Below are 72089 nucleotides of genomic sequence, written 5' to 3'. Positions count from 1 at the left end.
CATGTTGTCCCTAAACAATTGAGCATTTGGTCCAAGTTAGCCTTATATTTGTTAACATTTACAAAACACCTAATTCACTCATGCAGATACTTTTTTCCTCGCTTTTTAAATTTTTCGAACAACATTGCCCTTGTTATTGTCATTATTTACAAAAAATGTCATTATACCCAGAACTAGCCACCACTGCCAGTCACCATCAACTGCCGCCAGAGGTTTCCAAAAGTGGCCATAATGGGGTACGACAAACCGTGTGCCGGTGAGGCTTTTTCCAACCATGGATCACAGATCCATGGTCAAAAGAGGCCAAATTTGACTGTTTCACAACCAAAGATGTAACTGTGAAATGACCACAGATTTGGCCGTGAAAAGTTGGGGGTTAAAAATAATATTCATAAAAATAATAATAAAAAATGAGGACAATTTAGTAATCTATATAGCATACCAACCTATTTATCCTCCCAATCAAACAAATTATTCACAAATTTATTCAAACCAACCAAGCATATTTCCTCAATATTCTCAATAATCTTCAAAGTGATTTTTTATTTTGTTAATATAATAATTTCCTATAATAAAGTATTATATGATCCAAACATCTATTTCAAATAAACAATATAACGTAGGGTGTCCACTAAGTCCATGTGCAATGTGTCCTTGAATTATTGGTCAATAGTGGGCCAATGGCCCAATTTTATTAATAAAGTAAGAATCCACTTTCAAATCACCCCATCCTTTCTGTAAACATGTGGGATTCCCAAATGAAAAAGAGTAGCATTTCATTACTTTTTAATTCTTAATGGATACATCTTCACAAAGACAAAGTCAAACACTAAACCAAGGTAAATAAACAGTGAATGATGAGAGTTTGAGAGATAAAGATAACGCATCATAGATACTGTTTTGGCAGTTGGATGTCAGGTTTTTAATAGTGAGAGTTGATGTGATGATACATAAATGAAATTCACACGTTTTCTAAATGGACTCGACGTTCGTGCCAAAAAGCCTTTGAATTTTCACGCTTTGGGATCCCTTTTTTCATCTTTCTAACCTTCACCTTTGACCTTAGCATTAGATGTGAATATATTATATCATGATGTAAAATAATTTCAATATTTAGATTTAGAATCTTGACTTGAGCATGTTTTCAATATCTATAACTATAAATAAAATAAAATAAAAAAGTGGTGAGGACTAAAATGAAATCAATGATTGATATTCCCACTTCACAATAATTAATAAGAAAGGAAAAATTTATCTGCCCGTCAGTATCAAAATCTTTAAGCAAAATACTGTTTATTAGGACACCTTCCAGTTGTTACAGTTATGGGCCAGGAACAGAATTGTTCAATCATTAATGTTGTGTCTAATTTCTTGTCGAGCAGATTTGTGCCACGCGTCCTCAAGTTGTGTCAATACTGATGGCTTGGATCCTCTCACGTATTGTCTCATCAATGCTTGTCTTCTATCAAGGTTATTACTGTAAAAGGATGGGTTAAGTTAGCATTCGCATGACCTGGCCTTCACAAATACGAAGATTACTTGTATCCTAATTAAGGCAAAATACTCACTCTCAAATAGTCAAGTATAAAAGGTGCTCACAAACGATTGCAATATTAGTAAAGTCCAAGACAAAAATACAATGATATGTTCTAGGGAGAGTTTAAAGAGAATGTTCTAGGGAGAGTTTAAAGAGAATAGGTCGCGAGAGCTGAGTGTCCTTCATTTATCTCCTGAGCTTGTTCGATATAGTTCATATTTTGCATAGACTTTAAGTCTCCTACGCAGACGCATTCAAATTAGATTCGAGTAAGTCTAAATGGGGTAGGGTTTTCTATCGTATGATGTAATAGTGAGAAACCAAGGTTTTAAGATAAAACAGAGAGAGTGAGCTGCCGTCATTAAGATTGTAATTACTGCAGAGTTATAAAATTTAATACAAAATCTATATTTAAATGCTGGATGTAGTTCCTTAATCGGAACGAACTAGATAAATCAAGTGTCCTATTTACTTTCTGTTTTATTTTATTGCGTGTGTTTGACTGTGGTTTCAACAGAGCTTTCCTTTGTAACCTCATTCAACCCTGTAACACCCCTCAATAACAACACGACAATGGATGTAAGTTTGGTTTCTATACTACCAAAGCACTATAAAATATCTTTTGTTCTTTACTTTATTACGTCGTTTTAGCGATCTTGTTAGTTACCAATAATCACGCATATATCTTACCTAGTCCCTTTCTAAGCCATTTGGATATCTTTGGTTAGTACTAATTATCGCATCAACAATTTACATGCACAAATTTTGGTAATAACATTATCTTTATAATTTATAAATCAAAGTACCATTTTCTTAATCCAATTCCAATACATGATGGAGATGATGCAAACTGCGTCAGGCTCTCAGCCTCTACATCCACCAATTCCTCTTATTCAAGTAGACTTCAGTTTCTTTCTAAAGAGCCGTACAGGTGCATTTAGTTTAATAAATTACTTATTAAGTCTTTATATAAGGCGTTTTAGATACTTTTTTAATCTAAAAACGTTTTCAAAAACATTTTCAATCAGTTACTTTTAAGAAAACAATTAAAATACTTTTTTTTAAAAGAAGCACAATATAAAAGAATAATTAAAATAAAAATCACTTAATAAATACATAATAAACAGTAACGTATACAAGATTTTGCATAGAATAAAAAGCTAAAAGAGACCATTGGGTGGTTTATACTTTATAATGAGTGTGACGAATCCCATCAACTTGTAATTGTTGTTTAGCGTTTTTAAAACATTCACACAATCCATGCCTCTTTCACATTTTATAAAAACAAACTCACTGTTTATTGCCTTCTTGTTCAATCACCAACTTACAAGTTTTTTGTGGTGTTCAATTGATCCAATTTTAAGCATGATACATGATTTCATTCTTCTATTTTAAACCAAAATAAACTTTAACAATTTCACATTCTTCATGTAATTCCAACTCAAATATTAAGTTTATATTCATCCAGAATTATTTTTAACGTGGTTTTAAATATCTAAAAGAAAATGAAATACATAAATGCATAATTAGGAGTGAAGACTAAGGGTGTAAACCGAGGGCTAGGCTCCGTAAAAGCTCGAGCTCGAGTGGCTCAGCTATAGTGTCGAGCCGAGTACGAACATGTCAGTACTCGACTCTACTAGCTCGCAAGCTTCAACGAGCCTGAGGCTATAAATGATAGTTTTGCAACTAATAGGGGGTCTTTGTAGCTTAACGGTTTGTAAATATGACAAACACACCCATATATCCCAAATATGTTAAAAATCAAATTCTAATTAAAAAAAAAAAAAAACCCTAATTTCTATGGCATCATACTCCCTTCTGGGATCCGCCTAAGTTGAATGTTCGCCTGAGCCTTCTTCAATTGCTTAATTACTAGGGGATATTGTTACTTGAATCTTTGTTTGAGTCTTCTTCAATTGCTTAATTACTTCATTATCTTCTTTTGCCACCTGAGATTCCTTTTTGCCCTCATTCTCAGCCATTGGGTCTAGTTGATGGTGGTTTTCGATGATGTTATGACTATAGCTTCCGTTCCGTCTAGGTGATGAATAAGCAAGTGTGACCAAAAATGGGGTTCTCGAAGCATATGGTTTTCCACAAAAGTTTCAATCTTTGAGAGTTTTGTTCAACTTTTGTTTACAAAATATGGGTTGGTTATGATGATTACGATAGGGCTAATGCGACAACTCACCGACACTTGTTTCTACATCATTAGGTCAAGGCGGCGAGGCGGGATGAAGAACTTCTTCATTTTCGTCAAAAAAATATGATTTTGAAACAAAAAATGACATCTTTCAGTGGCTTGGGATTAGATCAAGCAGGTGTTGTTTGAGCTTGTGTCGAGCTCGAGCCCAAGCTTGAGCTTCCCTATTTTATGTCGAGCTCGATCTCTATATTGTAGCAACAGAGCTGAGCTCGAGTAGCTAGATACTCTGTCCTGCTCGTTTACACCCCCCGTAAGTACTATTATTTCAAAGCATAAACATACTTTTCAGATCCAAAAGAGTGTTTGTATATTCATCATAACCCAAGTCATACTATTATATAAATAATAATAAGTTAATTAAATTAAGCATTTTCCCTTTTTATTTTATAATATGGTTTACTTTTCTTGTAGTTTAAAATTTAATTATGTTAAAAAAAAAATTAAACAAATGAAATTGACATGTGAACGTAAGAAAAAAACCATGCTTTATAAGATTTTTGTCATAGACAGCAAGGACCATAACTTTAACAAGTGATAGACATTGATTCATTATATTTCAATTGATTGATGATGCCGTCAATTACACTTTGCCTTGTGTTATAATCCTATAACTCAATTAGCAATAATGTGATAACTAATGAATGGACTTAATTAAAATCAACATGATGTTTAAGATAAAGTAAAAAATACGTTTAACTACAGTAATATTAACACATCACTTGGGTCGCCCTCCAACTTGATTTGAAATTGACCTCACTGATCATATATTTACTTTTCAACGATTCAATAATTGATTCACCTTCTGTATTACATTATCAAAATATTTTACATCTTTTGGATATTTAAATGATTACTTAAAAACACCCTATTTTTAGAGTCAGATTTCAATTGGACGATCTTTCCCCCACTATAAAACCCTATTTACTTTTCTTTTTTATTTATTTATTTTTTACTGGAGGTGTTTAGACCAATTTATGCGTATCTCAATTAATCCTTGAAGCCGTAAAACTATTGATCGAATAAAAGTTCTAGTGACTATCCTTATTAACACCCCAGAAAGTATTCGAACTCAAAACTTCTTAAGTTATATATCTAATAGTCTCTGTCGAACCACTTTTCTCTTTTCTATTTCTCTCTTTCTCTCGTATTTCACAATTAAAATTTATATTTATAATCCATTTTTTAACCTAAGGTAAAGTAACTAGTTTTAAGTGAATATCATGTGATTGAAAAGGAGAAGTTAATAATGAATAAACAAGATTTGACATGAGATTACACTATTTTTACCGTCTTTGATGGTATCCAAGGAAGTGACATAACTCATAACATTCTTAAAGCAAATAGAATCAAAATTATTTCAGACCATGTGATTGTACCATTTATAATACTAATTTATTGGACTATCATAAAATAACTAGTACCACTTAATGGTGATGATGATATTTTGTGCCCCACGATACTTGAAATTGCCCTTCCAATGGTTAAATATTATCCTTCGCTATAATCACCTTTAGGATTTTTTTTATTTTTATTAATTAATATAAGGAATAAAGAGATCATGGTTTCTGTTACTATAATTAAATAAAAGAATCAGTGGGTTGATAAAATCCAAATAAAATATATATAAACAGTGGATGTAATGACTGATGACTGTGATGGCTTAGCAATTTCACTGCTTGTCTTGTACTAGGTTCTTATTCCATTATCAATATCAAAAGCCGATTTTAAGGGGACCGACTTTCCATTAAGTTCTTAATTAATTATTATATAACAGTATTACAACATCACAGATNATTTCCACCCCAAAAAATATATTTAATAACATTTTCCCGTCAACCCCATATCACCACCTCTTCTACGATCATCACCCACTAAAACCCTTCAAACCTTACTTCCTTCGACCCTATCAATTATCGACAATCGAGTGATTACAGTTTACGTAACTACCCATCTCAAATCAAATTCTGACCAATTATAACCATCAAAATCCAATCTTCAATCTCCAAAAAACTTATCGATCTTTCCTCTTACAAAATCCCAAAAGAATGAATCGAGTTTGCTCTTCGTTCATCGCCAAATCGAAAAGCGTATTTTTTGGGTGAGAAAGTGATATTTTAAAAATTTGTGGATGAGAAAATATCATTATTTAGTTGGGACAAAGTCGTTAACTCCCCATACTTTTTAGAAATATATTTGGTCCATAAGACAAGACGTTAAAGTACAAAATGGAATGCAAATAATATGTTTCTTTAATTGTAAATAATAAATTTAATTTGCTCATAATTCCGACAAAGACATCAAATCTCATTTAAATTTAATTTCATCCATGCTTTTTGTATCATCTCCTGCTTTTAACTCTCAATACACTTGTTTCTTTTAGATTTTTATGGTCAATAAAATAATACTACTTAAACATGATAGATGTGTAATGCATTAAAGGTTAATTTTAGGGAGTCAAAAGGAATGATTATGTAAAAATTGATAAGCATCCAAGGCTTCATTTCTTAATGCTTAATTGATTAATTAATTATATATGGTGAAAAGGTTTAAGTTACTTATTCTTATCGGTGATTTAAAAAAAAAAAAACCCCGCTTGCTCACTCACTCACTCACTTCACTTCACATAATTCGCTAAACTTATTTATTTATTTTTAGAGTAATACTATCTTTACAAAGAGACATACAAAGAGCAAATTCAGCCCTTGAAATTCATGATTGTCTCTTTCTCTCTCTCTTTTTCCCTTCTTTCAAGGGTTTAATTTGACTCTTTATATGACTCTTTGTATACCTCTTTGTAAGGCTAGTATTACTCTTATTTTTAAAGCCTAAACGTGGTTTATTGTATTGAGGTAAGATTCCGTAAAGTGCCTTCATGCGAATAACTTTTTATTAAAAAGAAAAAAGCAGATTTTTTTTATAGTAAAATATTTCTAATCCCTTTTAATTTAAAAAATTAAGCAAAATATTAACTAAGAATAATCATGTTAAATGAATTATTTAAATAAAATAAAAACAAAGGAGGAGTATCAATCTGTCTAATTGAATACCGCAATTGCAAGTGGTGGGGCCTCGCAACCGATGCGATTCGACGACTTAATCAACTACTCTTTCATCACTCTTCATTCATATTCTTCCACGTGACTATTTCCCCCGACCTCCTTTATCCCCACGTGTTCTAATTCTCTCCTCCTCTCCCCTCTATTTCTTTCGTTTTCTATTTCCTCTTCTCTACTTCGTCTTCACTCTTTTCTTTGAACTTTCTTTCTTATTTTCTCCCCAAACATGAATTTTCTAAACCTTTCCTTTACATTCTCCGTCTCAATAATAATATTAACACTCTTTCAAAACAATATTTTCTTGCATGTCCAATCCTTAAGCATAACCCCCTCACAAAACCAATATACTTTCTTTGACATAAACACTCTCGCGTCAACGCCTTTGAAATCTGGCAACAACAAGAACAAATCGTGCACCTCACGGCCGACGTTTTCGGTCTGCAAGGTATGGGGACGGGCCTGCTCCGAGGAGGTGCTGGGTCTGGCTCGCCGCCCCGAGAACGTTGACTGGTTGAAAAGTGTGAGGAGAAGAATTCATCAGCACCCGGAGCTTGCTTTTGAAGAATATGAAACAAGTAAGTTGGTTCGGGCCGAGTTGGATCGGATGGAGATTGGATATAAATATCCGTTGGCCAAAACGGGCATTCGGGCCTCGATTGGGACCGGAGGCCCGCCGTTTGTGGCCATCAGAGCTGATATGGATGCACTTCCTATTCAGGTTTTTTTAATTAATTTTTAATTTTTTCTTATTTAATTAATTTCCATAAAGAACAGTTTATGATATACATACATAATCATCCATGTGCATGTGCATGTATAAATATAGATATGGGCATGCGTGTTGGTAAGTTGGTAGGGGATTAATTGTTTTTTCTTTTTTGGGATCTCATNAGAGATTCTCTGTCCCTTGATTCGACTGAAGATGGATATCTGTAATCACCTGGGGCGGGCGGGCATTTCGACTCTACCTTATTTTCATCCGGGACTTGGCTGGTACAAAATGTACGGTTATGCTTCGATGAAGCCTTATTTCGACATCGACATATAGGGGTCCTTGGATGGTAGTTCAATGCTACCGCCTGGGTGGGATAACCTCGGGGAAAGCAGCTGATTATTGACTTGAATTCCCTTATTTCCATGCCTTTCACCCCTCCTCGCATCCAGAGGAGTTGAACCTACTAAGGTCCTCTCTAGGCACCGATCAATATCCGGGATTCGATTAAAGTTAGGAAGGCAGTAGCTCTCCCAAGAGTTCAATCTTAATCTTAAGGTCGGTACCTATAAGGAGTGAGAGGCTTCAAGCAGATGAGAGAAGTAGATCCTAGGCGCCCATCTCTGGGTTAATCGGGGGAATCTTCATCGTGTTTTTTACACCAAAATGGCGTGGGTTGGAGATGCCCTTATAATGCAGAACATAACCTTTAAAAGGGTATAAATAAAGACTGGAGTGCATTTAGTGAAATAATATAGAGTAATACAAAATAAAGACAGCAAACACACACATATTTATCAATCAAGTAAAGAGAAAGAAATATATGAGTGTTTTACCCAGGTTCACCAAATTAACAGGCTATGTCCAGTAAAGCCAATATTATTGTAATACTGCCTTACCTCTCTCATAATAATGAAAGTAATTTTCCCTCTGATTTGCTATCACTCGCATACAAGAGAAATATATGCTTATATACTAGGTTTAAAATGCTACAACCTAATATTAAAAGAATTCTTATTTCTAAACCCCAAACCCAAACCCAATAATAAATTAATAACTTAAATAAATCATTTAAGTGCTCTTCATAGAAAAGACTACTTCAACTTAAAAAAAGTATGCTGAAGATTTATAAGACAAGGTTATAGAAAGTGTGTGTTTTGTAATCGTGATGTTTGACGGTTGCAACACGTGCATTGCACCTGTTCGTATGATCTTGAACCAACGGCTTAGATGGGCCCTGACATTGCCTTATAAAAATTTGCATTTTGCCTTTCTTTGCCATTTTGCAATTTTGCTTGAGTTTTCTTTGTTTTCAACTGAAGTCTACTGCGATTTCCGACTCAAGTGAAGATCATTATCAATCAAATCACTCGGACCGTCACATCCAAGTTAGTTCTCGGCCTTTATTTTCTCTTTTCTATTCTGTGTACTGTGCCTTGGAACTATGTTGCTCTGCAAAGTTGGATGTTGTATCTCTAGGGTTTTCATTTCACAATTTGCATGCTGTTGATTCTGATGGTGATGTTGAGTAGTTCTTTCTGTATTGTTATGTTTCCCATTGATGTGCTTGATTGGTGTCAACTTTGATGCTTGCGTGAAACCCTAGAATTTAGAATAAATTACGTCTGCAGTAGAAGATTCTAAGAATAGGATAGGGGCATAGTCTGACGACTTTTAAAAATTTGAATTAAAATTAACTTCAGAAAAAGAAAAATAATAATTAAGAGCATTTAAATCATTTGGTCATTTTCCATTAAAGTTAACGACAAATAACTGATAAATGTTCCTTAATTGAACAATTTGTAATCTTTGTCCTCTTATTAGTAAAGTCTGAAAATTTTATACCTTATTTACTATATTTCTTCTCTTGCTCTCTAGTAAGGATCAGAGGGAAAAAAAAAATAGCTTTATCCTTATACAATGAAAAAAAAAATAAAAAAATTCAATATGACCTCCTAAATACACACAACTCAAGTCTTTTCAATTAACAACTTTAGTAGACTAAACCAAATGAACCTTCATTGAAATGTTTCTCTAGATATAAACAGCAACGAATGATTAAGAGAGCTAAATTTCAAGGAAATATCTTCTTGATTTCAATCCTTCTAAAGATTCAATAACATGAATGAATTACGACAATGTTCGCAAATGACATCCAAAAATAGTAATACATAAACAAATTAAATTATAAGATTAGTTCTCTAATTTAAAAATGGTATAACAAACAAAAACTTAGGCCCACAAAATCTATGTATATCATACATCTTACCAGAAAAAATCCTTCAACTTCGTTGGATATTGGATATTCAAGAACATAATTAATAATAATAAATAATAATTACCACTAAAAAGAAAATTATTTTGAATCCATCATATATATTTGTTTCACGAGATCCATTTCTTTATTGTAAATTACAAGATATAATACATTGTAATTATAAGATATTATTAACTACTATAATACATCAAATAAAATTTAACAAATATCTTTCAGAAAATAAAAATAGTATCCCTTACCCTCACAATTTATCTTTTTTTTTTTTTTTAATTTTTTTTTTTTTGCTTTCATGCAACCGTTTCTCACCCAAAACCATTTTTCATTTAGCTAATTTAGAAGATAGGAAAAATGATATTAACAGTGCAATTGTAATGACTCTCTTTCTAGCTAGTATACTCATAAAATAATAGTAAAATTAACTAAATATATATAAAAGAATATATACACATAAACGAGTATAAAATTAGGGGCCCATATTTAATTTCTTTATACACAAAACTTATATATAATATAATAAATTCTCAAAATAGTAACTCGACAGTTTTTCCCAACCCTTCTGCTGCACGATGTTCCAAGTGACCGCATCTCACATGTTTCCTGCAAAAACATTGAAAACAACGGGGTGAGCACTAATTGCTCATTAAGTAAACCCGCTATGCTACATTTCTCTCTCCGTTGCTTAAATTCTAAATTTCTTTCCTTACTTCACATTTCCCCATTCTTCTCTATTCTTTCTCTACTCTTACTCTATTTTTCTCTTTGTTCTTTCTCTGTTGTTTCTATATTCTTATTTCCTACTACTTAGATAATGGGCATGGTATTATGCATGTATATGATGCAAATGCACAAATGCATAAAATGTGCATTTTCTTTTCTATTTTTCTTATTCTGTTTTCTGTTACTTTTCTATATTTCTTTCTTTCTTTCTATTCTTTCTTTCTATTTTTTCTTTTCTTTTCCTTCTCATTCTTTTCTTTTCTTTTCTTTCTCATTCTTTTCTTTTCTTTCTTATTCTTTTGCCGATCGAACTCGATTGAAGCATGGATTTGGAACCTTGGCTGTGTGAGTGTATTCTTCTTTCTTGGGTACAGCCCCCATCCACATGCACTCTTACAGACTGTATCAATTCTTCTTTCTTATTCTTAGGCCTCTCACTAAAGGCGGCATGCATGTGGGGAAAATTCTTCTTGTCACTCACAGGTTCCTCATCGCAACAACCTTTTCTTCTTTTTATCTTTTCACACTTCTTTCTATAAAATTTAGATTTGAACTTCTTTAATATTCTCATTTCTTTCTATTTACTCTTTAACATTCTTTAGTGCTTTTTCATGCTCTTATGAATATGTATGCATGTAAATGGTTTCATGCTTATAATTCTTTTTAAATTCACATGTTAGAATGCAATAATGCAATATGGAATGCAAACATGTCATTCTCTACCATCTACAAACTCATCTCAATATAACACATAATCATACTTATACAAACGCTTCTCTTTGACATTTCATCAAACAACTTATGTGCACAAAGTAACTCTAATTTGGCTACACTTCTATCTCTTTTCTAAGCCACCAAAAATTAGGAATACAATCCTCCATATTTAACAGCAAACCTGTCCAAAATATACACTCCAAAATTTCCACTCCAGTTCTTCCAAACTTCATCCAAACATTCATTAAACATCAAATACACCAACACAACTTCTCATCAATAAGTTATAATCATCATTCAATACCAAATCCATTAACAATTTTTCATATAAAACATACATATGCGTAAAAGAAATTCTCTACACAATATTACGTAATTCATACTTAGGGTAGGATTTACTTACCTTATATGTGAGCAATCCAAAACTTTAAAAATCTTCTTTGATCTAACTCTTGTTCTCTTAAATCCTATGAACACAAATCATCAAAATTCAACCCTTTAAAAATTAAGACTAACTTCTTAGTGCAAGGATCTTACTTAAGGATGCTTGGGATTGAAAATCCACTCAAAAGTACCCAAAATCTATGAATTTCCCTTGAAAAAGAATTGAAGAAATTAAGAGAATATGAAGGTGAAGGTGGCGTGAAAATGGATGAAGAGTGGCTAGGGTTTCATCCTTCAATCCTTGATATAACATAATATTATATATAGTTTCCCATTTAGCCCTTGCACTTTCTTTAAAATTCTATCTATGTCCCTTAGTCAATTACCATAATACCCTCATTTTATTGCATTCTCCATGAAATTCTATCTCTTTTCACTCCCCACAATTTCAACTAATTTTGAGTGAAAATACCATTTTACCCCTAATGAAATTTTAAGGCATTTTCTTCACATTTTCTCAAAATAACTTTAACAAAAATCAACTAAGGGTATAAGAGCATAAGTTAAGTTACATACCTCAATGTGGGCGTTACAATTCTCCCCCTGTTATAAGAATTTTGTCCCTGAAATTCAAACAAACAACTCGGGATAGCGGTTTCGCATATCTTGTTGTACCTCTTATGTTACTTCTTCTACTTTATGATTCCTCCATAAGCCTTTTACAACTGGAATACTTTTGTTTCGGAGCTCTTTAGTCTTTCTGTCTAATATATGTACTGGACGCTCCTCATAAACGAGATTCTCTTCTAAGTCCACTTCCTTTACTTTTAGTATATGGGAGGGGTCGTTGACATACCTACGGAGCATCGAAACATGGAACACATTGTGTACCCTATCCATATTAGGTGGTAGTGCCAACTTATAAGCTACATTTCCAACTCGTTGTAATACTTCAAAAGGGCCAATGTATCTAGGTGTTAACTTTCCTTTACCACCAAAACGTATCACTCACTTATAGGGGGAAATTTTAATAAACGCTTTGTCACCCACTTCAAACTCAAAATCTTTTCTCTTTGAATCCGCATAACTTTTCTATCTGTCCTCAGCTTGCTTCATTTCCTAAGTTATTTCCGGCCCAAGAGCTATATTCAAAACATCTTTCTCTCCTACCTCATCCCAATGTAGTGGAGATCTACACTGTCTACCATATAAGGCTTCATAAGGAGCCATCTTCACTGTAGACTGATAGCTGTTATTATAGGCAAACTCCACCAAAGATAACATCTCATGCCAAGTCATTCGATAATCCATACAGCATGCTCTCAACATATCCTTAAGTATCTGATTTGTTCTCTCAGTTTGACCATCTGCTTGAGGATGGTATGATGTACTAAATGTTAATCGAGTACCCAAATTTCTCTGTAGACTAGTCCAAAAAGCCGAAACAAATCTAAAATCTCTATCCGACACTATTGTCTTGGGCACTCCATGTAACTTAACTATCTCCTTAATGTAAATCTAGGCTAACTGATTCGAGGTAGTGCTTTCCTTTACTAGAAGAAAATGGGTTGATTTAGTTAATCTATCTACTATCACCCATATGGTATTAAACCCTTTCTGAACTCTGGGAAGGCCTGTAATAAAATCCATGGATATACTCTCCCATTTCAATTCAAGAATGCATGCTAAGTGGCTGAAGCAATCCTGACGGCCTTTGGTTTTCTGCTTTTACATGTTGACAAACCAAGCACTTAGCGACATAATCTCTAATATCTTTCTTCATACCTGGCCACCAATAACCCCTTTTTAAATCTTGATACATCTTGGTTGCTCCAAGACGAGTAGTGTATGGTGTGTCATGAGCCTCTACAAGAATTATCGTCTTCAATTCAGTATCTTAGGGAATGAATAAGCGATCCCTGAAATGGAGGACACCATCTAATAGGTGGAATTCTAGTATCTTGCCCTTAAGCACTTGCTGACTTATTTTCTGATATCACTCATCAGTAACTTGCTTTTCTTTAATATCTTCCACTAAAGTGGACTGAATTTCTAACCTGGCAGTCCTTCCCGGTATCACCTCAATCTGTTCTCGGCATAATCCTTTCAATAATATTTGCTGCTTTGTGAGTTGGGACAAATAGGCTTTTCTGCTCAAGGCATCAGCTACTACATTGGCTTTTCCAGGCTGATACTTAATTTCACAGTCATAATCTTTAACCAACTCTAACCACTTCCTCTGTCTCATATTTAGCTCCCTATGAGTGAAGAAATACTTCAAACTCTTGTGGCCGGTGTAGATATTACTCCTTGCACCATATAGGTAATGCCTCCATATCTTTAATGCTAAGACTACAGCTGCCGACTCTAAATCATGTGTAGAGTATCTCGTCTCATAGTCTTTCAACTGTCGTGAAGCATAAGCTATTACCGTACCTAACTACATCAACACAGCACCAGGTCCCTGTAGTGAGGCATTGGTATAAATGTCATAATCCACACCCTCCTATGGTAACACCAAAATGGGAGTAGTGGTTAATCTTTTCTTCAGTTCTTGAAAACTCTCTTCACAAGCATCTAACCATACAAAAAGAGTTCTCTGTTTTGTGAGAGTTGTCAACGGCTTAGCCAATTAGGCAAATCCTACTACAAACTGCTTATAGTAGCCTACTAGCCCCAAGAAACTTCTAACTTCCTTTACTGTCTTCAATTGTTGCCACTCAAGAATTGCCTTCACTTTGCTAGGATCCACTGATATACCTTCTTTAAAGACAATATGGCCTAGAAATATCACTTGATCCAGCCAAAATTCACACTTAGAAAACTTGGCAAACAACTTCTTTTCTCTCAATCGTTGTAGCACAAACCTTAGGTGTTCTTGATGCTCCTCTTCTCTTTTAGAATAAACTAGGATATCATCAATAAACACCACTATAAATTGATCAAGACAATCATGAAACACCCGGTTCATTAAGTCCATAAAGACTACTAGGGCATTGGTTAACCCAAAAGGCATCACTACAAACTCATAATGCCCATATCTGGTCTAAAAAGTAGTCTTGGCAATATTTGGCTCTGCAACCCTTACTTGGCGATAACCTGACCTTAAAGCAATCTTTGAAAACACTGTTGCTCATTTCAGCTGATCAAATAACTAATCTATGCAAGGCAATGGATATTTATTCTTCATTGTCACTTTATTCAACTCTGTGTAATCTATACACATCCGTAGGGATCCATCTTTCTTCTTCACAAACAAAATTGGAGCTTCCCAGGGAGAATGACTGGGTTGAATAAAACCCTTATCTAGGAGTTCTTGGAGTTACTTCTTCAATTTCTGAAGATCGGCTAGGGCTATCCGATAAGGTGCTTTAGAAATTGGTGCAGTCCCTAATACCAATTCAATACTGAATTCTACTTCTCCTTCTAGAGGTAAACCTCGAAAAATCTTTCAAAAATACATCTAAAAACTCTCGGACTACTGGCACATTTTGAATTTTTGCTTGTGGGACATCACTACTATGCACTACATGAGCAATATACCTAGAATACCCTTTTCTTAACATCTTTCTAGCCTTTATACTACTGATTAACATACTCAACCGATGGCCCTCTCCAAAACTAAATTTATCTCCGTCATCAAGATTAAATCTTGCTTTCTTCTTTCGACAATCAATTTCTACTGTGTGCCTCCCTAGGAAATCCATGCCCAAAATAACATCAAAGTCGGGCATATCAAACACTATCAAATCAACTGGCAACTCCCTCCCATGGATCACTACGGACTCTCTTGGAAGCATCTCATGGGTCACCACACTAACCCCATCAGGTGATTCTATCTTAGTAGGCTGATTTACTACAACAGGTTTCAAACATAATCTTTCTACCATTCCACGAGTAATAAAAGAATAATTAGCTCTAGAATCAATCAATGCATAAAAAGGAACTACATGAAATAATAGATGACCAGTAACTGCAAATGGGCTGGCCTCTACTTCACTTTGTGCCATAGTAAAAACCATAGCATTTGTACCTTTGGAAGTCTATGTTGAAGGTGCAAGAGGGGCTTCACAATCTTTCATCAAGTGCCTTGGCTGTTAGCAACTATAACATACATTTCGGCCTAACTCCCTTAAAAACTTCCCTAAGTGTGTTCTCCCACACTTTGGACATGGAGAAAACTCAGTAGGTTTGAGTTGTTTACTCTATCAGTCTCTTCTGTTCTTCTTAGGTTAGAATCTCTTCTCGTTCCTCACTTCCCAGTTTCTTAAAAAATCACTTCTTTCTCTCCGTGGAGCGGGAGATGGGTCACTCAGTTCTGTTGTTGATGGTCCCACTGAGGTGAGCTTATTTACAAATATTTATGCCCTTAAAGCTCGCTCTAAAGCTTCACTATAAGTATGAGGGGGCTCAGTTCCTGCCATCACATCATGGGCTATTTCCAGTTTTGGCCCATGAACAAACAAACTTATCTTTTCTCAACTCTGGTGTGTTTACTATACTGGGTACGAACCGTACAAGAGAGTTAAATCTTACAAAATACTCTTTTATTGTACTAGACCATTGCTTCAAACTGATAAATTCTTGGATCTTCTCATGAATCCGATCCACTGTTCTATATTCAGCCTCAAACAATCTTCTGAACTCTTCCCATGTCATAGGAACTAAATCATGGGTATCTTCCATCAATTCGCACCAAATTTGCGCATCACCTTGAAATAGAAAGCTTGTGTACAATATCTTTTCTCTGTCAGTCATGGGAAAAGTGTCATCGTGCGTTCCACGGACCTAAACCATTCATCTGCCTCTAATGGGTCCATGGTACCCCTAAATTCAAACGGTTGGTGTTGGCTTGGTAGTCCATAAATAGGCTCAATACAATTCTACACTATCGGAGGTACCAGCCTTTCTCTTTCTTCCCTAGTGGTCGGTACACAAATAGGGGTTTCAACTCTCTCTGGTACAACTCTCCCATGACTTTCTACTAACACTTGTTGTACAATACTACAAATTCTCGCCTCATCAAGGGTAGGAGGAGTAGGTTCTGGCGGGTTGGAGGTTTCCCCCGCACTCATCGCATTCTTACTACCTACTCAGATTCTACGTCTCATCTACAAAACAACCACACTTGAATCAACTCAAATAACTTAACTACTACTAGAAGTAAGGAAAGAAATAATTTTACAATGGTCGGCTATAGAACGTCAGCGCTGCGGGAGGGGCACACTATCAAATCCCAAAATCATTACTCTGATACCAAATATGTAATGACTTTCTTTCTAACTAGTATACTCGTTAAATAACAATAAAACTAACTAAATATATATAAGAGAATATATACATATAAACGAGTGTAACACCCACAGTGAGGTTTGTAACCTATTTTACACTTGTTTGCCCATAGTTAAGCTTATATGCTTTTAGCGTTGCTTGGTTACCCTTAGTTTTGGTAAAGGATTGGCGAAGTTGGAAATTACAGACTTTGCCACGGCAAAGAAGAAAGGTCGCCACAGCGATGCTGGCTAGAATTCTTGAGAAAATTCTAGAGAAATTTCCTTAGGGGCAAAGTGACCATTCTACCCCTAATTGTTGTAAATGTGGGAGGTTAAAAGTAAGGAAATTTTTATGGAGAATGCAATGAAGGTAAGGGCATTTTTATAAATGATTGAAGGGCAAAGATGAAATTTTGAAGAAAGTGTAAGGGTAAAATGGGAAAGCATGCCTATAATATGAGATATTAAGGGTTCAAGCACAAAAACCCTATCATTCTCTAGTCCCTCACACGCCATCTTCACTCTCAATTCTCTCAATTACTTCATCAATTTTCAAGGCATTTTAGAAGACATTTAGTTGGATTTTTGGTAGAGATTCAATTTTAAGCATCTCAAGAGAAAAAGGAAGTCTACCAAAGAGAGAGAGGTTCTAGTGAAAGTACTCAAGTACAAGGTAAGTAAATCCAACCGAAGTTATGATGTGAGAAATCAATTGATGTAGAGACTTTATACATGTATTTGTATGCTTATGATATTGAGAATTGTTGATGAGAATGATGGTTGTGGATGAGTATTCTTTAGCCATGAGAAGTGGACCTTGTTGCATGGTGATTGATAGAAGTTGGGTTAAATTTAGAAAGAGTTTAAGAAGAATTATGAAGTGTATTTTCCTGGCCAGGTTTAGCGTTGATTTAAGGGAGTTTTACTCCAAATATTGGTGGTTTGAGAAAGAAGTAGAAAGTTAGCTAAGTTAGAGTTTGAGTGTGCATGCATTATGTTTGATGAAATGCCCAAGAGAAGTGTGTGCAAGCGTGTATTTATTTGCTATCTTGATATGAGCTTGTAGATGATAGAGAAAGACTTATTTTTATGCTACATGACATTCTTGCATTAAATATTTGCATCTAGAAAGAATAATAAGCATGAATCGTCTACATGCATACATATACATATGTATGAGAACTTAAAGAATAAAGAGAAAGAAAGAAAAGCACTAAAGAACAAAAAGAAAGAGAGAAGAGTGCTAAAGAAGAGAAAAGAACAGGTTGTTGCGATGGGGAACCCGTGAGTGACAAGAAGAAGAAGAAGATTCCCACATGTACATCACCTTTAGTGAGCGGCCTAAGAATAAGAAGAAGAATTTGTACGGCCCGTAAGAGTGCATGTGGATTAAGGCTGTACCCAGAAGAAAATACCTACATGCACACCACCTTAAATGAGTGACCTAAGAAGAAAAGAATTTGTACAGTCCGTAAGAGTGCATGTAGATGAGGACTGTACTCACTCACGCGGCCAAGGTTCCAAATCCATGCATCAACTGAGTCTGATCAACAAAGAATAAGAAAGAATAAGCAAGTAAGAAAGAAAAGAAAAGAAAAGAAAGAGAGAATAAAAAGCAAGAAAAGAAAAGAAAGAAAGAAACATAGAAAAGAGAAAGAAAACAGAATAAGAAATAGAAAAGAAGAAAGAAAATGCATCTTTATGCATTTGTGCATTGGCATCATATTTATGCATGATACCATGATTCCTATCATGAGTAGTGAGAAAATTAGAAGAAAGAAAGAACCGAGAGAACTAGAAAGAAAGAACAAAGAAAAGAATGAAAGAATAGTGAGAACTAGAAAGAGTCAAAGAATATAGAAAGAACAAAGAGAGAATGAAGAAGAAGAAAAAAAGTAATGTAAGGAAAGAATTCAAAGATTGAGCAACGGAGATAGAAGTATAGTGTAGCAGATTTACTTACTGAGCAACTAGTGCTCACCCCATTGTTTCTAAATGTTTTTGCAGAAAATAGGTGAGAAACGGGCGGATGGATATCGACAAGTGGAGAGAAATGGCATTACTGTCCACTGTTTTTAAGCTATTGTAAATGTTACTTTTGTTATGTAAAGAATTATATATATAAAATAAAGAAAAATTTTGGGCCCATTACTTTTCATTCTTATGCTTATGTATTGTTGTCAAATTATATATTTTCCAAGTATACTAGCTCGAAAGAAGGTATTACAATGAGTATAAAATTATGGGTCCATATTTAATTTTTTTTATACACAAAACTTATATATAATATAATAAAGTCTCAAAATAGTAACTAGACAGTTTGCCCAACCCTTCCGCTGCGCGATGTTTCAAGTGACCGCATCTCACTTGTCTCCTACAAAAACATTGAAAACAATGGGGTGAGCACTAATTGCTCAAAAAGTAAACCCGCTATGCTACCCTTCTCTCTCCGTTGCTTAAATTCTGAATTTCTTTCCTTACTTCACATTTCTCCATTCTTCTTTATTCTTTCTCTACTCTTACTCTATTTTTCTCTCTGTTCTTTCTCTATTCTTTCTATATTCTTATTTTTCACTACTTAGATAATGGGTTTGGTATTATGCATATATATGATGCAAATGCACAAATGCATAAAATGTGCATTTTCTTTTCTATTTTTCTTATTCTATTTTCTGTTTCTTTTCTGTATTTCTTTCTTTCTTTTCTGGTCTTTCTTTCTATTCTTTCTCATTCTTTTCTTTTCTTTCTTTCTCTTTTGCCGATCGGACTCGGTTGAGGCATGGATTTGGAACCTTGGCCGTGTGAGTGTATTCTTCTTTCTTGGGTATAGCCCTCATCCACATGCACTCTTACGGACTGTACCATTTCTTCTTTCTTATTCTTAGGCCGCTCACTAAAGACGGTGTGCATGTGGGGAAAATTCTTCTTGTCACTCATGGGTTCCCCATCGCAACAACCTTTTTTTTTTTTTTTTACACTTCTTTAAATAAAATTCAGATTTGAACTTCTTTAATATCCTCATTTCTTTCTATTTACTCTTTAACATTCTTTAGTGCTTTTTCATGCTCTTAGGAATATGTATGCATGTAGATGGTTTCATGCTTATAATTCTTTCTAAATTCACATGTTTAGATGCAATAATGCAATATGGAATGCAAACATGTCATTCTCTACCATCTACAAACGCATCTCAATATAACATATAATCATACTTATACAAACACTTCTCTTTGACATTTCATCAAACAACTTATGTGCACAAAGTAACTCTAATTTGGTATGTCTTTTCTAAGCCACCAAAAATTGGGAATAAAACCCGCCATATTTAACGCCAAACTTGTCCAAAATATACACTCCAAAATTTTCATTCCAATTCTTCCAAACTTCATCCAAACATTCATCAAAAATCAAATACACCAACACAACTTCTCATCGATAAGTTATAATCATCATTTAACACCAAATCCATTAACAATTCTTCATATAAAACATATATATGCATAAAAGAAATTCTTTACACAATATTACTTAATTCATACTTAGGGTAGGATTTACTTACCTTCTATGTGAGCAATCCAACACATTAAAAATCTTCTTTGATCCAACTCTCTTTCTCTTAAATCCTATGAACACAAATCATCAAAATTCAATACTTTAAAAATTAAAACTCAGTTCTTAGTGCAAGGATCTTACCTAAGGATGCTTGGGATTGAAAATCCACTTAAAAGCAGTGTTCTGAAAACTGGACCAGTTTGACCGGCAACCGACGACAAATCCGGTCCGGTATATATAAAAAACTGCTATTTGAAGTTAAACCAGATTGGACCGCGGTTGGACCCCCGGAATAGTGCCCAATCACGGTCCAATCGCCGTCAGATTCCGGCATCTTTCGACGAAGAAAACACCCTCATTCGACGGACGGCATCTCCAGGACCAAAACCATCCATTTTCAATCGCCGTCGTCCAGCCTTCGTCGATCGCCGTCCACCTAAAGTTTACGGCTTTACGCGACGTCGGATTTCTTTCGTTGATTCCGATGAGTTCCAATGCCGATGAAACTCCGTCGCACCACCATTTGAGTCGCCAGCACCTGCACATCAAAAGCCCCAAGATTCCATCTTCGATTGGCCGTCGATCGTCGGTGCCGCCACACTCACCAGAATCTTCACGTGATAGGGGTGTTTTAGATAGATTTCAAACCTTAAGTGAGTATTATATGGGTGTTTTTGATGAATTTCAAACCTCTAGGGACTAAAATGTAATTTTACAAATTACGGTCCAACCGACCGATCCAACCAGTCAAACCGGTCAAACCAGAAATCGAACCCTTGAACGGGTCATTGTTCGGTCTGGTTTTCAGAACATTGATTAAAAGTACCCAAAATCTATGAATTTCCTTGAAGAAGAATTGAAGAAATTGAGAGAATATGAAGGTGAAGGTGGCGTGAAAATGGATGAAGAGTGGCTATGGTTTCATCCTTCAATCCTTGATATAACATAATATTATATATTAGTTTTCCATTTTGCCCTTGCACTTTCTTTAAAATTTCATCTATGTCCTTTAGTCAATTACCATAATGCCCTCATTTTATTGCATTCTCCATGAAATTCTATCTCTTTTCACTCCCCACAATTTCAACTAATTTTGAATGAAAAGGCCATTTTACCCCTAATGAAATTTTAAGGCATTTTCTCAAAATAACTTTAACAAAAATTAACTAAAGGTATAAGAGCATAAGTTAGGTTACGTACTTCAATGTGAGCGTTACAGCAATACTAGTTAATATATGAGTAAACGACTTTTTCCCACCCAAAGTTTGCCGTAAAGACATTTTTTTACCCAAAAAGTTTCAAAATATCACCTTCCCATCCAAAGTTTATATTCCATTAATACAGATTTGTATCTCTTAATTTTGTTTGCTAAAGTTTCATTCACTCATTTGATCAATTCTAGCAATGTTATATCCAACTATTTCACAACAAATTATCTATAAAATCCAAAATCATGAATCAAATTTTAGGAATATCAATAAAACTAATTCATTAAATTTCATATAGTTTTTTAATTATACCTAATTCATAAGCTGCAAAAAGATTTAACTGAACTTCTCCTTCAGCTCCAATTTGAACTCCAAATCTAGCAGTAGTAGATCATCTACCTCATCTTCAAAAGCTTTCCCTTTACCAAAATGGAAAACATTACAAACCATTCATAAAATTAGCAAAAGAAAAAAGCAGAGAGCTCAATTTCAGTTTGTTGTCTTCAAAATTGAGCACTTTAAAATCTTCATAAACATTGGCAGTAGAGTTATTACTACTTCAAAAAGCCGCAAAAGTTATCCAGGCACTATACTATCAATTATAGGGGAGACGTCCAAGTGTTTATAAACTCAGTTAACAACAATTAATTTAGTGATATAAAACTCAATTGCGTCATTGCAACCTGAATTTTCAATAAATCATAAAATTTCTCAATCAATAATTGCCGACAAATTCAGTAAACCAAAACAATGAAACAAACCATAAATTTAATTAACATTTCCATATTATGCCAAAAAAACAGAGGATAAAGAGTTTTCCAAAGAAAGAACAAGTTTTTTTTAATATCAATAATAGACATGAAAGCAAATTATAATAGATAAATTACCATTAAGAGGCTCCAGCAGCCAAAAAGCACAATCAAGAAGAGGAATAAGTAACCAGCTCTTAAATAGCAATATGTGTCGGCGTTTGGTTCCACTTCCACCTCTTTAGATGTTCCATTTTCAATTCCACTTTCACTTCCACAAGTATTTTCATCGTGCAATCTCATTAAATCTTCATTGTCTGCTTTTGCTGTTTCACCTAAATATTCAGTACTGGTCATGTTGGGTTGTACATGTATTGGATGAACCCCACAACATTTCAATCTTAAACCTGCTTCTGGGCTTACTTTCTTTTTATCTAACAATAGGCTGAAATCAGATGAGGCAATTGTGCAGTCACCCTTAAGATCTATGCAAGGCGTATATCCTAATACTATGTGATTTGACCGCGGATAGCACACAAAACATCTCCAGCAAAACTTACCAATAATTCCGTAATTGCACCTACAATTGACTTCTACTAAAACAGCTCCTTGATTACTTGTCCCAAATGCAAGAACGGCCTATATAGCAAATCCAATCAACTTTCTGTTACTCCAATGTTGAGGTAGCCGGATAATAATTGAAGATCTTGAACTTTGATGGCTGAACCACCCAGGAATTTCACTCCCAGGTAAAGATAAGCTGATTTCATGTATTTCATCAAAATCCTGTAATATGAAATCAATCATGATATGATAGAGAGCGCACGAGAAGAAGAAAGAAGAGTAAAAAGAGGGAGTAACCTTTGCATAACAAAGTCTTAGTGCTACAGTTGCCATATTTTGAATTCTTTTCTGTGAATTTGTCAAAAAGTTGTTGTTTGCATTCTGATTCAGGTTCAAGCAGTTTGTAAATCTGAATGCTATAGGCCGGCCTGAAGATGAGCAAAGCCTTTCTGATATTATTTCCAGTTCTGCTTCATCCAATCCTTCTAGATTTGATGCAGGCAGTGCTATTGATTGGAGTTGCCTGCTATTGCTTGCATTTAAACGTTCTAGTTCCTGTGGAAGTTCTGGTATTGATTGAAGCTTCTTGCAACAGATTAACCGTAGGCATCTCAGCTGAAAAAGTTTCTTGATACTTGTAGGAAGATTCTCAAATATGTTTCCACTTAGATCTAATCTTTCCAATGAGGATAAACAAAAGAGAGCGTCGGGAATTTCTTTTATATTGCAGAAACGTAAGCATAAACTTTTAAATTCCTTCCAACATGTAAGAAAGGATGATAATTGACTTTTGGGTATTCTATAACGCCAAAGAGAAAGCATACGAAGAGATTTCAACTTAAAAATGCTTTTTGAAATACTCGTAAGCCTACCGCACTTCCACAGTCGTAATGTATCTAACTCAGATAAACACTCAATTGATGATGGCACTTCATCAATTGCTGTCCCAATTAAATTTAACTTTTTGATATTCCCCGAAATTTGTGGAAACATCTTGAGATTGCAGCAATAGGAGAGGTTAAGAGTGATAAGAGTTCTAAAATTTATGTTGCTCGGAAAAGTCCTAAGACTTTCACAGTGAGACAAATTTAAGATACGGAGGTTGTTGAGATATTGGATAGATAAGGGAATTTCAACCAAACTTTGGCAATGTTCACGCTCTGGACCATCTGAGTTATTAAGCTGATCAAGCAACTAGACATCTGAACCATGCTGTAGTAAAACATAATGATTGTAATGAATCAGAATCAACATTACAATACATTCTATAACAAAGAAATACATAATTAAACTATTGAATCATACCTTGTTATCTACCCAAAGTTGTACATCAACATTACTATACGGCAACTGGAGTTCAATAAGGTTTATTGGACTAAAATTTGATGGCAGTGTTTTCAATGGATATCCATGCCAATAGAGATATCTCAACTCATTGGGAAGATATTTTAGTCCTTGGGAAAGATGCACTTTAGAGATATTTAAAGACTCTTTAACTTGTTGATACGGTACATAGAATTTGAGAAATTTAAGATTTGGCATATTTTCAAAGGCTTCTGAACTTAGATGCAAGTTGGTATTTTGGACATATCTAAGAACAAGCCTTGAACTGCATCAGTCCCCTTCATATGAAAAAAAAAATATATATATATTAAGTCAGTATTAAAAAAACATAAAATTTTGCAAAATTTATAAAGATAATATGTGACTTCATTCCTTATCAGAAAATATTTTATAAGAAAGATAATCAAATTATTTAATTCTTACCATGTTATTCTTCAATACATGAAAGACATCATCGTGATTCCACAATCTACTACGTTTGCCAAGCTCTTTGAAGGATTCTTTACGAATAATTTCCCAACCCATTTCTTGTATTAAATCATGCATGTCTAGCTTGTTGTATGATATTGTTACAAGTGATTTCTCAATAAGGGCAGTCAATCCAACATGTGTAGAAAAGTAACAACTATCTAGTATTTTTGTTACGCGTTTGCTATTCTCCCCTTTAAAAAAGCATGCAATGTCAAGAAATATATCTTGCTCTTCATGATCAAGTCCATCATAACTAATCTTCAACACATTGTGAATTTTCGGATTAGAAATACTTTTTAATTTATGCAATACACTCTGCCAATCATGTACACTCTTTCGATATAGAGAGGAACCCAACACTTTGAGAGCTAAGGGGTTACCCTTGGCATAATCTACTACCTTGTTTGAGAGCTCCCAAAAATTTTGAGAGGGACATTTTTGCTTGAAGGCATAGCCAGAAAAAAGTTGAAGAGCTTCATGGTACTCAAACCCCTCAAGTTCATATATGTTTTCTACTCCATAATTGCAAAGCACTTGTTTATCTCTAGTGGTTGCAATGACTCTACTTCCTGGACCAAGTCGATCAATCCGTCCAATTAAAAATTCTATTTGTTCTATATCACTGACATCATCAAGGACAATGAATACCTTTCTGTATTGAAGTCTCTTCTTAATATATTCTGGTATAATTGGAGTGCCTAATGTGAGATCTTCTTCTTCTTCTAATATTTGAGAAAGAAGTTGATTTCGTATGTGTACTAGGCCACATTTGTCTGATTCTTCCCTAATATTTGCAATGAAGCAACAACCATCAAATTGACTAGAAAATTGGTTGAACACAACTCCAGATATAGTTGTTTTACCTATACCACCCATTCTCCAAATCCCTACAATTTTAACATCTAACAATTGAATGCACAATAATGACTTAATACGATAAATGCGAGAATCTATTCCAACAAGGCCTTCACAATCACTTTGAGGGTGATACGTCCTTCAATTTCTTCAGTATTTCTTTGACAATTTCAGCTACAAGTTTTGACTCAGGCCTAACAATACGAAGAAGAGAAATATTGAGTTTAAAGCAATGACCATAAAGAAGAGAAATATCATAAATGAAGATCGTAATGTTATTTAAGCGACTGAGATTGATAAAAACATTGTTAATTTATCAGAAGACCTAATTATAGCCGGTCATGTACCATTGGGTCTCAATTATATGATCATAGTCTAAAAATAAAAATAAATAGAAAATTTTATGCACAAAAAAAGAGTCAACTTACTTAATCACCATTGAATCCCATCCAGATAAATTGGATGCTTCAATCAAGGCAGCTCTCCATCTTTGGATTGTTTCAGGCATCTTTTTGAAATTTTTTTCATGCTTAGTAAAAGCATCTTTAAAGCTTCTAGTTTGTTTCTTCACATCAGATGGATTGACATGATAAAAGACCGGCATCACCATTTGACCATTCTTTTCCTTGCATTCAAGAATCATTACTAGTTCATCCAAACACCATTTGGAAGAAGCATATTCTCTTGAGAAAATGATTACAGAAATCTTTCATTTTTCAATTGCTTTCAAAAGTGCAGGCGAAATTTCATCTCCTTTCTTAAGTCCATCATCATCAATGAAGGTTTGTATCTTTTTCTGACAAAAAGCAGCATAGAGATGGCTAGTAAAGTTCTCACGAGTATCCTCACCTCTAAAACTAAGGAACACCTCGTATTTGTGTTGAAGGGTAGTGGAAGATGAAGATTTTGATGAAGCCATAGAGAAACAATGTCTAACTATGTGCAGCAATCACTTGATAAAAATTTTATTTGCTTTTGTATAGATTAGAATTTTCTTTGTTATTTTAAAATTTTGGAGTTGAAGATATTATCCAACATGATTTTGGCCTAATTATGACCATTAATTAACTCAATTTATTTTTCATTGATGCCAGGAGAGACATGAAGTGTTGGATTGCAAAAGAAGAAGACTTATTTTGAGCCAACGCCCAAGTCTTTATACATCTAATACTATATTATTAGCCACCTAATACATGATTAATTTATTACGATTTGGTTTATAAAAGTATTTGATTAACTAATTTGAAAAGAGATTATATTAAAATTTGAATATGAAATAATCGATATAAATTAATTCAAAAAGTAGGTGTATGTGACTTTTAAAAATCAAAAGCTGTCTATGAAATATTAATTATCAAAATACTTCCATTATTTTAGAATAACAATGATTTAATTAAAATAAAGGGTTAATAACTATAATTCCCTTTAGGTATGATAAATTGACAAAAATCTCTCTGTTGTTATAGAAATAACAAAAATCCCCCTACCATTAATTTTTTGGTGTTAAAATAAACAACAAAGGGGTTATTAAAGTAATGTGGAACCAACATAACTTTCCAAGTCATTGTAGTTACTTTGTTTCTATCGACAACTATTGACTTGGAAAAATGAATGGTTAATTAATTTCTATCAAGTTTCATTTACCTTGACTTGACTTGGAAAATACAATTGACTTTTGTGTTTACAACAGTATTGCAAAACCATAACTTGTCTTTTCTTTTAAAAAATAAAAAAAAAAACTGAAACCATAACCTTTAAAAAAAAACGTAAAATTTGAAATTATTCATTTATTCAGACATAAGACTCTAACAAACGTTTATTAGTAACAAATTGATTAAAACAAATTCAAAACATATCGTATTCATTATATTTTTCAACTTAATCAATGATATTTTTGAAATCTTGAGGCAAAGTTACGTCTTTCATTAAGAAATTAACATAACATCATAGGTCAAGTTAGAAAGAAATAAATTTCTTTGGGGAAATTTCCCTAACCTTATCTGCAAATAAGCAATTTGATTGAAAAGTCAAGTATTTAGACTTTAATGTCAGTGGAAATTTTGATAGAATATGAAATTCTAATATAGTAGCTGAAGAGAAATGAAACATACAATTAAAAGTAATACAGAAAAAAGAGGAAATTTTTTAGCTCAAAAGAAATTTGGGAAATGAAAAGTATTTAAGCGTAAGTAGAATGATTATAATTTGTCAAATTGAAATCTGAACCATTGAGTTTTTTAATTAATACACGGCCTAAGATCTTTGAAAGTTAATTTTCTAAGACTTTTCTAGTTTTATTACTATGCATTGGAAGTTAGAGTACGCGTTTTCCAGTAAGTGACTTTGAATTGATTATGTCAACCTAGAAGTAGAAATTGGCATGTATTATTTTTGTTTCAAATTTTAAAAATAATTTCAAGGTCAACAAAGTTAGTGAATTGAAAAGTCAAGTTCTAAGACCATATAACGCGGTTTCAGATTAATGTACTCATGATTTAAATATAATTGAAAGAGTAAGGCTACGTATACAACTGATGTGACAACCTTATATTTTTAACATACCATTTTCTCTAATTTATCTAGATTATTTGTAATTTAAAATCACCGATCACATTTAAATATATCAATTTGTATGGGTGAGCTTGTATGAGGAGTTTGTATATGTAAAATTATAACACTTAATCATATTTCATTATTGATTAAGTGTTTATCAATTAATGTCATCATATCATTTAAGAATGCAATATATAGACAACACACCCATTCTAAGTCAAGAACGTATCTATAACGTTATATTAGTTGTCATCATATCATTATATTATTTGTCACTAACTAATTTGAAAATCTGGAAAACGAAGTAAATTTGTTGAAAACTTTGTCAAGCAATCTGAAGTCTACAACTGGAACCGTGCAAGTCAACAGCTTTGATTTTATTAAGCAAAGCTAGAATATTGGAAATTTAAGCCATGGCTTCTTTACTTCAACATATATGCAGGCAATACCATCTCTATACTATATTATAAACAAAAATGGTAAGCATTATTGGTATCTCTCGTTCACTTTTTTGTTGCTTCCTCTTAATTATGGTCCTCCTCTTTAATCCATAGGCTACTTTTGCTGGGAGCACTCAAAGCAGTTAATATTCTCTCTCTCTCTCTCTCTCTCTCTCTCTCTCTCTCCATATACATGTTTTTGTTTTGTATAATATATATATAGGGAAGGATCAGCAGCCTCATTTTCTTTTTACATAAATAATCACACAAGTTTTAGGCCATTAGATCTTGCACTTTGGGTGATTGAGATTCTATGCAACTAGCACAGTGAATGCACTTTCAAAATAACATAATTTAGATTCAATTTCAGCCATTTAAATACTTTAATCTAATAGTTTAAGAGTTGTGTCAAATCTTATGTAAAAGAAACGGGGCTTTCGAATATCTCTTTGGGGTGTATAAAATTAACTAGTTAAGAGCTAATAAAGATAAATTTCTAATGTAAGAGGTTTTGTTAATATTTTTAAAGGGTTTATTACGTTTCACCATTTCTATTTTTGATTTTTTTTTAATGTATTTTCACGAGTAATGTATATGGAAGGAGACTTTTTTGGTTTTGAAAGGAAACTAGACTGCTGTCCAACCAACAAAAGGCAATCCCCATCCTGACTGTCCATCAGGAGGAGACTTCAGATAGTCCGAATGTTCCCTCGAGAAGATAGCATTGGATCACTAAAAACATACTAAAAATATATCATATGAATGCAAAACTACAAGTTAATGTTATAAATTTAGTCATAGAGATATGAGACTTGTCTTTGTTAGTTAATGACAGTTTGAGAATGACTTTGTTAAAAGTACCCAATAAAAGGATCAACGTTCATTTTATTGTTTTAGTTACTATGATATATAATCAACATTAAAAATCTGGTATATTTCTTTCATAAATCATTTGTTATAAAATTTATCTAACATATGTCTTTAAACTCTTGATTTAGATGCGTTGGTGGCTTTATGTCACATTCAAGGAATACTAGTGATTGTTGTTCTTCTAGATTCCTTTGAAAAATCAAATTAATTAATCAATAACAATAAAACTAGAAAAGAAGAAAGTCAGAAATAGAAAACTAAATCATGATTGTTGGGTACAAATTGTTAAGGCCCATAAGCCGAATGATTGTTGTAGAAGCAAAAAATCTATCTTTACGGAAATAGGGTCTGATCTTGTGAGGTTGAGGCAACCAATAATCCGCTACACCTGCACACGCGAGGAAACAAGTGTGAAGCAAATTAAAAACATCGGGGTGGTGTTTGCCATAGGCACTCTGACGCTCAAGTCAGTAAGGCTGAGTGAGGCTAATTTAGTGAGGATTAGGAAAAGAGAAGGTTACCAAAAGTCTAGTCGGAGACTATAACTACTGCTGTGATGCGAAGTTCTCAAGAGTGAGAACTACGGGGTTAGAAGGCGTAATGTTTCGTGCCCGTGGAAGGGCTGGCCTCTTGTTTATAGCAACTGTAGGATCTTTAAGTACTAATAGGACTATGAGTCCTTAGAAGTTGAGGTTTTGTAAAAAAATGAGAGCCTTTAACTCCTTTACCTTAGTGGGAAAGGGAGTCCTAGCAGGTCTAAGATACGAATCTTAGATGAATTAGGATAATAATGGATTTCTTTGATAAAGTTCGGATAGTGCTGGAGTAAGTAGGCAACCCTAGGCTCTAAGTAAACCCTAAGTATAGTAGGTGGTCTAGGATCAATGGGCTCAGACCCAGGCAAGCCAATGGTGAGGTCCAAACGAATCGGGACTCTTTATTGATTGGGCTTAGGCCGTGAGCAACATGGCAGGTGTAATGGGTGGGCCTAATGTGCAAACTCTGTTGTAGGCCCAATCAGAATTGGGGCATGGCTCCGAGCTTTGTTAAAGTAGACTTCGTCTTTGGGCCTATTTGGTCCAAGAACATTTTTGGTCCTAACAGTTAGCCCCCCAATCTCTGAGTTAAAGAGTGCTTAGCTTAGAGAGTAGATGTTGCGTGAAGGTGAGCTTGGTCATCCTTCGTGACTGACTGGTTGAGTATGTGAATGTGTTACTTCTATTCACAGAACCAAATAGTATAGTTTTTACTATAAGTGACACACTTGGTATACCAGGCCTAGTGGGTGGGTGGAGGTGAAACACAAACATGCCTTCACTTGGCGTATCTAACCAAGTAAGAAAGTGGAGTTTACCTTGAAAAAATTGCCCAGTGCATCGGATCGAGGGGAAGCATGAAAAAATCTGCTAGAAGGTGTCCTTGCTCGGTGTATCGAACTGAGTGAGAGGATGAGCAAACTATCCAATGAAGGTGTCCTCACTCGGTGTATCGAACTAAGTGAGAGGATGTGCAAACTATTCATGAAGGTGTCAACATTCGATGCATCGAACCAAGTGAGTGGATGTGCGAACCATCCCATGAAGGTGCCAGCACTCAGTGTATCGCACCAAGTGGAATACGTTAGGGTCATTCCAGTGGTGGTGCCTTCGGCTGATTAGTTAAATCTAAATGAGTAGGTGTGTGCGCACTCGCTAGCTCGTGGTTGGCTCATTCGGTCGGGTTGACCAAGTGATTGGGTGCTCTGTCACTTCTTGGCAGAGTTTGTCATGAGGCCGAAGGGCCAAGGTTAAGTAATACTTTTGATTATTCCATTTGGTCAGGAGGGCTGACTAAGTGGGTGTGAAGTGTTAGAAGGTGTTTGCTTGTCAACAGGAGATGAACAATTCGCATGTAAGAAACATCTACTTGGTCGGGTTGGCCAAGCGATTGTGCTAGATGCATGCATCCAGTCACGTCTTCTGAGTGCGCGTGGGTTGGCAACACGTGTGCGGTGGAGATCCCTCCTCTGTTTGGACGGGAAAACAAAAAGTTGCTATGTTCCATAACCAATCTAAGGCTACCAGGTGTATCGTTTGCCAACTTTTGTCCATAAATTCAATTAGGCGACTGTGCATTTTCATTTCATCTCTCATTCTCTTTCTTTGAATTTTCTTCCCTTTTTCGAGTTTTTTCAGTGGCAATGGACATACTTTCGAGGATTCCGACCATTTTCACAGTAAATACTAGTTTCTTGCATTGCTTTTCATTTCCTTTCTTCTTTTCTTTGTTTTTGTGGCATTTTTGGAGAGATTTGAGTGGAGTTTGGTAAACATCCTCTTATCTTTTGGAAAGGTTTGAAAAAATTGGAGGTGCCATGTTTCTTCATTTTGAATGGGGTAGATTTAGTGGCAACTTGGTTGTTTGGTATAAGGTCTGGAGTGAACAAAGAAAAAACGAAATTGTTTGTCTGGGTTTGAAGGTTTTGGGTTTTTTCAGTTTTTCTAGGTTTTCTGGGTTTAGGGAAGATAGAAGATGAAATAGGTTTATGTTGGCTTCCCATTCGACTCGTTTTGATCTGCTTGACCGAGTCGAGTGAGGTGGTTTGAGTGAAGAAGTTTGGTTTTTTTTATAAGGGCTAGGTCACTTAGGTCACCTGGTCTCCCAAACTGAGTGGAGAGGGATCTAAACAAGGGGTTGAGGTAGTAGGTACTCGTTCATCCTGACCGAGCCAAAAGTTTCTTTAGAGGCAAAGATTTAGCTTGACATCAAAGTCAATCAGTCAATCAGTCGCTCTGGGCGAGTGGAGCTTTTAGAACTAAGGATACAATTCAGTATTGAAAAACCAATCGGTCACCTGAGTCGAGTGGCTAAAGAGTTTGAATGTCACAATCAGAGTCCAACAACTTGAGTGGGGCAGAGATGGAAGTTGGGAATGAATATGAGAATGCCTCAACGATGGTAATGATCCTAGAAGGTGAAGACGTCCCAGTCCGCATATCGAAGGGGGTAAATGTGACCGCTCCTAGGCCGAGTGACACCGTCTTGAAAGATGGTGATTCGGATGGGCAAGGGACGAGTGGGGAAGACTCTGATGAAGCCGATGGCTCCGAAAATTTTCCCTCCACCAGTAATGGCTCCAAGGATGAGCCAAGTCGACTTGGTAGTGAGATATTAAGTAAGGACTATCTGCCCTAATTGAAGGAGAGTAATGTGTGGCAGATCAGGACAATGTACCACATTCTAGAGTCCGTCAAAATTAGGGTGCCAAAGTCGTATGAGAGGATCGACTAGGAGGCGAAAGGTTGGGTAAGTGCCTACGAGAAATGGTTCCATGACGAGCTAAGGCTTCCTATTCCTCGTCTTGTCTGGGAGTCTTGAACCATTTTATGATTGCGCCGACTCAGATGATGCCGAATGGGTGGAGATTGTTGATGGCTCTGAAGGACCTTTGTGTGCAAGATCAGGTGATGTTTAGGCTGCACGAGCTACTATACTCATATTTCCTAAAGGAAAATGACAAGGATAAGAGTTGGTATCTGATTAATCTCAGGCACAATCGGGCTCATCTTGTGACCAAACTCTGGTCGAGTGATAAAAACTAGAATGAACGTTTCTTCTTCATGAGGGGTCAAACAACCTTTAGGGAGAAAGGCCAGGGTGAGATCTCGTATACCTGGCGAGCAACTGGTGAGGAACTTAGTCATTATTCATGATTTGATTACTAAAGTCTTATTTTGTTTCTCCTTTGCAGATTTTCAATTCAATCGTGTCGGGTAGAGTGGGGACAGCTTGGACGTGCAGACTAGAAAGGTTCTTGCTATTCCTAAGACTTAGAGGGATTGGCGAGTAGTGTTGGAGAAGGCAAACTTGAGGACGAGTCACTTGTGGGCTGGAGTTGGTGCGATTCAGCGAGGTATCCCCTTCCTTTCACTAAAGCAGACTTGAAGTGTGTTGCTCATCTGCTACTTTCATCATATTTTCTCCGGTAAGTCGAGGTTGAACCCACTAAATGTTGAGGAATTTACAATTACAAAGAAGCCTATGAAGAAGTTAACCGTCCTGAGCGTGAGTGACTCTATCGCAAAACATTGCAAGAAGTGAAAAAGAGACTCTTTGACTAAAGAAGAGAGGAAATGGAAAATGTGGTTGTGACTCCACCCGGACAACCGCTTGCTCTTGGGGCTAAGTCATCCAAGACGATGGTCTTGGATGAGAAGACTGAGATGCTTACTTTTAGTATCTCAGCTTCCGCATCGACCTATTCGGATGTTGCTTCCATAAGCAAGTTGGCCGATTCGTTCCTATTCCAAACAAATGAGAGCTGACTGAACCAGATAGGCGCAATTGCAGCTACTGACTGGGGGGTTTCTCGCGCTTTTCAAGTATGAGCCAAATTTTTATCTTACTATACTTGTAATGATTGTATAATGATCTAGTGGTTTTATCATACAAGTTTTCACAAGTAGCCTACATCTTAGGAAATTCATCATGTCGCAGGAGAAGAAGGTACAGGATGTTTACAAGTCCAATGCCAATCTACGACACAGAGAGGCAGCGACCCAGAAAGCTAAGTAGGAAAGCTAGTGCGACTGAGGGAAGTCGAGGCTGAGCTGGAGCGATTGAAGAAAGAGTTGGCTGAGAAGAACACAGAGGTTGAGTTGCTGAGGGAGCAGTGCCTCAGTATTGCCAACAATGTGTTAGACCGGTTGTCACGGTCACAAAATTAAACCTAAATACCGCAGTTAGTGGTAAGCAGGGTCGAATCCACAGAGAGCAAGACTAACAACCTAATGTATATTGAGTAGCGGAAATGAAATTGGCAATTGATTAATGAAACTAAATGTAAATAATGAAAGAGTGAAATTAAAACTAATAAAGACTTTATAATAAAAATGTTGCCGTTACGGTTTTGGTTCGACACGAGACTGACTCACACACTTCTCCTCCACCCTCTACGATCCCCTAAACCTACAAGGCTAGGTAAATCAATGAAATGGCTTCTCGGCACTCTAGGTATAATCTATCATGTCTCACCCGATCACTCAAGTTCGATTAGTTAAAGACTATCATTGAACTTCGATAAACGCTACAAGGCAATACCACTAGTTGGTACGCGATTAACAAATACAATTTGTCAACACGTATATTCCAATCAACCAACTTCACAATAAATGCAACAATAGTAGAAATTGAATTGAATCTAAACACAACCCAATTACAATCGATGCGAAGTAATGAAAAGCAATATTCATCATTTAATTATTTCAAACCAACGTTTATCATTCAGCAAGTTCTATAAAACATTAAATCATAATGGATAACAATATTCATCACAAGTTATGCTCAAATCATATTAAAGTATCGAAATCAAACATGAAACGAAAAAAAATATAATCCGAAGCACAATACTACCAAATGTCCTATAATCGGGCTCATCCAACTAGTCGAGAGCTCATGAGGAGAGTCGTGGAGTCAATCTCGATCTCACCTATGCCATAACAGACAACCGGGAAATTAGCCACTCATGGTGGTGATGATGGAGGCTGAAACAGTGGAAACGAAGCTGATCATGGTGGAGAGGAGGTAACCGACAGTGATATGATGCGAAGAAGGGCCGGACAGCTCGGAATACGAACAGCCGCACTCCCTAGAAAACGTTAATTTTCCGGCGGGTCTTTCGGGAAACGGTGGCGAAAATGAGATCCGAAGGTACCGATGGAAAGCTCTGGTGATGGGGAGTTCAGATCAGGTCCTGGGGAGGTGAGAAGTCGCCGGAAATGAGTAGGATCTGGGCTGGAAGATGGAGAGGGGTGGCGGCAAAATCGCGGATTCTGACAGTTTTCGCGGCGGTTGAAGCTAGGAAAGTGTAGATCCGGCCGTGGGGAAGGGAGATCGACCCTTGGGGAGCTGAAATGTCACCAGAAAATGGAAAAATCTCACCTGGAAGACGAAAAGTCACGGTGGTGGAAGATGAAACGTCGCCGCGTGATGGTTCTCGGTGGTGGTTTGCGGTGGAGTTGACGGAAAGTTGAAGCTCTCTGCACGAGGTCGCGAGAAATGGAAGACGAAGGGGCACCGGAAAAGATGATGAACAACGCCCCTGGATCACGAGAAATTTCTTCTCTTTTATAGAACAAATTGCAAATATCACTTTGGTCCCTGCATAATTGAAAAGTGACAAAATCAGCCCCTTAAAACATGACATTTTACCCCCTAAACAGCATAAATGAGACAAAATCACCCTTAATCCATAAACCACAACCTAATATCAACTCATATACTTTCCAAAATCATTCCAAACACGTTAAATTCATAAGAAAAATATTAGGAAGCGATTTTCGTGAATAAATTCATAAATTCTTTAATTGTCTCAATATACTTCAATTTAATCACACATGGGGTATTTTTATCACCAAAATAGAGTCACTTTCATGACTCTAACACACTCCCCAACTTACTCTTTGCTCGTCCTCGAGTAAAGTTAAAGGAACTCTTTCAACATTCTCACAAAACCATACACAACCATATTCATCAACAACCAAGACATTCATCAAAAGGTAAAGTGAAGAATTTGAACATAACAAGTAAATAACACAATCCTAAATAAAGAACTAAAGTTTCTGTCAAGATTTGCCTATCTCCATTCAAGCTTCTCAAACACACATTTCATATTCATATCACAATGTTAAAATGTCATGCAAAACTCCCCAACTTATGTACACGCAACATAATGCTCATTTTCCACACAAGATTTTGACATATAATTTCTTTTTCATTTATCCCCCCTTTTTTTTTTTTTTTTCTTGTCTTAACTTCTTAAGCTTTCTAGAAGGTCCGTGTAACGGGCTTTAGGTCAATGACTCCCAAACCAGATGGCTATAGGGCACTAAGTGTAGAATACTCCTCGAACTTACTCACCCGAACCAACTAGGCTACAAGTCAAGACTTTATTTCTTTATTTCTTTTCTTTTTTTATAAAGCTCATGATCTATGTAATGACTTCTTAAGCTTTCTAGAGGACCCATGTAACGAGCTTTAGGCCAACCGCTCCCAAGCTAGATAGCTTTAGGGGATTAGGTGTAGAACACCCCTCGGGCGTACTCACTCGAGTCAACTAGGCTACAAATCAAAACCAAATCATCAAGCAACATTTAAGCACTTTTAACACACGCAAGATAATAAATGAAAATTTGCTCCATGGGCATGTAAAGTATGTGGGAGACTTGCATAAACACTAAAACACATGACATTTACACAAAACAGTGTCTAACCACAATTATGGACAAACCTAGCACAAAACAGAACCAATAGTTCAATGTTTAAAACCATGTTGCACAAAAAATTTTCAAAAACCTCACAAAACCTTTCAACTAGCACTTTAATTGCTTCTAAAATGGTAATTATGCATGAATTCATGAAAAATTTTAAAAATAACTCACTTTAGTTCACTTTAACCACTTTTGGACTTACAAGAATAAGATCAACATATTTTCAACAAAAACATCATCATGCCACAAAAATTTAAGCACACTCTCCACAAAAGCATTATCAATAACACTTCACAAAAATATCACCATCTCCACAAAAGTCTCATCAACAACACTTCACAAAAATATAAAATCAAGCACACTCCCACAAAAGCATCATCAATAACACTTCACAAAAATATCACCATCTCCACAAAAGCCTCATCAACAACACTTCACAAAAATATAAAATCAAATCAACACTCCCCAACTTCAAATGTCATTGTCCTCAATGACCCACAACTACAAATATCCTCCCCAACTTAGCATCAAATGATCTCAAATGGCAATATGATCAATAACATTAAAATCCTCCAACATATTTGAGAAACAAGAAATCTAACAATAATAGCATGTAAGGTGGAGAGATACAACCTGAGGAACAATGGTGGGGCTGTCATCAACAGAGTTTGTGGAGCATGCATAAGCGTAGCCTTGGACTAGTTAATGAGTTTCCAAACATGACAATCCTGCGAAGACAAAAACAACAAAAACATAAAAGCAATAAAAACATATTTACAAAGGTGGGTTGCCTCCCACAAGCGCTAAGTTTAAAGTCTTCAGCCAGACTCAGTGCACTGACATGGCTAATGTGGTTCTAATAAAGAACACTCCTCAATCACCTCTCCATCATTAATGCCATCGACATAAGGTTTAAGTCTTTGGCCATTCACCTTAAAAACTTGTCCCGTTTTTGGGTTTCGGATTTCAACAGCTCCGTGAGGGAAAACATTAAGAACAATAAAAGGGCCATCCCATCGTGACCGAAGCTTCCCCGGAAAGAGGCGAAGCTTAGAGTTAAAGAGCCACACTTTTTGATTAGGAGAGAATGACTTCCTAACAATGTGTTTATAGTGAAAAGCTTTAGTTTTCTCTTTAGAGATGCGAAAGTTCTCATAAGTTTCGTGTCTTAGCTCATCTAACTCCGAAAGTTGGAGTTTCCTATGGTCACCGGCCGTGGTCATATCAAAATTGAATTTCCTTGTGGCCCAATATGCTCTATGTTCAAGTTCTACAGGTAAATGGCATGCTTTCTCGAAAACTAACCGATAAGGGGACATGCCAATAGGGTACGATGTGCGGTTCGATAGGCCCAAAGTGCATCATTCAGATGCATTGACCAATCCTTACGATCGGGCCGTACCATTTTCTCTAAAATAGTCTTAATTTCCCTATTAGCACGTTCCACTTGTCCACTAGTTTGAGGGTGATAAGGTGTGGCAACTCGATGGGTGATTGAGTATTTTTTCAATAGTGAGCCAAAGTGCCTATTGGTGAAATGTGAGCCACCATCACTAATGATGGCACGCGGATGACCGAAATGGCTAAAGATGTGCGATTGAACAAAGTTGACGACCACCTTATGATCATTGGTCCTAGTGGCGATGGCTTCTACCCATTTAGACACATAATCTACTGCAAGCAAGACATATTCAAAGCCAAAAGATGAGGGAAATGGACCCATGAAATCAATACCCCACACATCAAACACTTCCACAATCAAAATAGGATTCAGGGGCATCATATCTCGTCTACCAATATTCCCTACTTTTTTACATGAAGTTCAAGCATGACAATAAAAAAATGCATCACGAAAAAGAGAGGGCCAATAGAAACCACATTGGAGGACCTTTAAAGCGGTCCTTGCTCATCCCCGAGCAAAGAAAATATCAGAAAAATAAACTCAACAATCATCAAGGATTCGCAGCATTCCCAAAATCAAGGAAAAGAAAGCAAACATGCTTTAAATAATGTTCATGCTACAAAACATACAACCCAGCTAATTGTACAACTCTAATCTTTCCTCAACCCGATCATGCCTTACCAAGACTTTATACTCAACCCCCTACTTATTTTCTTCTTCTCTTTTTTTTTTTTTTTTTTTCAATTGCTTCCTCAGATTGTCACATCACCTTTTTACGCGAATGCACACATTTGTGATGAGTGCCTCTGGTTACTCAACAATGTCACAACACGTAAAGTGCTTTGCATACTCATACTTCAAGCCACGGTTTGACGCAAAAGTAAACATGGGGCTCATGAATACTCCTGGTTACTAAGCAGCTCGAAACAGCGGAGTAGTTCATTCAAAAACAAACAAATAAGCATAGTTAATTTATTTCAAGACTATATATACAAGCAATTTTTTTCTTTTTTTTTTTTTTTTTTTTTTTTTGTTTTTGTAGGGAGTGAAGACAAGCTTAGTAGTGACTACAAAGTCAAGTAAAATCAGATTTGCACAATCATCTAGATTGCGTACTCTTCAGCATTCCTAAATATATGAGATGTTTGAATCCTTTCAATGACTTGATACTACCACTACTCCAAATGATTACAAAGTATCACAAAAAAGCAAATTTTTTTTTTTTTTTTGGGATATCACAAAGTTTGTTGGGTATTGTATCAAAAGCACAAGCATAATAACCACACAGCGACAATTACAAGATACAAACCAAAAACACAAAAATAAACTAAACACTTCCTAAAAACAAACCACCAAACAAAGAAACGACTATCAACAATGAACACAAACTAAACTGCTCACTCCCCCAAACTTAAAGAATGCAATGTCCTCAATGCATGAAAAACAAAACCAAAATAGAAAATATGGAAATAAAAGAGAAACTTCCCTGAAAAAGAAGAGAATTTTTTTTTTTTTCACATGGCCACGGCTGTGTACATGACACGGGGTACCCATGGTGAAGACTGGAATCTGCAAACTCTTTTATCTTTTAACATGGCCACAGCTGTGTAAAAAAACACAGGGTAGCCCATGTTTTATTCTGCTCAAAATTGTCTTCTTCTTCTATCACTTAAGCTTCCCCCAAACTTATTCCGTTCCAACGGTAACAAAACACAAAAAAACAAATAACACAAAAAATAAAATAATGTAGGAGAGAGAAAGAAAAAAAATTTATAGTTCTAATTTAGAGTCGTTAGCTTGACTTTTCCACTTTCTTCATTCAAGAAACTGGACGGAGCAGTGTTTGGATTGAAACGTCTCCAACATAGTGTTCAAATGGTGTCCATTAACTTGAATGTTTCACTTGTTTTCCATGGTGGATCTCAATTGCCCAAAAGGTGTTACGAATACCTCATATGGACCCGTCCATCTTGATTTCAGCTTTCCTGGGAAAGACGAAGACGACCATTGTAAAGAGAACTTGTTGTCCCGGCTAAACTCCTTTTTCACAATGTCTATCATGCCATCTCTTTGCTTCTCTTGTACAAACTAGCACTTCGATGCCAATGACGAAATTCATCTAGCTCACTCACCTGCAAAAGACGTTGCACCTACACTTTGCACATCAAAATTCAAAAATTTAGTAGCCCAATAAGCTTTGTGCTCTAATTCTACCGGTAGGTGACATGCTTTTCCAAATACTAACCTATAAGGTGACCTACTATAGGTGTTTTAAAGGCTGTCCTATATGCCCATAAAGCAGTCGTTAAACTTATTCGCCCAATCTTTTCTAGAGGCACTAACGGTCTTTTCTAAAATTCGTTTTAGCTCTCTATTAGAGACCTCTACTTGACCACTAGTTTGGGCATGGTAGGGAGTGGCTACCTTGTGTGTGACTCCATATTTCTTTAAGAGTGCATTAAATTGGTGATTACAAAAATGCTTCCCACCATCACTAATGATTGCCCTAGGAGTTCCATATCTAGTGAAAATATTTCGTCTAAGGAATTGGAGTACTGTTCTAGAATCATTAGTTTTGGTGGCAATTGCCTCCACCCATTTAGAAACGTAATCTACCGCCACAAGTATAAAAGCGTTTCCATACGATGATGGAAACGGTCCCATGAAATCAATACCCCAAATATAAAAAATTTCACATACCAATATATTATTTAAAGGCATCTCATCTTTCTTAGAAATATTACCTGTTCTTTGGCAATGATTACAAGAGGATACATACCTTTGAGCATCCTGAAACACAGTGGGCCAATAAAAACCTGATTGCAACACCTTTGCCGCTGTACGATTCGCCCCGAAATGCCCTTTGGTTTCTCTATCATGGCAATGACTCAAAATAGATCCAATCTCTTCTTCCGGCACACATTTTCGAACAACTTGATCTACACATAGTTTGTACAAGTAAGGGCCTTCCCACAAATAATATTTGACATCAGCCAAAAATTTATTCCTTTGCTGGAATGCAAAATGCTTTGGAATCCAGCCTCCTGCAAGAAAATTAGCCAAATCAGCAAACCATGGAGATTTAGAAAAAGAAGAGTTAAGAGATAGAATTTGCTCATCAGGAAATTCTGCACTAATATCTTCCTCTTCAAGGATTGAATTATCTAGTCGGGATAAATGATCAGCAACTTGATTTTCTGTCCCCTTTTGATCTTTAATCTCCAAATCAAACTCTTGAAGTAGAAGGACCCATCTGATAAGGCGTGGTTTGGCATCCTTCTTAGCAAAAAAATGTCGTAAAGCTGCATGATCTGTGTAGACTATGGATTTCGTGCCTATGAGGTAAGATCTAAACTTCTCGAATGCAAAGACCACTGCTAGTAATTCTTTCTCGGTTGTTGTGTAGTTCAATTGCGGACCATTTAAGGTATGACTGGTATAGGATATGACCTGAAACATTTTGTCTTTCCTTTGACCGAGAGCAGCACCGATGGCGTAGTCACTCGCGTCACACATAATTTCAAAGGGGTTGTTCCAATCCAGTGCGACCACTGTTGGTGCTGTCACTAGCTTCTCCTTCAGCAAATTAAAGGCCTGCAAACATTCAAAATCAAAGTTAAATTTTACATCCTTGGCAAGAAGATTAGATAGAGGTTTTGCAATTTTTGAGAAATCTTTAATAAATCTTATATAAAGTCCTGCATCGCCAAGGAAACTTCTGACTGCTCGAACCATCGTTGGGGGAGGTAATTTTTCAATCACGTCCACTTTTGCTTTATCGACCTCAATCCCTCGCTCAGAGATCTTACTTCTCCTACCATAAAATGGCACTTCTCCCAATTCAACACAAGATTTGATTCCTCACAATGCTGTAAAACTAATGCAAGATTTTGCAAACAAGATTCAAAGGTTAGTCCATACAACGTAAAATCATCCATGAAAATTTCCAGAAATTTTTCAGTCATGTCAGAGAAAATTGTCATCATGCAACGTTGGAAAGTAGCTGGTGCATTACATAAACCAAATGGCATACGTCGATAAGCGAACGTGCCATAAGGACAAGTAAATGTTGTTTTCTCTTGGTCCTCTGGAGCAATAGGAATTTGATAATAACCAGAATAGCCATCAAGAAAACAGTAAAATTTATTACCAGCTAATCTCTCTAACATTTGATCAATAAATGGCAACGGGAAATGGTCTTTTCTAGTGGCAGAATTTAATCTTCTATAATCTATACACACACGCCATCTAGTTACCATCCTAGTGGGGATAAGCTCATTATTTTCATTCTTCACTATAGTCATTCCCCCTTTCTTAGGCACTACTTGCACAGGACTAACCTAATTACTATCAGAGATAGGATAAATAATACCTGCATCGAGTAATTTTACCACTTCTTTTCGTACCACTTCTTCCATGGCAGGATTTAATCTCCTTTGTGGTTGTATTGTTGGCTTGAAATTCTCTTCCATGAGGATCTTATGCATGCATATGGAAGGGCTTATTCCCTTGATATCAGCAATTGTCCATCCCATCGCCTTCTTGTGCTTCCTCAAAATGTCTAGCAGTGACTTCTCCTCCAAATCTGTCAAAGATGCAGAAATAATCACAGGGTAAGCATCTTTATCTAGAAAAGCATATTTTAAATGTGAAGGAAGAGGTTTAAGCTCAAGTTTAGGAGTCTCATTAGGAGTTTTATGCAAATCCTCCTTTAGCTCCATATTATTATCAGTCAAAGATTCTTTCTCTAATGCTTCAGCTTCTTCTCTCAAGCACGGGTCTTCATCTTCTGTTGTGCTTGACTCCATTAGACATCTCTCCAAAGAGTCCTTCTACAAAACTTCTTCTCTATGATCACCTACAACCCCACCATGAATTACCGGTTTGGCTGCAAGTCCAGACATTCTATAACGGTCTTAATAGTGAAGTTCGAAATATGATCAATGTCGCTGCAGGTGGTACTTTAGGTAAGAAGACACCAGAACAAGCTTATGAATTGCTGGAGGAAATGGCTTCAAACTCTTATCAATGGCCGATAGAGAGGTTCCCTATGAGAAGAACATCAGGTGTTCATAACATAGATGCTATCACAGCTTTGGCAGCACAAATGTAGGCATTAAACAAGAAGATTGATGGACCAAAAACTTGATGCGACTAAATCAACCATAGCAAGTGCACTAGTCGTGTTCAAGTAATAAAGTGATGAGTTTGAGTATCGTCCCACAGAGATCAAAGCGAATATTTGTAATTACCTAAAACTACTTACACGTTATTTGAGAAAACGAAATCTTAGAATGTAAAAGTAACAGATTAAAAATAACTAAATTAAACAAATAAATAATGTGATGAACTTTGCAATATTAATGAAGTTAGGGTATAGATTTCCCCCTAATTATGTTTGACAACCACTCATAATACCTGTTTGTGCTATGAATTGGTAGGATTCTTCTAAGGCCAATTATCCTTATTCAGGCATAATATTCAACTTAATACAGATCCCTATTNTGTTATTTCCATGTGAATAAGCTTTGGTTGTGTGTTACTATGAAATTAAATGCTGTATGTGATGAACATGATGAGATTGAGAAATAATTCATGTTAAGCTTCTTGGGTAATTACCATTATAGTATTGGATGCTAGAGATAGATTCAAGAATTAATGAAATCAATTTAGGATTCTTGTGCTTAATGAATTTAGAATTATTAACCTTCATTTTGTTGGGTGCGGAATGTTAATAAGGATGAATAGGTAAACATAGCCCGAGAGGGTATGTTAACATATTAGTGAATCCGATTTACAACCATTGCGCATGAATGTGAAAATAGTGAAACTCTTCGATTTAACCCATAAAAGTCCAAACGAAGTCAAAACCCTACCCGTTTTGCTTGAATTGATATTCTGTGTTTCATTTTGCCTTCTTAGTTAAGATTTAATTCTTTGTTAAATTTCATTTTTGTCTTCTTTTTCATTACAATTTGCTCCCACCAATCCAAGGAATTCAATTACTTCAACTTGATAACGTTAGGAAACTTAGTGCTTTGCTACAGTCCTCGTGGGAACGATATCCTACCCATCACTTTATTACTTGAGCAACTAGTGCACTTGCTAGTTTTGCATGTTGTAGTAAACACGCATCAAGTTTTTGTTCAAAGAATTGACCCACCATGTCAGAAAATATCGCTGACATGCACCTTTGAAACGTTGTTGGTGCATTGCATAACCCGAAAGGCATGCGACGAAAGGCAAACATACCAAAAGGACATGTGAACGTGGTCTTTTCCTGGTTTTCGGGAGCAACTGGTACTTGGTTATATCCGGAATAGTCATCCAAAAAACAATAGAAAGTCTACCTTGCAAGTTTTTCTAAGATTTGGTCAATAAATGGGAGTGAGAAATGATCCTTCCTAGTGGCTAGGTTGAGCTTCCTATAGTCAATGCAAACTCTCCATCCTGTGGGAGTACGGGTAGGAATTCGCTCACCTTTTTCATTTTCAACAACGGTGAGGCCAGTCTTCTTAGGTACAACATGGGTTGGACTCACCCATTAGCTATCAGATATAGGGTAGATGATACCCACATCAAGCCATTTGATCACCTCTTTCTTCACCACCTCCTTCATGTTCGGGTTTAACCTTCTTTGAGCTTCATGCACTGGTTTAGCATTCTCTTCACAAAATATACGATGCATGCACAAAGAAGGGCTAATCCCTTGCAAATCAGCTACCGACCAACTGATTGCTTCCTTATGTGCTACCAAGATCGCCACTAATCTCTCCTTTTGCTCACTATCTAAGTTGGCGGCAATGATCACCGGTAAGGTCTTGTTGGGTCCTAGGAAAACATACTTTAGAGTATCAGGCAAGGCCTTCAACTCTAAGACTGGTGGAGACTCAATTGACCTTGGTTGTGTCGTCTTAGACAAAGGTGGTAAGGGTTCATACTTAATGTTCCAAGGTCAACGCTCTAGAGTGGGTGACCTAGCCATATACGCACTAACCTCCTGAATCTCAGAAACGACACTCAAGCTACATATCTCCTCAACAAACAGATTCATAAGAGTGTAAATCGCATCATCACATAAAATCTATAGGGCGTGAGCCTCCACTAGACTGTCAATAACATCAACCATGAAACACGCGTTATCGTCCTCATGCATCGACCCTAAACCAGCATTAAATACATTAAGTCTCAGTTTCCTATTCCCAAAAGACACTTCCATCTCTCATGATCTACAGTTAATGCAAGCATTTGCCATTGCTAGAAAAGGTCTTCCTAAAATAATCGGAGGCATACTTCCACTGCTCGTATACTCCATGTCTAAGACAAGAAAATCCACCGGAAAATATAGTTCCTCAACCTTAACTAACACGTCCTCAATTAGACCCCTAGGCATTTTGACCGATCGGTCAGCTAACTGCAAGATGACTTTAGTAGACTTGAGCTCACCTAAGTTAAACTGTTCATACACAAAAGTGGGTAATAAGTTCACGCTCGCCCCTAAGTCTAAAAGTGTTCTATCAATTGTGACATTACCTATCACACAAGAAATAATAGGAGCTCCATGATCCTTTAACTTTGGGGGAAGGCGGTTTGAGACGACCACACTTACATTTTCCAGTAAATGTACAGTCTTGGGTGTGTGAGATTTCAATCGCCTCTTTTGTGTGCACAAGTCTTTGAGGAATTTGGCATAAGCAGGCACTTGCTTAAAGGCATTTAAGAGTGGAATGTTAATCTGCACCTGCTTAAACAACTCAATCATTTCCTCCATCCTAACGTTTTTCCTAGTAATGGAAACATTTGGGGGCTCTAAGCATTGAGGAAATGGTGCTCTCAGTATGTACGATGCAGGGGATGGTTCATTCTCCCAAACTTTCTCCTTACCCGGTCTCTGAACACTTGACTCTACAAGTGGCTCACTCTCACTCTCTTTGGCTTGGTCCCTACCTAGACTTTCCTCATCTCTACCCTAGACTTTTACTTCCTTCTCAGGCCTAATTAGCTCTCAACCGCTCCGAAGAGTCATCACGGCCTTAGCTTGTTCGGAAAGAAAACCCTCTCTATTGAGAAGAACCACTAGGGTTACCTATGACTTGACTAGGCAATTGGCCTTGTTCCCTCCTATTGACTGCTTCAGCTATTTGACCAATCTGGGTCTCTAGCTTACTAATGGATTGGGAATAAGAATGTAGAAGTTGGGTATTCTGCTCTAAATCTTGGAACCTAGCATTCATGTCGGCTTTTTGTTCCTGCATGGTTAGGAGCATTTGAGCCATCATTGATTCTAGTGAACTAGGCACTGGAGTGAGTTGTTGAATGGGAGGTGGGATCCTAGGTTGGATAGGTGGTTGGATAAGTGGTTGGATTGAAGGTTGCTCCCTATAATTGCCCTGCTGATTGGAAGAATTGTTCCTATATGGCATATTATTCGGGACATTCTAAGGTGGTTATGGCTTCCATGAAAAATTAGGGTGGTTACGCCACCTAAGATTGTACGTGTTCGAGTACGGATTGCTCCGTCTCTGGAAGCTTTGTGTAACCTGCACTTGCTCCTCAAAAGGGTTAGGGGCGAGTTCCTCAATTGGATGGTCAAGAGTGGAGTGCATGGAAAAAACATCCTGGTTCGCCCTATTCTGAGATGATTGTGTAGAGGGTTGCCCTTGTATAGATACAAACTGGTCAAATCGATGGGCCAACACCTCTAGCTTGGAACTAATGTCATCTAACCGTGAGACCTCATACATGCCACTCTTCTTGGATGGCTGCCCTGAGATAGGCATTCTAGACGTAGAAATATGGTGCATTGAATTTTCACTTAAGGTCCTGAAGAGTTGCCATAACTCATTCTTATCCTTGTGAATAAATGGTCCTCCATAAGAGGCGTCTACCATATTCCTATGCCTCTCGGTTAGTCCATCATAAAAACTATGAACTAATTGCCACCTACGGACTGTGTGATGGGGACACTTCCTAAGCATTTCCTTCAAACATTCCCAACTCTCATAAAATTCCTCGCCATCTAGTTGAGTGAAACTAGTGATGGCTCGTCTTATGCTGTTGGTTTTACCAATGGGATAATACTTTTTTAGGAATCCTTGTTGAATTGGGGCCTAAGAGACAATAGACCCTGCTGCCAAAGAATTGAGCCATTGTTTGGCTTGATCCTTAAGTGAGAATGGGAATAAAATTATGCGCACGACATCTTCATTCACATTTTGAAGCCTAACTGTGGAGCAAACCTCTAAAAATTCATCTAAGTGTTTGTATGGCTCCTCATTTAAATTCTCATAATAAATTGGCAACAATTGGATGATACTAGTTTTGATCTCATAATGTTGTGCCTGGACATTAGGGATACGGATACATGAGGCTGAAGTGTAGGTGGTGGGTGCAAAATGTTGGCTAAGGGGCACATGTGCGGGTGCATCCTGGTCAGCTATCCTACCTGCTTGTTTTCTATTCCTCTTACAAGTGCGTTCAATTTCAAGATTCAAAGGTAATAACTCTTCATTACAAGACCTTCTAGTTTGCATTCATCAATCAAACACAAAAAGGCTCAACAAGCAACTCAACAACAATCTCAAAGAAAATTAGCTAAATACAAATCCTAAGAAACAAATTTTAATAAGCACACGAAACAAAACTAAAACAAATCTAAAATCTAATAAAACTATACCCAACAAAATTTCACACAACAAATATTTTTATTCAAAACTAAAGCTATCAATGCAACCTAAAAGAAATTAATACTAACAAAAATTAAATCCTAGGAATAAAACAAATCATGAAAATAAGGCAAAAGCTATTACTAATTAATCAAAATGACTAAGAAATAAAAGGTTAACAGAATTTCACAATCAGGTCATGCTAGATCTTTAATGCTCACGACATGCTGCAGCGTTTTCTCAATTCCAATTTTCCTGCAAAACAAAAACAACAACAAATGAAACTATTCCAATGAAAATAAAATGAAATTATGCAAACAACCTAATAAGAAAATAATTAACCAAAAAAAATGCAAAGAGACAAACTAAAAGGAACACAAAAATTAAACAATTCACCCAAACAAATAATCACTGCAAAGAACATAACACAAACAAAAACAACAACTAAAATAAACCTAGAATCAAAAACTAATGACTACCCAAACACACAAAGTTGAAAGCACGTTGCTCCCCAACAACGGCGCCAAATTTTTGTCGAACCAGTCGTCATAGCCACAAAATTAAACCTAAATACCGTAGTTAGCGGTAAGCAGGGTCGAATCCACAGAGATCAAGACTAACAACCTAATGTATATTTGAGTAGTGGAAATGAAATTGGCAATTTTGATTAATAAACTAAACAAACTAAATGTAAATAATAAAAGCTTGAAATCAAAACTAATGAAAACTTTATAATAAAAACTTTGTTGTTACGGTTTTGGTTCGACACGAGACCAACTCACACAGTTCTCCTCCACCCTCTACGATCCCCTAAGCCTACAAGGCAAGGCAAATCAATGAAATGGCTTGCCGGCACTCTAGGTATAATCTATCATATCTCACCCGATCACTCAAGTTCGATTAGTTAAAGACTATCATTGATGGCCACAAACACTACAAGACAATACCACTAGTTGGTACGTGATTAACAAATATAATTTGTCAAAACGTATCATCCAATCAATCAACTTCATAATAAACACAACAACAGTAGAAATGATATTAAATCCGAACACAACTCAATTACAATCGATGCGAAGTAATGAAAAGCAATATTCATCATTTAATTATCTCAAACCAATGTCTATTATTCAGTAAGTTCTATGAAAACATTTAATCACAATGGGCGACAATATTCATCACAAATTATGCTCAAACCATATTAAAGCATCGAAATCAAACATGAAACAAAAAAAAATATAATTCGAAACACAATACTACCAAATGTCCTAAAATCAGGCTCATCCAACTAGTCAAGAGCTGATGAGGAGAGCAGTGGAGTCAATCTCGATCTTGCCTACGCTGTAACAGAAAACCGAGCACTGAGCTGCTCATGGTGGTGTCGATGGAGGCTGAAGCGGTGGAAACGAAGCTGGTCATGGCGAAGAGGAAGTAACCGATAGCGATATATGCAAAGAAGGAGCAAAAACAACCAACGGACAGCCCGAAATATGAACAGTTGCACTCATCGAAATACGTTAGCTTTTCGGTGCGTCTTCGGGCAAATTATTGCGGAAATGAGATCCGAAGGTACCAATGGAAAGCTCAGGTGATGGGGAGTTTAGATCAGGTCTGAAGGAGATGAAAGGTCGTCGAAAATGGCAGAGATCTCGACTAGAAGGTGAAGAGATGCGACGGCGGTGATGGTGGATTCTGGCATTTTTGGCAACAGTAAAAGCTTGGAATGGATAGATCCGAGTATGGGGAAGGAAGATCAACCACCAGGGAGGTGAAACATCATCGGAGGTCACCGAAAAATGGCCAACGATGGTTGGAATGCGAAGAGTCACTAGAAAATGGCGTGATTTGCGGTGGTGTCGACGAGATGATGATGATCGGTGCACGGGGAAGCCGAAAGGTCACCGAAAAAGGACATGAAAGGTCACCGGAGGTCACCAAAAAAACTGGATGAACAGCCTCCTCGTTTGCGACCCTTCGTGTTCTTTTTATGTACAAAGTGGAGAATATCACTTTGGTCCCTACATGATTGAAAAGTGACAAAATCAACCCTTTTAAATATGCGAGTTTACCCCCTAAACAGCATAAATGAGACAAAAACACCCCTAATCTATAAACCACAGCCTAATATCAACTCATACCCTTTCCAAAATCATTCCAAACATGTTAAATTCATAAGAAAAATATTAGGAAGTGATTTTCGTGAATAAATTCATAAATTCTTTAATTATCTCAATATGATTTCATTTTAATCACACATAGGGTCTTTTTATCACCAAAATAGTCACTTTCATGACTCTAACAGCAAATGAGCTACTTGAGACTTTATGGTCATACAGAACCACAACCAGAAGCTCGACAAGAGAGACCCCGTTTTTGTTTTCTTATGGATGTGATGCAATGGCTTCAATTGAAGATGGGGTCAGCTCATTTCGATGAAAGGTTTTTTATGGAGAAGCAAACGAAGATCTTTTTCGTTTAAGGCTGGATCTAATTGAAGAACATTAGGCAAAGTCTCAATTGAGAGTTGCCTCATACCAATAGCGAATGAAGAGATACTTCAACTCAAAAGTCAACAACCGAGACTTCGGGGTGGGTGACCTAGTCCTAAGAAAGGTCATCCCCAGAACACATAATACAAACTTGGGGGCACTTGGGCCCAAAAGGGAAGGTCTTTTCAAGATCTTAGAACAACTCGTATTGAGGACCTTTCACTTAGAATACCTTAATGGCAAAGCTGTTTTACAAGTATGGAAGGGGGAGAATTGTAACGCCCACATGGAGGTACGTAATTTAATTTATGCTCTTATACCTTTAGTTGATTTTTGCTAAAGTTATTTTGAGAAAATGTGAAGAAAATGCCTTAAACTTGCATTAAGGGTAAAATGGTCTTTTCACTCAAAATTAGTTGAAATTGTGGGGAGTGAAAAGAGATAGAATTTCATAGAGAATGCAATAAAAATGAGGGCATTATGGTAATTGACTAAGGGACATAGATGGAATTTTAAAGAAAGTGCAAGGACAAAATGGGAAACTATATATAATTTTATGTTATATCAAGGATTGAAGAGTGAAACCCTAGCCACTCTTCAACCCATTTTCACACCACCTTCTCCTCCAAATCCTCTCAGTTTCTTCACTTCTTTTTCAAAAGAAATTCATAGATTTTGGGTATTTTTGAGTGGATTTTCAATCCCAAGCATCTTTAGGTAAGATCCTTGCCCTAAGAAGTGATTTTAATTTTTAAAGTATTGAATTTTGATGGTTTGTGCTCATAGGATTTAAGAGGAAGAGAGTTTGACCAAAGAAGATTCTTAAACGGTTGAATTGCTCATATCAAATGTAAGTAAATCCTACCCTAAGTATGATTTAAGTTATGCTGTATAGAGAATTTTCTTTATGCATATATATGTGTTATATGTAGAATTGTTGATGGATTTGGTGTTGAATGATGATTAGAACCTATCCATGATAAGTTGTGTTGGTGTATTTGATACTTGATGAATGTTTGGTTGAAATTTGGAAGAATTGAAGTGGAAATTTTGGAGTGTGTATTTTGGGCAGATTTGGCGTTAGTTATGGAGGATTTTATTCCAAATTTTTGGTGGCCTAGAAGAGAGATAGAGCCAAATTAGTGTTGATTTGTGCACATGAATTGTTTGATGAAATGTCAAAGAGAAGTGCATGTATGAGTATGATTATGTGTTACTTTGGGATGAGTTTGTAGATGGTAGAGAATGACATGTTTGCATTCCATAATGCATAATTGCATTTAAACATGTGAATTTAGAAAGAATTATAAGCATGAAACCATCTACATGCATACAAATTCATAAGAGTATGAGAAAGCACTAAAATATGTTAAAGAGAAAATAGAAATAAATGAGAATATTAAAGATATTCAAATCTGAATTTTAGTTAAAGAAGTGTAAAAAGATAAAAAGAAGAGAAGGTTGTTGCGATAGGGAGCCCATGAGTGACATAGCCCCACATGCACGCCACCTTTAGTGAGCAGCCTCAGAATTCAGAAAGAAGAATTGTACAGTCTGTTAGAAGTGTGTGTGGATGAGGACTGTACCCAGAATTAGAGAATTCACTCACACGGCCAGGGCTCCAAATCCATGCCTCAATTGAGTCCGATCGGCAAGAAAAGAAAGAATAGAAAGAAAGAAAGAAATAATAGAAAGAAAGAAAGAAAGAATAGAAAGAAAAGAAAAGAAAGAAAGAAAGAAATAAAGAAAAAGAAACAGAAACAGAAAACAGAAAACAGAATAAGAAAAATAGAAAAGAAAATGCATAATCTATGCATTTGTGCATTTGCATCATGAATATGCATAATACTATGCTCATTATCGTGAGTACTGAAAAATTAGAAAATTTAGAGAAAAACAGAGAGCAAAACAGAGAAAGAATGAGAAAGAATAGAGAGAACAACAAAGGACGAATAGAGAATAATCGGGAAATGAGATGTAAGGAAAAGAAAATTCAGAATTTAAGCAACGGAGAGAGAAGGGTAGCATAGCGGGTTTACTTAGTGAGCAATTAGTGCTCACTTCGTTGTTTTTAATGTTTTTGTAGGTAATAGGTGAGTTGCAGTCGCTCAGAACGTCACGCGGCGGAAGGGTTGGGCTACACTGTCAAGTTGCTATTTTGAGTATATTTTGTAAATATTTGTATATAAAGAAAATTTAAATATGGGCCCATACTTTATTACTCGTTTATATGTGTATTTTCTTATATATATTTTTAATGAGTTTTACTGATTATTTTATGAGTATACTAGCTAGAAAGAAAGTATTACAGAGCATCTATGAAGTACTATCGTAAGCAGCTCGGGTCCAATGTTGTTTCTCTATTATTATCATTATCAGTAATGTAAGGTCTCTTATGACCAATATTTGTTATCAATAAAGAGGTATTATTAAAAAAATTTATTGTTTATTTTTGTTTTAAGATCGTGACCTAAGTGATAACCTCTAAAAAACTTGGAGTCAAGAGTTCAAAAAAAGACAGCTTAGCTCTACAAGTCATGCCATAATTCAAACTCATCAAGGAAAAAATTCTAGGATACAATGAGGTTGAAACTCGAAAAACGCTTGAGTAAAACATGTCAAAGAAAGCCAGTCATAACTTGACGACCAAAACGCGAGATAGGCGACCAGCCCTAACTCGGCGTTGACGTAAGAAAGACTTTCTTAATTGTTCAAAAAGCACATCAAGAAGCGAGCTATGCATAACTTGGAGCAAATTCTAATTATTAGACTAAGTTCAATTACAATAATTAAAATGATCCGTAGAAATAAATGGGAAAAACACAACTTCATTGATTGTTGAATTCGGTTAAAAAAAAAAAAAAAAAAAAAGCAAATTTATTGTAATAGCCACTACTACTCAAAACTTTGTAAAGAAATACATATAAAATAACATAAGGAAATTGGGCCCAAATTTTTCTTTTATTAAACATATTTTAATCACAAACTCCCACATGGGGTTAGTGAGAGAGATTAGTGAGAGGGATTAATGAGATTAGTATTATTGTAATTAATGTAACATATGAGATGGCCTCTCCACGTAAGTTAGTATGGGAGATTATTGTGAGAGATTAGTAAGGTTAGTATTAGTAACAACTTTTGTATAGAATTAGTATGGTATATCATGTGGGTGTCATGTGACATAAAGGTTTACATGATATTAATGTGATATTATATTATGTGATTTTCAATGTCATGTGTCACGTTAGTTTGTATAAATTCTCTTTGTGTCGAAGTTTGTACAAATAATATTACCCTAAAATTATATGCTTGAATGAACTTAAAAGAAAAAAAAGTTTACTACTACAATCAACTCTAATTAGTAATTAGTAACATGATTTGATTTATAGATCTCAAAACATGTTCGATCGATGATCAATGCATGATATTTGTGTTTCATACAAGTAGATGTAAATAGAGATGGGTGTAAGGCGGGTTGGGGAATGAAGTCCTCGACCCCATCCTCGAGGGGATTACCCATACCTGCTCTAGTTGCGCCCCTACGGGGATGGAATGATCCCCATCCCCACCTCGCTTCACCCTAGAGGTTGGGGATTGTGGGTATTAATCCCACGAGGAATTTTTCCGGTGTAATGGATTATTTCAAACTTTTATTTTATATTGATTATATTTAATTCATTTGTGATAAACCATTAAATATAGTTAAAAAAAAAAACTTAATATAACAATACACTAAATACTTTTTTAAAATTTTAAGAAAAGTTTGGTAAGGGGCATAAATCAAAATCTATTAGAAACAAAAACAACAAATTAATAACTAATTTGTTGTAGAAGGGTTGGGGGGCGAGACAAACACCCCCAAACAAAAAAAAAAAAAAAAAAAAAAAAAAAAAAAATTACAAATTTGGTTGTGTTGTGTATTCGCAAGAATAAGTGAGAATGTAGGATAAAAATGCATTTGAGACTTGAGAGGTTGAGAAACAAAATCTAGAGATGGCAATAGGTCGGGCCAAGACCGAGAGGCCTTTTGCCCAAGCCCAGCCTGACCCCAATGGCACAGGCCCGGGACCGTTACAGGCATGAAGAGTAAAGCCCAAGCTAGACCCGATGGGCTTTTTGTAATCCAGTCCCGACCCATTTTTATAAGTATAATTTTAGAAACAATTATTAAATAGTAATCTTAATAATTATTGTGAAATAAAATAAATTTCAATTCTTTTTTATATTTTTAATTTTAGAAATAGTTTTTAAATATTAATTTATTTTGAATACTCACCAAATATATAAATAACAATCCACCCTCATTTCTTTTTATATAATTTTCATTTATAATGTATATATATGTAGAATAATTCTGTAATTAGATATATAATATAAGAATAATTTAATAAAATTAATAGTAAAATTGTCAAGCGGGGCCATGACTGAAGATTGTCCTATGCCCGGCCCGTACTCGAGGATGGGTCCTAAAATCAGTCTCAGGCTCAAGCCCAAGCCCAAGCCCAAACCTATTAACATCGGGTAAAGTTTGACCTTTTTGGGATAGGTTGGGTCGAGTATTCAAAAATATCAAGTTCATTATCATCTTTAACAACGTGTTTCATCTTCTTTTAAGTGGTTAATATTGATTTCATGAATCACATGTTTGATCTTTTTTTCTCAAAAAAAGCAAGGTTGATCAATATTTTATGATCAAAGGTTAGACCCTAGTTATTCTTAGGTATAGCAAAGTAGTAAAGAAAAGGATAATATTAATTACTTTTGTCCTTAACAAATTTCTCTTGGGATTCTCGAAACATTGCGACTTTTGTGCAAAGGTGGCATTTTCTTACAAGTCTTTAAATAGAGTAAATGACTATTCCCACCCAAATAATGACTTAGTGATATTATCTAAATTTAAATTCTGACAGTGAATATAGAGCAAACTTCATCCAGATTATTAGGGCTTTTAAAGAGGAAAGATTGATGAGTCTTTTGGTGGTAAAAGATTAAATTTTAGTGATTAAGATTTATCAGAATTTGATTTGGGAGAGGCGGCTACGCAAACCCTAATCACTCGATTCCCAATGATTTGAGAGGTGCGGGAGTAGAGTTTAAGGGGTTTTGGTGAGTGATGACCAGAGAAAAGAATGATGATGGTGTGGGATCATAACGATGTTAGAATAAAAAAGGGAATATAAATTTGAGTAGTAAAATATATTTTAAAAATTTGTGGGTAAGAAAGTGTCATTAAACCATTATTTAGATAAAAAAAAGTCGTTTGCTCTTAAATATATTCTATTAATCATATTGAAAGCAATTTTTATATTCAATAAGAAACTGTTTAATTGATCATCATCTTCTATAAAATAAAAGCTAGAAAAAAAAGAAGTTTTCAGTTTTTCCCAAACGATCAGCGTTATGATTTTAATAACTTAACATCTGTTCTTATAGCATGTGGAATTATGGCACAAGTAGCACCCTTCTCATGTGCAAAAATTCAGCCAGATGCTCATCAACAGCACAGATTCATTTATCATTTCAATTTGTGATAGGGTAATCGCGGTCCAGCTGGCAATTAATTATGAATTCTAGCACCCAAACCACAATTGACAAAGAGTATTAATTTTTAGGCTAGGATCAATGCACCTCTGCCGAAGAAATTCAGCATGTCGGCACCGCTTGCAGATGCAGAAGAAATTCAGCATGTTTTTGTAATTTAACTTGTGGGCGTGAAGGCACTTCTGCCGGCCATGAAATTGATTGTGGAATATAACTTCTTCACGAAAACCAACTTTTACAGTTGAGGGTAATGAATTTCGATCACAATATCAGTTATTGGAAATTAACCAGATAATTTGGCAATTTGGTGGATTTCCATATGTGTAGAGAGTGGGTTGTGTACGTTTCTAATTCCATCGTGATCACTGTGCTGTATGATGTATCTATGTTTATGTAATTACAAATGTACAGCTGTCATATCTAATTTTTTTTGGTATGGAAATCTTAAACCTTTGAATCTTATAAAAAATTAATAAACAAAAGCTATACCACTGAATATGAATACCTTACTGTCACAAGACTCTCTTCATAGATAAACACTCAACTCAAGAAGATAAACCCACTTCAAAACTTGCATTATTCAGCGTCCATCGAAATCCAAAATGGCAGATGAAACTACCTCATCATCTCCAACCATTGATCCCTACGAATACCTTCAGTTCTTCCCCAATCCCGACGGTACTGCCACTCGCAAAAGGAACGCACTCCTATCTAAGACCATATCCGATCCTGACCACGATCCTCGAGTTCTCTTCAAAGATGTCCCCATCAACGCTTCAAACAAGACCTGGGCTCGCATATTCCTTCCCCGTCAAGTACTTGATTCTTCCTCCACCACCAAGCTTCCTCTCATAGTTTATTATCCCGGCGGAGGCTTCATTATCGGCAGCCTAGACGACAGTATTTTCCACGATTTTTGCTCAAACGTGGCGCTTGAATATCCTGCTGTAGTTGTCTCAGCCCAGTACAGGCTTGCCCCGGAGCACCGTCTTCCAGCCGCTTACAATGACTCCATGGAAGCATTGCACTGGATCAAAACTACCCAAGAAGAGTTGTTGAAAAAATATGCTGATTTCTCTTCATGTTTCTTAATGGGGCTTAGTGCAGGTGCAAACACAGCGTACCAGGTAGGCCTGCGTGTAGCGGCACAGGTTGAAGACATATTGCCATTGAAGATCAAAGGGCTCATACTGCAGCACCTTTTCATTGGTGGGGTGAAGAGGACGGAGTCCGAGTTGAGGTTGATGAATAATCTAACTCTTCCGCTATGTGCTAGTGATTTAATGTGGGAATTCTCATTACCACATGGCGCTGACCGTGATCATGAGTATTGCAATCTAACGGTGGGTGGTGGGTCAGATGTCTTAGATCAAATCAAGCAACTTGGATGGAAGGTATTGATCACAGCAACTACTGGGGACCCAATGATTGACCGTCAGGTTGAGATGGCGAGAATGATGGAACAAAAGGGAGTTCAAGTGAAAAGTCATTACGATGAAGGAGGTTATCATGGAATTGACGTTATTGAGCCTGAAAAGCGTAAGGCTGTGCCTGTTATCATGAAAGAATTTGTGAATTCAGCCATGGCTCCTCAGTCAGTGAAGGATATTGTTGGTTAATTGGAGATTTTAGATTTGTCTTGTTTTCTTTATGATAAAATAAAAAATTAATAGGTGTTGGCGTAACTTTTCCGAAACCGTTGAATATTCAATGGTTCAAAAGTCAAAGTAATATTGTGAGATCCAATAATGAGATTCCTGTTGTAATATCTTTGTTAACCCTTATTGTATACCATACGGGTTACTAGATCTTGGAGATACTATTAAAAGATTGTGGTGTTTCTGTATGTGGAAAACTATGATAGTCGATTTAAGTTAAATCAATCAAAGTAATGATCGGTCGAGATCATGGTTAAGACCCTTCTTTTATCCCACACACACTTACACCCACACAGTTTCTAACATCATTCAAAAGGCTAGTCAAAATTAAACACACCAAGAACATAAATGAAAAACATATATATTAAACATGTCAAAAAACGCAAATGAAGAACATATATATTAAACACAAATGAAGAACATAGATGAGATCTTTTTCTACCGTTAACATTATCAGAATATTACAACACCCTTGAGGTTGAGGGAAAGTTAGAAGGATGAAAGAAACATGGAAGAACTATAGTAAAGATGTGTAAAGAAAATATGCAAGGGAGAAGTGAGAAATTGTTGATAAAAGAATAAAGCAAGAGAAATATACAAGAGTTTTTCACAATGCTCCTCCCCCCTCTACGAGAAGGTAAAAGCCTTTATTTATAGAGTAGAGTAATACATTGCATGCAAGACTCATAAATGAGTCATTTAAAACATGACGACTTTTTGACTTTTTTTTTCATTTACTTGCCTACAATACTTGACTTTTACAATTCACACGGAAGATATTACACTAAGTTGGCAAACTACCATTTAGTCCACGACTATTTTACATAAATGACACAACTTTTATTTTAAGACATGTAGAACTTTAATCATTTGACAGGTTTGTAACATGCCAGGAGTTTTCATTCTAAAAATCGAGACAACGCATTGATTAAATCTAGTTAGTAGGGATTTGTCAAGAAGATGTATCTAGATGAGTATCTGGAGAAATGTCTGGAAACTGAGTTGTCTGCTTTGCAGAGGTACTTGGTGCATGCATGTACTATTGTCACAGGGATTTATGAAGATAGTAATTACGAGACTGTTGAAGTTCTTCTTCCTACACAGTATTTGGTTATAAGTCTAGGTACCACCATTCTGGATAATCTAAAGTGGCATTGAATTAAGCAGTGATGGAATTTATGCATGTTTATTTGGCTTGGAGTAATTTCTTAGTGTAGTCTAGAGGAAAGAGTTCCTACAGAGCATCATCGCGAAAGGATGGCCATATTTCATCTAGAATTATCTGATTTTTTTCAAAAATGATTTTTTTGAATTGATCTAGTCTCAACAGGATGGTCAAATATATTATGAACGAGATCATATAGATAAGACTGATGAAATGTTACTTGATGCTGTGAAAAATATAGGCCATCGGATCTGATAGAGTGATGTCTGTGGAAAGACATGATAGATCATGCCATTTTGGTAGACATAGGACCTTTGTATCGGGCAAGCTGATGAGCAAACACAGATTTCCATTTTTCTAGGGTTTTGAACCATTTGAGAAAAGTCATCAAAAAGTGTAACTTAGAGGTTGAGGATGACTGATATTGGGAAATTATTTTCAGCATATGATGCATCGAGAATTCAATGACAATGTGGTACTAGTGTAATATATACCAAAAGAACTGTAATAATTCTTCTGGACATATGATATCAAGACCTAGAGGTAAACAAAAGATTTTTGAAAAAGGGTAATCTGGATGGACACCTAACATATCATACATGGATTGTCTACATTTTTCAATGCATTGAATCTGATAAGAAAGCATGAGGATGGTATCATTTTCATCAATGGTACGAGTTCGAACAAGGTCATTGAATTCAAGAGTTATGTCTAGAGCATGGTTTGGTGAAGAAGATGATGAACAAGAATTGGACTAGTGTTAGACCGATCGTCACAGTCTAAAAATTAAACCTAAATACCGTAGTTAGCGGTAAGCAGGATCGAATCCACAGGGAGCAAGACTAACAACCTAATATATTTTAAGTAGCGAAAATGAAATTGGCAATGGATTAATGAAACTAAATAGACTAAATGCAAATAATGAAATAGTGCAATTAAAACTAATAAAAACTTTATAATAAAAATGTTGCCGTTACGGTTTTGGTTCGACACGAGACCGACTCATACAATTCTTCTCCACCCTCTACGATCCCCTAAACCTACAAGGCAAGGTAAATCAATGAAATGGTTTCCCGACACTCTAGGTATAATCTATCCTGTCTCACCCGATCACTCAAGTTCGATTGGTTAAAGACTATCATTGAACGTCGATAAACGCTACAAGGCAATACCACTAGTTGGTGCGCGATTAACAAATACAATCTGTCAACACGTAATATCCAATCAACCAACTTCACAATAAACGCAACAATAGTAGAAATTAAATTAAATCCAAACACAACTCAATTACAATCGATGCGAAGTAATGTAAGCAATATTCATCATTTAATTATTCCAAACCAACGTTTATCATTCAGCAAGTTCTATGAAAACATTAAATCACAATGGACAACAATATTCATCACAAGTTATGCCCAAATCATATTAAAGTATCGAAATCAATCATGAAACGAAAACAAATATAATCCGAAGCACAATACTACCAAATGTCCTATAATCGGGCAAATCCAACTAGTCGAGAGCTGATGAGGAGAGTCGTGGAGTCAATCCCGATCTCGCCTATGCCGTAACAGACAACCGGGAGCTTAGCCGCTCATGGTGGTGATGACGAAGGCCGAAACGGTGGAAACGTAGCTGACCATGGCGGAGAGGAGGTAACTGACAGCGATATGGTGCGAAAAAGGGGCGAAAACGACCAACGGAAAGCCCGGAATACGAACAGCCGCGGTTCGCAAAAAAATGTTAATTTTCCGGCTGGTCTCCGGAAAATGGTGGCGGAAATGGGATCCGAAGGTACCGATGGAAAGCTCTGGTGATGGGGAGTTCAGATCAGGTCCTGAGGAGGTGAGAAGTCGCCGAAAATGAGCAGGATCTGGCCTGGAAGATGAAGAGTCGCGACGGCTAAATCACGGATTCCGGCGGTTTTCGCGGCGGCTGAAGCAAGGGAAGTGTAGATCCGGCTATGGGGAATGAAGATCTACCCTTGGGGAGCTGGAAAGTCACCGGAAAATGGCCAAAACTGGCCGGGAAGATGAAACGACGCGGTGGAAGATGAAGCATCGCGGCGTGGTGGTTGGCTCACGGTGGTGATGAAGGGATGATGGTGATCTGTGGTCGAGGAAGCCGAAGAGTCGCCGGAAATGGAAGACAAAGGGTCACGGTGGTGGAAGATGAAGGGTCGCCGAAAAACGTAATGGATGGCGGCCTCCTGTTCACGCGATCTGAAATTTTGTTTTATAGAACAAACTGCAAAATTTTAGTTTAGTCCCTACATAATTGAAAAGTGACAAAATAGCCCCTTAAAACATGACATTTTACCCCCTAAACAGCATAAATGAGACAAAATCACCCTTAATCCATAAACCACAACCTAATATCAACCCATATACTTTCCAAAATCATTCCAAACACGTTAAATTCATAAGAAAAATATTAAGAAACGATTTTCGTGAATAAATTCATAAATTCTTTAATTGTCTCAATATACTTCAATTTAATCACAAATGGGGTATTTTTATCACCAAAATAGAGTCACTTTCATGACTCTAACAACTAGGTTAATGGTTGGAACATGAAACAGGGAAGATGTTTGGATCTACGGTTCATGAAACCGACTTGTTTAGTTTTAGGTTTGGATAAATAATCTGCAATGATGTTGGTGTGACCTTTGATGTGCTGGATGATGAAGGAATATTTGCTGAACCATTCTGCCCATCAAAGTTATTATTGATGCGGAATCTTTTTCTTGTTGAATCGGAGCATTTGATCAAAAGACTTCATATCCGTTTCAACAAAGAAGTGATGTCCAACAAGATGGAATTCAAACCTTTCAATGGTATTTTTTACTGCTAATACTTCCTTGAAAGTAGAATGATGATGTTGTTGATGTGGTTTGAATTGTCCACTCTGGTATCCACACAAATGTCGTACTTTGTCATCATCTTGTTCAAAAAGCATTGTACCCCAATGAGTGTCACTAGCTTCCGTCTGAAGAATTCATTTCCCAGAAGAAGGAATCTTCAATGGCTGTGTATGGAAGGATTTGCGTTTAAGACTCTTGACTGCATTTGTTTGCTTTTTCAGACCACGAAGGAGGATTCTTCTTAAGCATCTGGGAAAGTGGAGTAGTGAGATGAGAAATGTTGGGAATAAAACTGCGTATGTGATTGGCAATTCCCAAGAATTGTTGTATTTCTTTCTTGGTTGTGAGAACATCTGGGAATTTTTGCAACTCATTAGCAATATGAGCTAAAGACCATACTTGCCGTCAGCAATCACCATACCAAGAAAATCAATCTTTGTCTGCCCTAACTAGATTTTCTTCTCAGAGAGCATAATACCATAAGAGTGTATGATATTAGCAAATTCATGAAGAAGACGTATATGAGATTTCCCGTCTTTTGAAAAAAGCAGGATATCATCGACATAAATGAGACATGTATGAAGAAGGGGAGCAAAAATCTTCGTCATGGCTTTCTGAAACAGGGAAGGAGCGATCTTAAGTCCAAAAGGCATGACCGTCCACAGTTAGTGTTGGTTGGGAATGCAGAAAGCAGTCTTATGACGATCATTAGGATGAATTCCAAGTTGCCAGAATCCAGCTTTGAGATCAAATTTGGAAAACATCTTTGCATTATGGAGATTTGCAAAGAGAACTTGTCTGGAAGGCAAAGGAAATTTATCATCACAGAGAAAGAAATTCAATGGCTGATAATTGATAACAAGTCTGAGTTTTCCTCTGGCTTGTTCAGCACGTTAATTGACATAAAAGGCTTCACATGCCCATTGAGAATCTGTGGGTTCGATCAACCTTAAGATAAAAGCTGAGTATATTCTTGTTGGGCTAGGTTGGGTTTTAATCTGCTCAATAAGACTGCCTTCAATCTAGAATAAATTAAGCTGAGTGGTCCAGGATTGGAAAAACATCTTGTATCGAGCACCATCAGGGCGGATTCTAAGTTTATTAAGTTTAGAATAAACATCAAAACCTAGAACCATATCTTTGCCAGGTAAATCGGAACCAAGAACTTTATGAAAAGTAAAACATCCTTGAAAAAATTGGATTTTAATGGGCTTGCTAATCAGATAAGTAATGAAAGTGTCACTGTTAGCAGTGTAGAAAACTTCTTGATGAGGTTTCCACTTAGAGGATGGGAGGATCTTAGGGTTGATAATAGTACGAGTAGCACCAGTATCAAAAAATGCTATGATTGAAATAGGATTGGAATATTTAGTAGGGAACTTTTGCTGTAGGTACATGACATGAGATGGTTAATGATGGAAGGGATTGTGGTATTTGTTGGATATGGTAGAAATAGTGACAATCATCTGAATCAGAGAACTTAGTCACCATGGCTGCAAACTGGAAAACAGTGTCTGAAGTGGGTTTTCATCCTTTGAAAACCAACTTTCAACTTCATCATTAGAAAAATCTATATCAGTGAGCTGAGAAAACTGTTGCATCATTTTGGCTGACTATTTGGGCTTGTTTGGACAATTTTTGGCAAAATGACTAGGACGGTTGCACAAATAACACCGATTAGATCATTTACCACTGCGTTTCTTTTTTTCGAAGAAACTTACGGTGCTTGAAATGTCAAAATTTGCGCCTTGCAGGAGCATTAGGTGGTGAAAACTTGATGCGTCTGGAATGAAACTTCTTCTTGGTAGGACAAGAACATGAGCGATCTGATTTGCACTTGATCTGCAAGTCCGGTCTCTGAAAAACCTTTGTCAGCTGCTTAGAACGCTTTAGATAATCGTCAAAAAATTATTTTTGAGAACAGAGCTTTTCCAAAGTGAGAATGACAAACTAATAAGTTTCTCCAAAAGAAGTGGAACCAAGTTGTCTGCTTTGAGACTGCATAAGCTTGGTTATTTCATGACTTAGGGATTCTAAAATAGATGCTAAAAAGGCTTGGTTCATGGTAGGATCATCCATACCCCTAAGTATATGATATCTTTTGACCATCTCCTTGTAATGTCTGTCAAGATCTTTCTTTTTGAGAGAACAATATCGCATCTTAAAATATTCTTCTCTGACCTGGTCCTCATAAAGGTGAGGTAATCCATAAAATTCATCATAGAGGAGATACATAACTTGATTAATATCTGGCATTTGGATGAACAAATTTTGTCTGTACTCTTGAAGACTTGTCCACCGATCACGGAGAATGCCACCAAATCTAGCTGTAAACTGCATAAGTACAGTAGAGACTTGGGCATTAGGTTTAAGCATCTCAGCTTGTAACCAGGTTTGAAATTCATACATTCGATTTCTCCATTTGTGTGGAGGAAGATCATCAATCATAAAAGTGTGGAGCTTTGCTGAAGCTGTATAAGAGTCACACTCAACTGTAGTATGACGGGATTGTTGATACATAGGTGGAGAGTCTAGAATGGAATCATCACCTTCAGGCATCTCATCATCGACCTCAGAGACAACAGGTGGTCTTGAAGATTCGGGTTGATGGGTCATCAGTTGGGGATAAACATTAGGATGTTGATAAGAAGTATCACTTTCAGAGTCCAAGCCACTTTCAAATGATTCATCAGTAGAAGGCATATCAGCTTCTGATTCTGTTTGGAAGGTAGATAGAGAATCTTGAGAAATACCTGAAGCTGCAAGATGTTGCCTTTCTGCTATGTCTCTAAAAAAAGAGCTCATAAAATTAGAAAAGACAGGATTAGCAGAAGTTTGGCGATCTTCCATCATCATTATTTGCATTGGAGCTTTATCTTTAGATAAAGGACGATGAGACTTAGGAGATGGAGGATCTGAATGACTGGAAGAGAAAGAGTCAGGTATATCATCAGATGGTTTCTGCGTTTTAGCAAAATATTTTTCTTGCTTTCTTTGGTCCCATTCCAGCTTAATCTTTTCATCACGTTCTTTGCGAAGCTTGGCATATAACTATTCAATGTTGCCAAAAGCCTGAACAACACCAGAAGCTATATGAGGTAAAACCAAAGGTTGACTAATCTTTGGGAAATGTGAAAAAGAGGGTTGTGGCCATATTGTTGAAGAATCAAAAGGATTTGGCACCAAAGACATTTCAGGAAAAGTCTGTGGTTGTCTGAGTTTTTGCTTAAGATGTTCTTATTGAAGCGATGCCATTTGGGTTTTTAGCGACTTCATTTTTGCTTCCTTCTAGAGAAATTGAGCTGAATAGCCATGAGAGGTGCTAACAATGTGCATTAATTCCTGATGGAGCTGATCAATCCAGTTTTAGAGATGATCAATTTGTTTTTGTAACTGAGAAATCAACATAGCGTGGGTTTGAGACTGAGAGTCCACCTGATGAGTTACTAGATCCAATTTTTGTTCAATTCTGGTAATGGTTTTGTTTTGGGCTAAAGCATTTTCAGTCTACCAATTGAGAATTTCTTTAGCTTGGGAGAGTTTTGGCGTGGATCCATCTGGCTGTATGACTTTGGAAGGAACCACTTTTGGTTGTTGAGTCACAGTTTCCTTAAGAGAAGGAAAGTCTATGTCATAATTGAAATTTTCTCCTGTCTTTTAAGGTTCAGGAGATTGAATCATCATAATGGACTGAACATGTGGAGTATGAACAAGGGGTGAATGGGTTAGTTTGTTTTCTTTTGCAATCCACCAGAGAGCTTGCTAATAACATGGTAAAGGGTTTTTAAAGTAAGGTGATTCAGTAGGTTTGAATAGTTTTAAAGGTGATTTGGGTTTAGATTTTGGAGGGATTTCCTATGAAGGATTAATGGATGGTGATTCTTTCTAGGCTGGTGGAGAATATTTGACATAATAGTCAAATTTACCAGATGGTTGACCTAAAGGGCCAACTTCAGGATCATGGTCTTCAAATCTGGAGTGAAGATCTTTTTTACTGCACCAAGCTATCTGTTTTTTCCGCCTGGAATGGTTTCGTTTGGAAAGATAATGCTCGTCTATTTCCCAAATAGGATTATCACGACAGTCCGAGCATTGGCAATCAAGATCAAATGGAGTGTGACCAATGACTGGATCAAATTGTTGATAAACAAGAGCACCAGATTGTTGAAATGAATTAATGGAAAGTCCAGGTTCCCTTACTGCTGTAGCTGGTAAGACTGGAGTGATCATGAATTAAGTTTGTTGAAAACTCAAAGGTGGAGCACTGGGAGTTGCTGGAGACTTAAATCTGATAGTTATTATTCTGTTACTGCTATCATGCATGGTAAATTCTATAGAAACCACCAGAGTTTCTTTTTTATTAAGAGACTCATAACTCGTCACCCAAGAGTCTGGTAACAATTTAACCAAATCATCTCTAGAAATCTGCCTGGGAATATTGATGCAGTGAGGAGTATTCTGAGAGTCAATAGTAAGGAGTAGCGCATCAGTAGTCGTAGGAATAGCGAGATCAAGAGCATGGTCTTGGATCCACCAAACCATTTGATAATGCAAAGTAGCTGCAATATTCCCTGGATTTAAATCTGCACCAACTATCTATAATTGAACTTAAAAGCTTTGGATCAATGAACATCAGAAAGAGACATATTGAAATTAGGAAACAGTGTCATAATGACTATCCCAGCATTCAAAGTTGTCTGTGCAGTTCCTATACAAGCATGTTGATATTGGACAAATCTGGTGTCCAACAAAGCGATTCAGACAAAGACTGAGAGACCTTTTCTGCCATGATAAGATAGAGCTAGCCTAATAGCACCAAAGTGTACATGAGAGTATCCTTCATAGATCCATTGGGCAATGGATTCTTGAGGGATTTCCAAATTAACATATTGTTCTTGAGTTGTGGTTGGAATTTGACACTTATCAAAAGTACTAGTCTGGACATACTTTTTGACTGGATTTCTAGAAGGTCTAACAAGAGTTTTAAAGGTTTTAGACAAAGAAGAAGAAGACTTGGAAAAGGCTGTATAAGGATTTACAATGAGAGGGATAGTATCTTGGATTTTTTTATTTTCTGGGATATAAGATATTTCATACAAACTATCTACTTTAGAAGAAAATCTAGATAAGCTAGTATTTATGGGAGCAGTAGATAAAGCTGAAGAGGATTCCATATGCATGAGTTCAACCTCTTAGATGTGTAATACCACCTCAAATGGTAAGAATAGTGCAAGACCCAAACATTAAACATAAAACATAACCAAAACTTAAAGGAGACAATATCTAAAGGGAGGTAGTCCTCCGCACACATAGAAATTGGAACCAATAAGTAACTTAAAAAAGCCAATATCCAAGGGGAGGTAGTCCTCCCCTTGGATATTAACAAATTTATTTGTTTTTATTTAATGCTATCTATTGTATCAATATTTTTAAAATAATATCACATTAGGTCAAATGTAAGATATAAATAAGTTATAATAACACTGTAAAAAAGAAAAAAATAGTTAGATTGTTGTTTTTTCCCAAAAGTAGTACAACGTTTTTAGTTATTATTTTGATTCAATCAACGCCTAATCTTTCAATTTTAGTTTCAGTTTGTTATGTCTTTTTTAATTTCTCTCTCTATATATTTTTTTAATTACAAAATGTAAACCAAATCCTTATTCTATATTAACATAATTCAAATTTCATATCGAATTTAAATTTGTCCTAAATCACCAATTTGGTAGGTTGATATGGTGTATATTTGGTTGGTCTCCTTCCTCTTTTGAGTTATCTTGTAAGAGTGAGTTCTACCTAAGCTCTCTAGGAGGATATTGAAGTTGAATTTTTTCTACATCGCCAAGGAATAGCATTGAATTTGAATTTGTCTCATATTGCAAAGTTGGAAGGCTGTTATGGTGTATATATGTGGTTGGGCTCACTCCTCTCTTGAGCTAGCTTTATCAATCTAAATTTCTAATAAAACCATAAGATTCTATCTATTATATTAAATATGTCTTGTTTTGTCTATACACGATATGGATGGAAAGCTTTCATACATGAACATGATACACCTCATTTGAGTTTGTTTGTCTTGGACTAATGTCTTTGTTAACAATACAAATAAATTGAGAATCTTATTTGCAAACCAGATCAGTAGTTTTTACAAAGCCACTAATACTACTGATAATATGTTGCCTACCCTTAGAAGAGGAATAAAATGTTCCTGTATGGGAGTAAATGTTTGTGATCCGGCTACATAAATAGTTATTCAAAATTTAATTCAATCAGTCGAGCATATGATTAAAGATAAAAGCGAAATAAAAAAAAATCAGCAGTGCTACTTAGGGATGGGCATGGGCCGGGGACCCCTATCTCTAGCCTCGGCCCATAGCCCAAATGAGGAATTCAAGGAATTTCCAAATGAAGCCCGATCCCCAAATAGGGAATTCGTGGAATCTCCGAATTCTCCATTTGGGGGTTTTGTGTCTTTTGCCTCCTTGATCTTGCCTTATTACCATTTGCTTCAAATTAATATGTACCATCCAAAAAGAAATTTAATCTATAATGTACATGTTAAACATACGACTTTAATCTATAATGTACATGTTAAACATAAAGACCATCGTACTAAATTGATAATATATTACAATATATGACAGATTTATAATCAAAAGATTCAAAACATAAGGAGCCAAACTGCCAAAAAGACCCCCACAATCCACATCATTCATTCAATACATCACACTATCAAGATTCAACATTCAAGAGTAAAACCCAGACGGCTAGACCACAGCAGATAGCACCTAACATTCCATTTCCATGTGCAGCCCACAAATAACCAGTAGACAAATTTTAAATTATTACAACCCTAAAAAAAATCTAAACCATATTAAATTACATACAATTAAAATATGGAGAAATAAACCTATCACATAAGAAATCCAAAACTTTTCACCAAAAGTATCAATATCATTAAAATTATACCACTTCAATTTCCTCCTAAACAAGCAAAAAGAATAAACTAGATGATATTTAAGTAACTTGTACACAAATTTTAACTATCATACAAATGTCTAAAGAAGAGTAAAGAAAAAGAATATATTACAAAATACAAATCTATAATACCTGATCGTTTGCATCACTGTCATCATAAATTGATGAACCATATCCTAGCCTTGGGCCTAACATAACAGTAAAAATAAACATTAACAATTAGCATATGTTAATAGGTTTTTTAATTTTTAATGTAGAAGAAACAAAAATTTCCTTTTGATTACCTTAGATGTCAGCCCATTTCCAATTTTGTAAACACATCAACGCCTTTATTGTATTAGAATGAAGCCTATTGCGATGTGGACTCACTATGTTGCCAACAATGCTAAATGCAGACTCAAAAGCAACGGTGGACGCAACACAACTAGGATATCTAGAGCAATCCTTTGTAGGATAGGATATTTGGACCCAAATGTCCTCCACCAAGTCAATAAATCAAAGTCTGGAGTTTTAGGAATAATTTTCTCCTCTAAGTAAGAATCCAACTCAGACTTTTCTTGGCCAATACTAGATTTTTCCTGCAAAAATTTATCCAAACTAGTCGTTACCCCAATCCTCTCAAACTCGGCCTTAGAAGAGCTACCAGAGGATGCAGTGAAACTATAAGATTGATGTGTTTGGCAACCTCGATGGTTACTCTATTGAACATACAAATCATTACATAATCTCCAAGTCCTCATAATCTCATCTATACCATCCTTTCAATAGAGCAAAGGAAACAAGAAATCTAACAACTTCGTTTTAAACCTAGGGTCTAAAACCATTGTAATCCCCATGACAACATGAATCACGCTCCAATACTTTTAACATAAATTATACATATACAACCATTGCAAAATCCTAAACAATATATTATACATATATAACATATATATTATGTATATCAAATGATACATTATACATATATAACATATTTATTATGTATTAAAAATAATTATAATGATTTATTATATTTAATCTAGTTTTATTTATTACCTATTTGTATATGGTTTCATAAAATATTATACAATTATAATTTATTCTTGTATAATATATGATTGATTTTCAACTATTAAAATTAATACATGTATATATATGATTGATTTCTAATTATATATATATATATATATATGAGACGGGCCGGGTCGAGGATTCAGGGCGGGGACAAAACGGGGCCAGGGCGGGGGAAGACCTATCATGGCCGTAGCTCATCCCCGAATTTGGGGACTAATTTTTGGCCCGATCCCGTCCCAAACCCAAAATGATTCAGGGAAACTCTACCCCATTCGGGCCGGGCCAGGGTGGGTCCCAACAGGGCCAGCTTTTATGCCCATCCTTAGTGCTACTAAATTCACCACAAAATTCTCAAGTATTTCCACTTTCTAAATATTACAAACGTGTTTCTTCTTTTGTTAGGAACCCCTTTCTTTTATATTACTTGGTTTGATAAACTTATATTTTTACTATTGAAAAACTAGGTTGTGTTCGGTCTACTATTCATATACTATCCTATCCTATCCAATCCGATCCAAAATACATATTTGTTTTAATATTCTCAAAATCCAATACTATTCTATTCAACTCAAAATATTGATATTTTTTTAACCCCCTAGGTTTGTTAAGTTAACTAAATACCCCCAACAATAAAATTTTATTACTTGATAAAAACACCCCCAACCAATATTGCTTTGAATTTCATCTGGGAAAACTATAGGGGCTTCAACTGGTATTTAAAAGATGTTAGTCTACTTGAAACAACATAATAAGGCACATGATGTATCTCGTTTTTGAAAAAAGGGTCAATTCTTGGACCACATAGCCCAGCGACATTTCCCTGAGTTGCTACTGTGATATAGACATCCATCGATGAAAATCAGCAATTCACTAAACCATTTATGGGCCTGAACTGATCAAACGACTCCAAACTGGAGTTATATTCACAAACCCTTTTGAAGTTATTTGAAGAACGAGTGTGACGTTATTTGGTCCCTCATCCCTTTTGAATTGGACCTCATATAATTCTCCTGATTATATTCACAAACCCAAGAACTTGGTCCATCCATTTTTCATGCTACACGACAACATGTCTTTATAAGCAATTTTAGACTTGTGTCATTTTCTTCATAAAGTTCTTAAAACCACTCCCATTCAATTGTCATTTATACTATAATAATATCTGTAGATTTTTAGGAATTTAATTCTATTGTCAGCTTACGTAATTAAAAGTTATGTACAACTTCTGGCTATGACATTTATTTAGAAAAATGATTTTTCCAATAATTAATTAACCAACGTTCATACAAAAAAAACAATGACAGAATGAATAACATAATAAATAAAATTCTTTATTCTTCATTTCATTTTCACCCTTTTTTTTATTGGTTTTTCTCAAATATTGTTAACGATCTCCAAATTTTAAAGTTATAAATAGAAATTCTTATAAAGTCGATCATAAGATTTTATGATGATAAATTCATAACATAACTTTTTCTTTTATTCTTATATATTTGTAATAAATTTTAATTTATTTTTAAATAAAACTTAAAGATTTACGATAAAATTAAAGGCTGCGTTTGGTGTAATATTTTTATCCCTATTCTGGATCCTATTTTTCAAATAGCGTTTGGTACAATATTCTCAAAATATTACCCTATTTTTTTTAATTACACTTTAACCCCATAAAGTTATTAATTTCACTAAATACCCCCTAAAAAAAAAGTTTAAAAATTAACAAAAACACCCCCATCAACCCAACTTGTCAGATTCCGGCCACCACCGTCGGTGATAGCCGGAATCTGTACAACGGCCAAACTTCCGACCAGAAATGGCCGGAAGTTCACCGCTGTGGCCTTTTCCGGCCAGATCCACCACGGATCTGGCCGGAAAAGGCCAGATCTGGCCGTCAGCGACGGCCAAATCTTGGCCGTCGTTGACCGAAAACGACGGCCACATCTTTGGCCGTCGCTGACGGCCAAAGATGGCCGTCGTTTGGCCTTTTCCGGCAGTCGACGGCCAATACAAACCGTAGATCTGGCCTTTTCCGGCCAGATCCACCATGGATCTAGCCGGAAAAGGCCATAACGACGTGTTACGGCACAGATCCGACAAGTCTGTGCCGTAACGAAATTTTCCGGCCAGATTCCGGCGGTGGTGGCCGGAATCTGACACTGCAGATGGTGGGGGTGTTTTTGTCATTTTACATGTTAGGGTCTTTATGTAAATTAGTAAACCTAAGGGCTTTTTTATAAATTTTTAAAATTTACCTCGTAATACTCCCATATCCAATAACCCAATACTATCCCTAAAATCCTATCCAAAATACTAAACCAAACACACCCAAAAGTATCTAGATATAGTATTTGTTTTTCAACCACATTAAAAGGGTCATAATTAGCCTTCCTCTTTCAAAAATATTTATGATATTAAAGATTTAGAATTATCTCTTTTAACTGAACTCTCATTATCATACGTTTATTATTTATTTATTTATTTAAATGCATAATTAATATATTATTAGGTATTATATTCTATTTTTGAAATGAATTATAATAATATT

At 36.0% G+C, this 72089-nt stretch overlaps 3 protein-coding genes across 3 annotated transcripts; 1 reads left to right on the top strand and 2 right to left on the bottom strand.

Annotated features, from left to right (window-relative positions):
- Nucleotides 1–24147: 24147 nt before the first annotated feature.
- On the bottom strand, nucleotides 24148–26266 carry LOC116121888 (TMV resistance protein N-like). Its single transcript, XM_031407794.1, has 5 exons — nucleotides 26052–26266; nucleotides 24721–25762; nucleotides 24557–24575; nucleotides 24259–24407; nucleotides 24148–24165 (listed from the first exon to the last, which is right to left on the bottom strand). Exons 1-5 carry the CDS (start codon nucleotides 26264–26266, stop codon nucleotides 24148–24150), a joined length of 1443 nt encoding a protein of 480 aa, XP_031263654.1.
- An 18953-nt stretch (nucleotides 26267–45219) lies between these two features.
- LOC116121887 lies at nucleotides 45220–45906 on the bottom strand. The gene is made up of 2 exons (XM_031407793.1): nucleotides 45429–45906; nucleotides 45220–45296 (listed from the first exon to the last, which is right to left on the bottom strand). The coding sequence occupies exons 1-2, from the start codon at nucleotides 45904–45906 to the stop codon at nucleotides 45220–45222; spliced, it is 555 nt and encodes a 184-aa protein (XP_031263653.1).
- Nucleotides 45907–56432: 10526 nt separating this feature from the next.
- LOC116121886 (probable carboxylesterase 120) lies at nucleotides 56433–57449 on the top strand. Its single transcript, XM_031407792.1, has one exon. The coding sequence runs from the start codon at nucleotides 56433–56435 to the stop codon at nucleotides 57447–57449; it is 1017 nt and encodes a 338-aa protein (XP_031263652.1).
- Nucleotides 57450–72089: the final 14640 nt, after the last annotated feature.

The sequence above is a fragment of the Pistacia vera genome, unplaced genomic scaffold (assembly GCF_008641045.1).
Source record: "Pistacia vera cultivar Batoury unplaced genomic scaffold, PisVer_v2 Contig129, whole genome shotgun sequence".
Taxonomy (NCBI): domain Eukaryota; kingdom Viridiplantae; phylum Streptophyta; class Magnoliopsida; order Sapindales; family Anacardiaceae; genus Pistacia; species Pistacia vera.
Note: the sequence above shows the minus strand (reverse complement) of the source record. Positions and strands in the feature narration are given on the sequence as shown.

Bases quoted from the DNA above. Each gene is read 5' to 3' on its own strand.
- LOC116121888 (XM_031407794.1), bottom strand. From the start codon at position 26,266: ATGATTCTTGAATGCAAGGAAAAGAATGGTCAAATGGTGATGCCGGTC. The intron at 25,763-26,051 runs GTAAGTTGACTC...AAGAAATTGAAG, and splicing joins TGGGATTCAATGGTGATTAA to GACGTATCACCCTCAAAGTG.
- LOC116121887 (XM_031407793.1), bottom strand. From the start codon at position 45,906: ATGGAGGAAATGATTGAGTTGTTTAAGCAGGTGCAGATTAACATTCCA. The intron at 45,297-45,428 runs GTATGCCTCCGA...ATGCTGGTTTAG, and splicing joins GGAGTATACGAGCAGTGGAA to GGTCGATGCATGAGGACGAT.
- LOC116121886 (XM_031407792.1), top strand. From the start codon at position 56,433: ATGGCAGATGAAACTACCTCATCATCTCCAACCATTGATCCCTACGAA.